This window comes from Pinus tabuliformis, chromosome 9 (assembly GCF_031772625.1).
Source record: "Pinus tabuliformis cultivar Carrire ecotype Pingquan chromosome 9, CPIR1, whole genome shotgun sequence".
Taxonomy (NCBI): domain Eukaryota; kingdom Viridiplantae; phylum Streptophyta; class Pinopsida; order Pinales; family Pinaceae; genus Pinus; species Pinus tabuliformis.
This window is the reverse complement of record NC_142307.1, coordinates 1715054025-1715126113: the sequence shown is the minus strand read 5'-3', so window position 1 is coordinate 1715126113 and position 72089 is coordinate 1715054025. Positions and strand designations below refer to the sequence as shown.

Here is a 72089-nt window from a genome sequence, read left to right as displayed (position 1 = left end):
TGTCTCGTCAACCGTGGTTATTATTTTTTCCTTTATTTACTTTATTACATGGAATTTTCACTAGGGCTATTACAGAACCCCCCTCCCATTGGGGAATGCCATCCTTGGTGTTAGGCAACACCAAGACCTTTGCAGAACCACTAAAAATAAAACATATTTCCCATGGAGCTTTATAACATAGCTCGATGCAGTATTTACAATGATCAACCTACTGAAATCAAACCATCATGACAACATAATAACATGAAACCCATACCTCTTATCAGAGATTTATAAATTAGCTCATGGTGGTATTTACATCCATATACATATGGACATATACCAAACAACACCAAAACATGTACCAAAACATATACCAAAGAATATACCAAAATCACACTAAAACACCAAGTGAGAACTACTTTGCCCGCATATGATCCACAATCTCCCATGTAGCTTCATCAAGACCAAAGTGATTCCACTACACTTTAACCTGCAATATAGACCAGTCAATCACATGATCAGTATCCTTAACATACTTCTTAAGCAATGAAACATGGAAAACATCATGGTATTTCACTATCGGAGGTAGTGCAAGTCAATAGGCTACTAGCCCAATCCTCTCAATGATACTGAAAGGTCGACATAACCATGTTGCCAACTTTGCATAAGATCCAATCTACAAGGAGCTCTTCTTCAGTTTGATGTGAAAGTATACTTGTTGTCCAACCTGGAAATACTTGAACAACTTGTTCCTATCTGCATAATGCTTCTTCCTATCCTGTGTTACCTTTAGATTCTTCTTGATCACCTACATTTCTTGTTCCATGTATACCAACATATTTGGTCAAATGAACACCCTACTAACTAGATCACTCCAACTCATAGGAGTGTTACAACTCTTCCCATAGAATGACTCAAAAGGACTCATCCTCAATGGCTCCTGATAACCATTGTTGTATGCGAACTCTACCAAAGGAAGATACTATTCCCACTTCCACTTCTAATGCATCTCATACATCCCCAAAATGTCCTCCAATATCTTGTTGACCCTCTATGTGTGTCCATATTTCTACGGATGATAAGTTGTACTGAAGGCCAACTCTCTCCCCAAACCTGCAAATAACTCCTTCCAGATCTTGGAAGTGAGTTTCACATCCATATCTGACACAATCTTCTTTGGAACACCATGCAACCTGACCACATCTCTGAAGAATACATGTGTTACATCGAGAGATGATAATGTAAAATTCACTGGAATGAAAGATGCAACCTTTTTCAAACTTCGTAAGATAATGATGATGGAATCATGTTGTATCACTATCTTCGACAACCTTGTGATGAAATCCATGGAAATAACCTCCCATTTATACTCTGGAATCACGATCGGCTGTAGTAGTGCACCTGGATGTTTGCACTCTTCCTTCACTTGCTGACAATAAAAAAATCTCTCCACAAAATTTGCTACATCCCTCTTCAAATTCAGCTGATAGTAAAATCTCTTCACTACTGTTAGTGCCTTCTGATAACCTGGGTGACCAAATATAGTTTTTCATGAAACTCCCTCAAGATTATCTGGTACATATATCCTCTCTTGAAACCCAACCAATACACTTGTTGTAGGACAATAATCAGTACCTTGTGCACTTGCACCTCTACCTGTACTTGTGCTTGTACCTATCTTTCCACTGGTACCTGTACATGTACCTACACCTGTACCTACACTATCACCTATAATTATACCAGCACCTTGCTGCAACCTATGCATAATCTCCATATGCTTAACATCCTGCTGACTTGCCTACAAGATACTATCATGTATATTTGTTCCATAGGAGCTCATTTCTACCAAGTGATTCACCTGTACCCATCCGCTGAGAGCACCAGGCACCCTATTCACTTTACCTTTCATGTACCTGATCCTGAAATCAAACTCATTGATCATGGCAAACTATATAGCCTACTTAGCATTCAAATTCGGTTGGTCAAACAAATACCTCAACCCAATGTGATCACTCATAAGTACAAACCTCCTTCCAAGAAGATAGTGCCTCCACATCTTCAATGCATGTAAGATCGTTGCTAACTCAAGATCATGTGTTGGGTACTTCTATTCATGATCATTTAGTTTCCTTAACTCATAGAATACCACTTGTTCATCTTGCATAAGGACTCCACCAAGACCTCTCTTGTAAGCATTTTTGGATACCACAAACTCCTTTTCTGGATCCACAATCTTTCCTTTGAAATGATGTGATAGGATAAGAAGTCTGCAAGATCTTCTTGATGAACCTCCTGTAATAGCATGCCAAACCCATGAAATATCTCACTTCATCCACACTATCAGGAGCTACCCACTCCATGATGGCCTTTATCTTCTTTAGAACTACTGCAATGCCCTCCTTGGAGGTAACATGTCCCAAATAGTGTACCTCACTTTGAAAGAAATGACACTTGCTGAGATTAGCATACAACTGATGCTCCCTCAACAACCTGAAGACTGCTGCTAAATATTCGACATGCTCTTCCTCCTTTTTAGAATATACCAATATATCATTAATGAACACAATAACAAACTTATCCAAATATGGATGCAACACACTATTCATCAAACACATAACTGTAGCCAGAGCATTAGTTAATCCAAATGGAACTACAAAAAACTCATAATGCCCATAACTGGTCCAAAAAATTGTCTAGTAAATGTCCTCCTCTTTGATGCATACGTGATGATATCCAGATCTCAAGCCGATCTTCAAGAACATTGTTTCTCCCGTCAACTAATCAAACAAGTCATTAATCCTCGTTAAAGGGTACCTATTCTTGATGGTCACTTTTTTCAACTGCTTGTAGTCAATGCATGATCTGAGAGTCCCATCTTTCTTCTTCACAACCAATATCAGTTCACCCCAAGGTGATACATGTGGCCTAACGTATCCCTTATCCAACATTTCCTTCAATTGCAACTTTAACTCAACCAACTCATGTGTACTCATCCTGTAAGGTGCTTTTGATGTTGGAGCTTCCCCTGGCACTAACTCAATCGAAAACTCTACTTCCCTATGAGGTGGAAACTCTGTAATGTCTTCAGGAAATACATCTTCAAATCACTGCAAAATTGGGTAACTACTCAACACATTGGCATCCTCAACCTCCTTACCCTTGTCACTAGAAATGTGCACTACAAATAACATACACCCTTTCCAATGGCTACGCTTTTCTTGCATAGTTGTCACCATACTAACTGATGTGGCTTTATTCTTACCCTGTAAAACTTTTGGTTCTCCATTGTCATCAACACACTCAGTAGCTTTTCCATAACAGTCTACCTTGGTTCTATGAAGATGCAACCAATCCATGCCCAACAAAACATTGTATGATCCCAATAGTAATACATTTAGATGTGTTGTGGTAGGAATACCATTGAAATCAAATGTATAAGATCTTACTCAATGAAGAGCTCGCTTCTTTGTACTTGTGGTCAACTGCATTAACCAAGACTCTACATGCAATTCCTTACTCAAACCATACTTGTCCACCACGTCAGGACTAACATAGCTATAATTAGATCTAGAGTCAATAAAAATAGAAATAACTTGAAGATAAAGCTTACTATCCATCTAAATGATAGATGCCTGGTGTTCTGCATGTCTATTCTCCACTACTACATAGTTAGGAGGAATTCTCTGCCCAACATCCCCAATAGTTTGCACCTCCTGTGCAATGTATATTTGAGGCCTACCACCATGATTCTGTGGAAAATCTCTCTTAAAGTGTTCCTTGCCACATATCCAACACTGCAACTAACTAGTATGAACACCTTTATGTTATTGTTGTGACTCATGTCCCTATCAAGTTGCATTAAACTTCTTTTGTGGTGCCACATTCTCTTTTTCATTTGCATGCTGAGGCCTTGTCCTCTTAGGGTGCCATTTACCTTTACCTCTATCTTTTCCCTTCCATCCTTGCTAAGATTCATTCTTATGCTTTGATTGTTCATAGAATTGCTTCAATTTCCCAATAACTTACTCAAGTGACTAGGGCTCATCATACTCAATCTAATCTCTACATGTTAATGGAAAACCATTGAGAAATCACTCAACTTTAGCCTTCTCATTAGTAAGATACGATACATACCTCAATGGCTCCAGAAAGTTGGTCATTTACTCTTCATCTGTAATTGATCCCATCTTTAGCTCATATAATTCCTTGGCCTTACTGTTGTAGTACCTTTTGGACAAGTACTTCTTCCTGAAAAGCCTCTTGAACTCCTGCCAAATCAAGTCATCTATCCTTATGTCTCTGACCCACTTAACATCTTCCCACTAAATGTATGATTTACCTTTCAAGTTGAAGATTGCTACTATGGCCTTCACGTTATCTGTGTAATCATGCAACTCAAAGAATTTATTGAAATCATCTGGAAATTATCCCCTATCATTCCTCCTGTAAGGATGATAGCGATGACTATCATGATGTTTATCAAAACCAGAACTAGAATAGTACCTGTGTTCATCACCCCTTATATGCGCAGTTTCCAAAACCATGCTATCTCTCACTGTATCATATCTGTCTGACTTGCGTCGACCAGGAGACCTACATCCACATGCCCCATTATTTATATCCTCATGTCCATGGCTGATCTTAAGCGGCCCTTGTTGCTGCAAGTCTAACAAACTCTGAAGAAGTATAGAATTAACCTCTTCTTGATTCTCTTGTGCTTGTATGATCCGGTCATTATCTGCCTTACAAATCCTTATCTCTTCCTTCAAGCTTCTCTTTGTATCTTCCAAATCAGAAGAGTGCCCCACACAATGTTGCTCATCTGATGCATTGGGAGATTCTATGTAGTCTACCACCTTTTAGCCATTTGAACTTTTTCTTGCAATGCATAATATGTTAGATAAACAAGATCACAATAAATCAACATACCTTAGCATAATTCGGGAGGGATACCTTGTCTGCAAGATCATCAAACTAGCATGATACACACATAACATAATCATAACAACATATAGACATATAACAAGTAAGTGCATCAACACATAAACATCATTCTATCTAGGGTCCAGTCATCAATGCAAGGCCATATCAACAATGCATGTTATGACCTCATCCATGAAAACAACTATTACTCCATTATACACCTTGCCACATGCAACATCAACATGCATAAGTAATGCCAAGTCAACTACACGTACTCACACATGCATGTAGTCGAGAATAAGCGATAAATTCTTGTAATAAAACTACAAGACTGATAAATGTAATAAAATCTACAAGAATGTAGCCTAATATTAAAGGATGTAAGTAGGTGACATAAAATCAATATTTAAGCAAAATATAACAATGTGTAACCAGTCATATACTCATGACAAATGCATTCCACAAAATCAACATCCAATTCAACATGGAAATCGTACTACAACCACAATCAATCATCCAAAAAATGGAACAAGCACATGGAATGCAAGTGTAAAATATACACATGAAACTAACATGCATGCATCACCAACACACATTACCCAGCTTGTCCAAGGGGTGAACCATGCTCTAATACCACTCTGTAGTATCATACATGACACAAAGAGAACAAAACCAAACCCAAAGAGAGTGCAACCATGCTCTGATAACACTCTGTGACACCCTCCTCCCATATCTACCCAAGGAACCATACCAACTGGGTAGACATGTGATGAGGAGCTACAATGATTGGACTCAACCTCCCATGTGACCTTAAGGAAGTGGAATCAATGAAACACATCAACCAACCTATCCACATCAGAAATAGAACCCTCATGACACATGTCAGACACTCAGACATCCTGTCCTTGGGTCCCACTCATGTTATGGACCTCTTAGGCGTTAGCCGCTCCCATTCTATAGGCAAGAGAGTATCCAAAAACCCAAAGTCACTATCACAGGCTTGCCTGCTAGTGACCAGAGACAAAATTTGTCAGTGCTATGCCAGTGACTCCGAGATTTGAGCCACTTTTTCATGTCCAAAGCCTAGGTCACTACCTAGAATGGAATGATAACTCAGGAATAGTAAAATAATAGGGAAACAATGATGCAAAATCAATAAGTTGAACAAGACCTTAATTAGACCTGTACTAGCCATGCCATTCATTTTTTCAAACATATCATCAACATGTAACCTACAGGTGTAAACAATAGAATCAAGTGTAGGCATCTCATACTTATGTGAGAATCATTTTGAACCATTGTTCCCTCTTGTCATTTGTTGCATTATCATCTATTAGGCCATAAATACATTATCCATTCATTCACAAGTAAAAACATGCTTAAAGCCATACATATTTGTTATCATAAAACATACATATGACCAACATAATAGGGAGAGAAATATCATAAGCATATCAACCATGAAATCCTCATAAACATCAGTACATTTCCACATGCAAATCATGGCAATGAATTCTCATTAATTAATTCAGTAAACCAATCGGAGATGGGACAACCACATTCCACCCGACCATAGAATGGCTGAGCCAAATCTCTCTTCAGCCATTCACCCTATGCCATATTCCAATCATGAATGTGGGACTCAAACCAAAAGAACCAACGAGGGCATATCGAGGCTAGACCACCTCACCCTCATCAATAGAAACTAAGCTTTACCGTAATCCATCTCGGATCACTAGGCCAACACAATGAACACATCATAATAGGTTTTACCGTGATCTCCACCCAATCACTAGGCCAAACAAGCATGGATGCCACCAGATTTCGCCACCTACACCGTGAGGAATTTTCATGTTTCCTAGTCTCTCAAGCTTTACCGCAATCGAAAATTGGATCACTTTGCCCTAAACTGACATCCACTCTCCAAGATTTACAACATATCCCAAACCTGAGATTACTAGTCCCAACGAAGAGCAATACATCTCTTGCATTTACCATATATCCTTCCATTCACCGCAACGACTCCTAAGCCCATCGAGGCAACACAATCCTAGCATTACTGCAGCCCATAGTCTAGCTCAGGGGTCACCAAGCTAGTGACTTTACTGTGATCCACAGTCCATTTTAGGGACCACTATCAATTCAAAGATCCACCCCACTCAGCTTCGTATCCATCCAGAAATCCTACTCAACCAAAACATGAGAACCCCATCACACCATGGCTATCCAAAAATGGAAAGGCTAGGATGAAAACACCATTACACATGAAAAAATCCATGCCATGATAGAAAAGAACCACATGCAATATCATGCATGCAAAATCTATCAAGGAAAATACACATGCAAATCGATACTGGCAAGGAATCCTACTATAGCTACTTGATCCTTCCTTTTCCTGCTTGATCCTTTCTTCTTCTTTCCTTCTTTTCCTTTCTTGATCCAATTCCAAAATTCTCCAAGAAAACTCTTAAGTGTCAAAGAGTGAGATAGACAGAGAGAGAATAATGAGAGAGCTCCAAAACTCAATTAACAAAAGGTTACTAACTTATCATCATAAGCCTTTTTATGAATGAGGTCTCAATTTTCCTCATTTTCCATTATTTTCCTTCAATTTTCTCCTCACATGTAGTTTGTGACCTTTCACCTCACTTTTCTCCTAATTTCCATTATTTTCATAAATAAATGTGCGAAAAATGTCGTTTTTCCTTTCCGAAGCCTTGGCCATTGCCTCTGCCAATTTCCTTAGCCATAAACAATCAAATGAACACCCACTAGGATTTATTGCCCAACATTCAACTTTGAATAAGTGTCCCATTTACTGTGGTTATTATTTTTTCCTTTATTTACTTTTATTACATGGAATTTTCATGAGGTATGTTACATATCATGACTAAATGACGGATACCATGTGAAATAGGATCAAATAATAGCTAGACGACCATGTTATACTCAATGATGTTGTTAGTAGATATACCAATAAAAATCCCTTGTAGACTCACTAACCTGCCATTTGGAGCAAATATAGCCCACATTGAGGAGGATAGGTTCCAAGTACTACAACTAGCACCATGAACATAACCAAAATACGTCTCATGGGACATCGACATCTGCAAACCAAATGTAAAAGGGATCAACATAAACTGTAGGAAACTCTGAAGATACACACTTCAATCACACTCAACACACCTATACATGTACACAATGTTACTACACATGAGATCAAGCATATTATTTCTTTAGGTACAACCCATTTCTAGGTTGCGCTAGTGGAATTTCATCATAATCAACTAACTCATAAGCCATTTTTGCAAGAACACACTTGACAATATATGGACCTAACTACATAGGTTGGAACTTTCCTGATCCTAACTTCTCATTTTATTGGTCATATAAAAGAACAAGGTATCCTTCGGAGAAGACACAAGGCTTAACACTTTTGTCATATTGCACCTTGATAAGTATTTTATGAGCTTCAATAGCTATAGTGGCATCGTGCCATGTCTCATATAAATGGTCAGATATAAAAGACATTCCTCTTCTATAGAATTGGTAGGAACAAGTTATACATCTATTTTCAGTGACAAGATCACACATTCGTTTGGAAGGATTTCCTCTAGACCATCAACCAACTGAAAGGGTGTAAATCCAATAGGAGTCCTTACTGAGGTTCAGTACACCCACAAGGAAGAATAAAGAATAAAATTCAAGTCTAATTTATGGACCCCAACCATATGTTGAAGCATAGCTTTGAGAAATTTATTGCTAGCCTCAACCTGTCCATTAGCCTGAGGCTAGTAGCGAGGGGAAATTTCATGGGAACTTCCCAGCTTAGCAGTTAGTTCAAACATCATATGATTCCAGAAATGTTTTCTGTGATCTGTAAGTATGGCTTGTGGAACACTAAACCGAGTAATAACATGATTGAAAAATAAATATGCAGTCCTTCACCAATGTTCTTAAATGTTGGCATTGCCTCAACCCATTTAGTAAAATAATCTACTTTGACAATGATATAACCATGCCCCCCGGCTAAGTGAGGGTTACCTGTCATGAAGTCGATACCCCATTTTGAAAAGGGTCCTAAGGTGATAATGTGATGCAATGGAGTAGGCATAGCACGGATCTTGTGATCATAAATTTGGCATGCATGGCACTTCTAGAAAGCAAGAATACAATCTCAAAAAATTGTAGGCCAAAAGTAACCAGTGCATAGGATCTTCTACATAGTAGCATAACCAGACAAATGACCACCACATGCCCCCAAGTGGCATTCATGTGCAAGGTACCTTCATAAAATTGTATCAATATGACATCGATAAAGGGTGTCACTAATAATGATGTAATTTTTGGCTTCATATTGAATATGTCATTGCTCAAAATGAGATTGTGGGTCTGGAGATATATCAGAATGTCTCCATACCACAGGTCAGATGACGAAATTAAAAATAATGACTTGTCAGGGATAGAATTGTTAGATGTTAATTCAGAATCAATGGAAGGAAGGTCACACATAAGATCAACAGAAAGTAGAGATTTATTTGACTTGGATTTGATGAATTTCAGGTCAAACACTCGTAGGATGATGATCCATTTAGAGTATTTTACCCTGAGAAATTGACGTGACAAAATATATGTCGTAGGGTTACAATCTGAAATAACACTGGCTCTTCGGAGCAAGATTTAATGGCATAACCTTTGAATGACTTGAACTACTGCGAAAGCCAACTTTTCTACGTGGGTATACCTTATTTCAATATCATTGATATTATGACTTAGATAATATATGGGATTTTCAGTCCCTACATCATATTCTTGGACCAATACCATTGCTATAGTAGAAATGGCAGTAGAGAGATACAGGAAATAGTCATTCTGGTAATCCGAGGGATATAAGAGAGATGCATGAACCAGTACATCTTTCAGGGCCTCAAACGCCATTTGAGCAGTGTTTTCCTAATCGAAGGGAAACCTTTTCTTAAGAAGGTAAGTGAATCCTTTGGTAAATTTAGCATAATTAGGGACAAAACTTCGCAGGAAGTTGTCTTTCCCTCGAGTCGTTGAAGCTGAACAAGAAAAGAAGGTGTAGGAAGATCGATGATTGTTTGTACTTTCAGAGGATTGATAGGAATTCCATGTTTGAAATAACAAAACCAAGAAGTCAACTATAACTAATTTGGAAAACACATTTTTGTGGATTTACTCAAATATTATAGTGTCTACATCATAAGAAAACTGCCCTTAGATGTATCGGGTGATCAACCCAATATTTAGAATGAGTAGGGAGATCACCCAAATAATGCTTCAAGATGTGTTTCATGTCATGAAAATTATAATCCATTGCTGATTGAAATGTGGGCCTAGAACTATTTAAACCAAATGAGAGTTTTTGGTTGGAAAATGTACTTGAGGGACTGATAAATGTAGTTTTAGGTTGATCCACTGGGAGACTGTTCATTTGATTATATTTGTAGAAGCCATCCATGAAAGAATACATTTCACAGTTGGCATAGTCATAAAAAATTTGGCCGACGAACGGGGTTAGGTAATTGTCCTTTAGACAAGCATTATTTACATTGCATTCATAGATTGTCCCCTGCTTATTCATGGGAGGGACAATATTTGACACCCAAATGGTCAAAGGAACAAGGTAGATGAAACCAGCACAAAGGAGTTTCTCAACATCACTCTTAATCATGGAAACCTTCTTTGGATGGAACAGACAAAGGCGTTGTTGGACTAGTTTAACATCGGGATACATTTTAATCTCATGCACCACTACATTTGGGTTGATACCTAGTGTTAGTGTGAAATTTCTTGGAATGTGTACCAAAAACACTTCAGTTAAGTCACTAGGTGACAAGTGACCCTAAAAAAAAGTTGATGGCTACTAGCAATTCAAATCTGCAATAAAAATGGAAAACATGCAACAAAAGTATAGACGATCAAGAATAGAAAGCAATATTAAAAATATGAAATGTTAACCCAAATGGAAAGACTTTAATTGAATAAATCTTTTATTAAAAACACTTGGTTAAGGAGATCTATAGATGGGTCTATAAGTCCCCCTTCGTTGAATGGGTTCTTTGATGTTCTTGATGCTCCAGAAAATGATCTTCTCTCTCAATATGTGAAAAACCCAGACAAAATGTGGAGAACTCGAATGGGAGCTCAAAAGAAAAAAGATGATAATGGTGACGTGATTATGATCATGCTAAATAATGAACAAAAAACCATCCTATTTATAACAAAGTATTGAATTAATCTTGAAAATAGAGAACAATAAAATAATATTAACCAAATAAAGATCTAACTGCTTGGAATACTTTATTATATTTATTGGAGAGGGAAAAGATATTTAAAATGGTTAAATATCTTTATTTATAAATAATTAACAAATAAAATGATTTATTAATTATTTCGCAAGAATTAAGAATGGTGTGAAATTGAAATAATTATTAAATAGTGATTTAATAATTATTCCAATAACAAAAATAAGAAAAATTAAATAAACAGTGATTTATTAAATTATTCCTTAGGGATTTAATCAAATGTGACAAGGAAAAATTATTTAAATAATGATTTAATAATTATTCCTAGAGAAAATTAAATAAATAATGATTTATCTAATTATTCTCATGGGTTTTTTTATTTAAATCAGAAAATAATTTAATAAAAGTGGTTTACTAAATTATTTTCCATAGTGAAAGTGATTTTACTATGGTAAAATTAAATCTACATGGTGTATTTCGATCCACCTAGTTAGAAATGGCTAGGTGATCATATTTTGGTGATAACACCTGGCATTTCCTCATAGGTCCAAGAAAAGACATTGCAAAACTCCTAAAATAGGGCTTTATAGGTCTCAATCTCGGATGGAGAGGAAGATGCACCAATGTGTGGATTTTCAATAATACCTTGTTTAACAAAGATATCAAGAGGTATTATGTCTTCAATATTAGAGAGATTCTTTTCGGAATAGAGTTCGTGAATATAAACAAAATTCGTAAAATACTTGACGATATTGGGTAAATGCACATCATTTAGATTAGCCTCCATGGAATCTCGTAAGGAGGAACGACAATGATGATCATCCCATGGTGCATCGTTTGGCATCATGATCTCCATGATGCTCTCATCGATAGAGAATATATGAGATAACAGATCAAAATACATGCCATAATCCAATGATCAATCAACCCAACTAATCAAAGATAATGTATGAGCTACACAAGCTGAAGAGGTGGCTTCGTAATCAAGCTCAATTGGGCTAAGCGGCATTCATTCGTCAAAACTATGGATGTTAGTTTCATCTGGTACAATCCATGGATTAGTAGGGATAGTAGAAGATGATATCATATTGATATAAGAAACGGATGATGAGTTATCGATAAGTGGAGGAGGAGGAAGTAAAAAGGTTCCCATGATCGAGGAATCCTTTAGCAGTCCAACCCCAACATGATAATGACAATGTAGAGTTTCTCCTACAAGCGAAACACTTCCATTAACATGAGAATCAGAGGAAAAGAAGGCGAGTTGGTCAATGGCCACAATCTCACCCTTATGAGGAAAGGAAATCATATGGACATAAGTTGAAATGACCGCAACCATGGTGTAAACCCAAGTGTGACCTAATAGAATATTATAATTAGGAGGTTCATCAATAACTTCAACTTTCATGGATACAATTTTTACTGCTAATTCAACTTGTAAGGAGTTTAGAATACCGTAAGGTTTATACTTTTTCCCATCAAAATATTTCAATGTGCTAGGCAAATGTCTCATTTGAGGAGAACCAATCGCTTTCCAGCAAGACATAGACATGATACAAGTTGAGGCTCCCTCATCCATATTGGAACGATGAATGTTCTTAGCACGAATGATGACCTGGATGATAAAGGCCAATTGAATCAGAAGGTGACAGGTGTAGTTTTCATGACTGAAAATAACTAATTTGGAATCTGAAGGATCCACACATCTGATACCCGAAAGAAAATCCTTCTTCTGGTCAGGACAGTTTCACAACACCTAGAGGGTCGACATAGATGATGGAGACTGAGTCAATTATTCAACTATTTTATAAGTTTGAGCAACCCTAGCATGAGGGTTGAAAGTCGGTTTATGAATAACACCCTTCGGAGGCTTAATAGTTAACTCAGTAGGAATTATGGGCCAAGAGGGATTGGATGGTGTTGTCGAAATGGTACATTGATCAATAGCCTAACCATTCAAAGGATTCACATTACCATAGTCGTTATTCTGAGTAGCCATCATGACATCAAATTTAGGCTTCAAGAGGAAAGCATTAAAATTGTGTTAAAGGAAGAAGGGTCTCGAGCAACCATGTGGGTCTTCTGATTGGGAAACCGGTTGGTCAACACAGCAGGATAAGTGGATGATTTCATAAACTAGTTCACTTTATTTCGATGAGGATAGTAATGAGTAAAGTGATCCTCATTGCAAATCAGGCACGGGTAGCAAGGATATCATTTCTCATCAGAGGATTGATTTGTTTGTTTATCTCATGGTGAATAATAATTCTTGTTTTTTCCTTTTCCTTTCTTTTTTCCTCTTGCTTGTTGTTTAGATTTTCCTTTATGAGATGAAATAATATTTATCTCAGAAGAAGAAGCTATAGGAGGATTGGATGAAGGGTTTTGGACAGAAGCAAGGAGAGTGGAACCAAATGGTTTACTCACTATATGGAAACTGGAAGAACCAATGATGCCGTTGGTAGCATTATATTCTTTACCAAGAGTTGGAGGAACAATGTTTGAAGGTATAAAAGCATCTGGTATCTTCTCATAGAGTGTGCAAAATTGGGTATAGATGAGGTCCAAATAATGAGCATGAGAAATCACTTGCTCTTCAGTCACGTCCCCACTTTTAGCTACATCTTCTGTGATAGATGGAAACAGGGACGTAATGAACCATTTCGCTAACAAATGATCTCGAACATAGGTCTTAACCAACCAGTGATGACTCCAACACTCATGAATGTTATCTAAGATGTGAGTAGCTTTAGTTTGTTTAAATTTGGTCAAAGTTCCATTCCCGTTTCATACCAGATGGGAAACTAGAAATGTGTGAGGAAGGCGGTAGCTAAGGTACTAACATTGCGAAACGAATCTCTTGGTAACTCAATGTAACATTTAGCTGTGGTACCTGTAAGACAGGGAAAATTTTAAGAACCCCCCCTAAATTTATAAATATAATAAATGGGTGAATCTCCATGGTATATAGGAAAAATGGAAGGCGATTTTATCAATAATATAATATGTATATATAATTTTTTGGCGAATCTCTCACCAGGCATGGCGAATATTTTACTCAATTATAAAATCTTGTAAGATCTTGGCGAGTCTTTCACTGAATAATAAAACTTTGTAAAGTCCTAGTGAATCTTAGCATAGGATACACGCTGGTTTAATTCCCCCATTTAAATAGGCTACATTCCAGGTGAATACCATGGGTCAATACCATGTGCCATTTTTATTTTTATTAATTCTAATATTAGGGTTAATAATGGTTTTTTGCATGGTATTAATAACAATCTAGTCCATGATATTTGTCCCATAGTATTTTGGCCATAGGTTTCACCTAAATATAACCCATTTTTTGAGTGTTCGTAAATATAAGGTGACTTATGGAGTAAATATAAAAAATGTTTTATTTGTTTACCATACCTCTCGTTTATTTATATTTTTATTAATTTACCATACCTCTTTTACAAATATGGTATTTGGCCCATAGGATTCACTTAAATAAAACCTCTTTCTTGAGCCTTCATAAATAGAACGAGGGTTATGGACTAAATATAAAAAGAGGTTGACTAAATATAAAAAGAGGTTTTATTTATTTATGATATGTCTAGTTTATTTATATTTTTATTTATTTAGCATACCTTTTGAGTAAGTATAAAAAGACGTTTTATTTATTTACCATACCTCCACTTTACTTATATTTTTATTTGTTTACACCCTTACATGTATATAAGGTGACTTATGGAGTAAATATAAAAAATGTTTTATTTATTTACCATACCTCTCATTTATTTATATTGTTATTAATTTACCATACCTCTTTTATAAATATGGTATTTGGCCCATAGGATTCACTTAAATAAAACCTATTCTTGAAAATGGGCGAATGGATTCACTTAAATAAAACCTATTCTTGAAAATGGGCGAATGGAAGGTTGTAAGTCCTAATTTCAAGGGCCAAATTTACCTTTTTTACCCTCTCCCTTAAAATAAGGTGGGCTATTTGAGGTGATTTGTAAAAATGTACTATGATACAAAATATTCGCCCACTAAAAATTTAAAACCCCTTAATTTCGCCAAAGGGCAAACATTCGCCCCTAAAATTATCCTTGCTGTAAGAGTATGTTAGAAAAGTCGTAATCATGTGTTATAGACATTTTTGTGCCTTACAAGTCCAAGCATGAAATGTCCATAAACCAAGGGCTCCTAAGTCCCTAAAAGTGTTGTTCTAACCCCTAAAGGAACAAGGTCAACAAATTACAACTTCTCCCAGAAGTTCTCCACCACAAACTGCTCAGAATAAGTCAAAACAGGATCATTTCAGCTACTCCACTGGCTAGATGCGTTGCAACCCACCTAAATGCACTATGAGGGTGCGTTGGGCTAGAAATGACAAATGGCAGTGTCATTCCGTGAGGTGGAGAGACAATGGAAGCTTCCAAAATCTTCTCCTATGACACTTGCCTCACTGAATTTGACCAAGGATGAGTAAGAGGCCTTCAGTCTCCAAGTGGAAGCAAGAACTGACAGAGAGAAGATACTAATCAAATCACAAGCTGACTCATCCTCCTTACACATATCTATATATGGATCCCTCATCCCAGAGATCCAGAGGATGGAATTTTGCACATTGTAAGGAATTGATGTTGGTTTTGAGACCAATATCAGAGTATTGGGTGATTTATGATTTGTTGGAGGTGAAGAGGGGCTTCTTTGCTGGGGGGTTGATGCTAGGTCAGGAATCATCGGTTGTAACTCCTCCTGGATCTTCTTGTTTATCAATAAAAACTATTTGAGTTTTTCCTCCATGCTTTTGTATCATTGATGCTTGATACATTTGTATGGTTAACTTAAATCTGATCCTAAGTTGTTTATGAATATAGATTATTTCTTTGTATAGTGTTCTTCTTCTGTGATCTTACAGGTACTTGGTGAAGCTGGGAAAGTAAGGGAGCAGGTAGCTGGAAGCTGTCAAAGAAGAGAGAGATTGGATCAAAGAATTAGCGCAAGACACAGGTTGGTTCTTCCTATTCCTCTCTATCTATAGTTCATAAAGGAAATACAACAGTAGTTTTTCTCTATTTGTTTCTAAGGCAGCTGTCACACCTTAGTGGGATAGAGCAGTTCTAAATAGACACTTTTCCCGGTAAAAAAATGGCGACTCTGCTGGGGAGAATGTCTAATTAGTTTGTTTGTGTATCTCTTTGTTGTTTGTTTCATAAACTTATAAGTAGCATTCGAACTACATTTTCCATAACAAATGCAAAGTAGACATCTGTTGCTTCAATCGATTCACTGAATCTGTTTATGATTTGAACAACTGATCCACAAACTGTATGATTGCCCTTGTGATAACTCTTAGACCCTCCTTAGATCTACCCCTGATTGTGCATTACTAATTGCTTCCACTCGGCCAAAAACCAAAGACTAAACTGCAAACTGTGACCCAGAACCCGGACAGATTCTCGTTTCTAGCCCAACGTAGGTACTGTTAAGAGATCCTGCATCTCAACGCACTTCCCGAAAGGGAAACCTGCGCTGCAATGCAGTTTCTCTGTGTTACAGGTGCGCTGATCAGACTAGCCCTGTGCAGCTGAGGTTCTTGTGCTTCATTCTTTCCAGTTCTGTCTCTGAATTTTGCTGCCTGTGATCAGTATATGTCTGTTTAAAACCCATTTTCCTTGCTATTATTCCACCTCCTTTGTACAAAATAACTGTAGATGTTTTTGTGTGTTTGTTGAGTCGTTTACAGTTTTCCATTGCAAAAGTAGAATAGTCGTACTGTCGTCCTTTGATTTAGATCTGTCGCAATTGTCGATTTCGATCATAGGAGAAAGTTTGATTGTTGTTGATGGTCGATTATACTTTTACTATTGCCTTTGGTCTGAATTTGTGATTTTCTAGTGTCAAAAACGAGTATTCATTTCAAGATCGTAAAGTGTCGTAATCGTCTTTATCTTTTGATTTCGAAAAAGAAGCTTGTTTGTGTTTGTCGCTTGAAAGCAAATTCAAATTTGTACATCAACTTTCTTTTTAGCATCAATACTAAGAAAGTTGAAAACAAATACATGCATGTGCATTTACATATAGACAGTCTGTTTGGCTTGATTTAGGAAAGTGCATTTACAGTGTGCTCTTTGCTCTTTGTGAAAAGATTGTGTCTTTCTTTTCCTCTAGTAGCTAGGATTTTCATTGCACAAAAGAGATAAAAGTTTGTTTATCATCTTTAGATTGCATTTTGGGAATTACATCTACATCTTGTGGTGAACCCAAAAGGCAAACTTCATAAGCAAGATCAACTTAAAATAAATTCAATGAATCTAACAACGCTTTGGAACTTAACGCACAACATTTAAAGGTCTAGGCTAGAGACGTATTCCGGCGTCGTAAAGCCTGGTAACTGTTGTCCTCACTGATGGTTGGGTGATTCCTCCACTTTGAGACGATAAGTGCCAGTACGGACTTGTGCTCCCACGTACCGTCGAGTATATTTTGGGAGACCCCTATGGGCTCAAATCCTTTATCCATAGGAAGCCGTGTCTGCCGCCCTATCGATCGCAATGCACTGAACACAGCATTCAGGAAGATTGACTGCCATACCGTAAAAAGTATTCTACAGTTTTGCGATTGGTTTGGTACTCCCTCTACCTAGACCTCCAGAGTAGTCCCTTTCGTTCCCTTTCAGACTCCTTAACGGAAAAGGTCCATCTGAGCACTTGTCACTTCAGGCTCATTAAAAATCGAAGGCGACTAGAGTCATCTTTTGTTTTTTCTCGACTCTTAAAAACTGAAAAAACAAGTTGTGTCAAAGCGTCTAAAAATTTATTTTAAACGGAATAATCATCACCTTTCCCTCGTTGGTCTTCGAAGTTAGTCTCCCTTCATCACAAGTTCTTGTAGAATCGCTAGGAAATCTTTTGGATAGACTAGATATGTCTGAACAACCGTCGACATCCAGGACTGTGTCATCCGACACAGCAACAGCAGAACCTCCTGCTGCTACTCCAACAATGTTCGCCAGTATACCATCTGTCCCGGCAAGTTATCAACAACAAGTCGGAGTCCAATCAGAGACTGTTTCGACGACATGGTCTGTTCCTATTTCTTCATCCGGATTATCATCCGGTATTTCTTATGTTGAAACTCGACAAATTGATCCAATGTGTCTTCAAAGGCCAATTTACCCTTTAAGTACTGGATTTCCACCGTATGGAGGGCAGTATGCCTTTTCATTTTTCCCTCCCGGAGAACAACCATATAGGAGTTTACAACAAAGTTCAGGTCAAACTCGAATTACATCCAGCGGTTAGGTACCAATACTGCCTCACCAACCAAGGGTTGTATATTCAATGCAACCAGTCCACCCTGTGTCTAATATTCCCACTATACCTGATGTGGTGACTGCGTCGTAAGTACAAGCGCTACCTGTTGTATGTCAACCCCTAGTTTCTGAGGTTGCAATACAACAACCTCTTGTCTCGACAGCTCAATCACAACCTCAGGTTAGTGCCTCCTTATCTGGAGCGAATCAGGCTCAAACAAGTACTGTGACTCCTCATCTTGGTCAATCATCCAGTATTGGGCAGCAGCAAATGGTCCAACAACCATGGCTGGTTCAATCTCAACAACCGCCATTCCAGCAATCATATCAAGGACCTGAGCAACAAGTCTTTGTAAGTAATGGGCAACCGCATTTCCAAAGCGGTTATCAACAACCATATAATAATGGTTATGCCCATCAACCTTGTCAAACTTGCCAGCATCAAATACATTCTGCTGGTATGCAAAGACTTACTGCTCAGACGATTCCATCTTATCCTGGGTATGCTTCGCCTAACCTGAATCAACAGTTACCCTTTGTAGCAACTCTAGAATTACCAGATCTAAACCGGCTGACAAATGATCCAATTGCTTATGCCCCTTGGTGGCCAGTGATTCCGCATAAACTTCCGTCAGTTATTCCTAAATTTAATGGAAATCCGAGTGAAGACCCGTTGAATCATGTGATGACATTTCATCTGTGGTGTTCATCAAACACCCTAAATGACGATTCGATTAGGCTTCGCCTTTTTCAGAGGACGTTAACTAGTCCAGCAGCAAAATGGTATATCGAATTGCCTAGAGCTTCATTCGACAACTTCAGTACCCTAGCCACAACCTTTTTAACCCATTTTCAGTTACCGATAAGGTACGAAATGGGAACGGAACTTCTTACCAATTTCAAACAAACGACGGCCACTCACATATCTGATCATATACATGGGTGGCGACGTCGTCGTAGAATGGTAAAAACGTATGTTCCTGATCAGCTTTTAGTTGAATGGTTTATTAAGTCATTATTGCCTTCCATTACGGAAGATGTGGCGAAAGGGGGAGTCGTCACCGAAGAGCAAGTTATCGCTCGTGCACAATATTTAGACTTGATTTACATTCAGTCTGGCACGCTCTACGATAAAATACTTGACGCTCCTAGACCGGAATTCTCAGTCCCTCCTCCTCCTAAATCAAACAATGACTCTCATGCCGGCGATGGTGTGATTGGTGCAACAGACACGAGATCGACAAAGGCTACATCTAAAAAGGCCCGTAAGATTTCTAGTCAAAATGCAAATGAGGAACTTCTTGCCTCGGAAGTAAATGCCGTGTTGACCGACAAGGGAAAACAACTGAAGCAACCAGGGGACAAGAAGAAAAAGAAAGGGAGGAAAAAGAAGCAGGATGAGTCATCTCCTGGAAAACCTTCTGCAAACCCTTATGGGCAAAGGAAACCCCCTGCGGGGTGTCATATATGCGATGAGGATCATTGGACGAGAGATTGTCCACATATAGCTGAAGTTAAGAAACTCTTTAAGAGTTCAAAAACCTCAACGGTATTGACTGATCCGTTTCCAAACCCGGGAACCAAACTGGTTGCTAATCAAAATGCTTCCCGATCCCAAGTGCTTATGTTGTCTATCTCAAAGCAGCAAAATGATGCTTTGACAAGGAATAAAGATTACAGGAATCCACAGCTGTCGAATAACAAGGCTAATGAACAACCTAGTAGTTCGACAACAACTTTGACCAAAGTTGTGCCACCCATCATTCCTGAGCCAATGATAAATCCACCAAAGGGAGAAGTACACAAATTGACATTTAATCCTTGTGCCAAAGTAGCACAGAATTATAATATAGTAGAGGACCTGGCCCAATCACCATCCGCTATGTCGACACTTGAGGTACCGCAAAATTGCCCCTCCCAGAAGCAAACTTTATTATCAGCAATAGGTGGGATTGACCCAATGGATTCCAATCTTGTGGCCTTTGATCATAAAGGATATGACCCTCAGTTACCAGCTCAACTAGCTTTCCTTATTCAAGTGAAAGCCCTCAACAAAACTGTTCATCGAACAATTATTGATGAGGGGGCATTCACATGTATTATGTCGATGAGTTGCTGGAAAAATTTGGGCTCACCACCCTTGTCGAGATCGTCAACGATGTTAAAAGCATTTGATGGATGATCATACACTCCATACGGTTTTTTAAGTAACTTGCAAGTTGAACTGGGGGGAAAAATAGTAGAAATTGATGTTGAAGTAATCGACGGAAATCTTGATTACAACATCCTACTGGGAAGGCCCTGGATATATGCCATGGCCGCAGTTGTGTCGACCTACTTCAGGAAGATTGCATTTCCCTTTCAAGGAGGAATTACAATCGTTGACCAACAAACATTTCTCCCCAATAGTTCACAAGTTGTGGGAAGCATTCCAATGATCCATGGAAGCAATCATTCGCTTCAAAATATTGGAGTAGGTCTCCTAAAAGACCCTGCCTTAATGGGTACTTTTGCCCTACCGCCTCCGAATAATCTGACGGAAGTGGCCACAGTGGAAACCTGCAATATGAAATCTTCTATATCTAATGGATTCAGAAGGTTCCTAAACATCTTGTCAGCATGGATCATCGCCATTTTAGAAATATTGTAGCGATCAATTTTGTACAATGCTCATCAATGCTCATCGAGTGTTTGGATAGATAGGTCTAAGGAATATGGTCCCTCTTCAGATCCTTGGTTGCATGTACATTCTACAGACAAAGGAATCATTCAATCAATGATGTTAGGAGAGGCACCATGGGAAGATTACCACCATCGTTCCCATATCCCTGATTACAACAAATATTATTCCAATGACCTTAATCATACTTCAGTTTTTGATTTTCTATCAAATACTGTAAATATGGTGGATTCCGAGGACAGTTCTTATCTCGTGTCGACCTCATTAAAAAACGAAACAAGGAGTCATAAGGATAGTTCTTTTACTGTATCAACCTCATTAAAAAATGAAACAAATCCCCTTTCCGAATCTCAAAGGTAAACCTTCATTCCAACCACCGAGTTGAATGCAATGAAGCTTGGGGGGCATGCACCTCGATTTGCGTTATTATGCTGGGGGCATGCAAACTTATCGAGCAGTGTTACCGCAAGGTTCAAGCTCGTTAAAAATTGAACTATTCCCCGGTAAATAACCACCGTGAATGTAGTACTTCAGCCATTAAAGCCTTGGTCGTGTTTGCACCATCACCTCCACTTTTTCATTGGCTGATCATTCACCTCCACTTGATTGTTTACCCATTTTGAAGAACAGCTGCGAAGAGTGATTTCACTAGCCATCCTTGTGACACTGCCGTGATTGGAAAATTCCAAACCTTACCTGGAATCAGCTGCTACCCATTTTATCACTCGTTCCTCAAAAGACGAGTCTCCTTTAAGCTCTTTTCAACTGACTCGTAAAATATGAAAAGATTGCCGAACCATTGGCCTCTCCAGCTCGTTAAAGGGACAGGAAGTGCTATCCCTCCTCTAGATTTTAATCTTTTTGGACCTGAGGGATTATTGCACAAAAAGATCGAGCGCTTGTTTTGTTCGGCTCGTTAAAACTATCGAAAATTCATCCCTTCTGTATTGTTTTATACTTTTTCGGACTTAAGGGATTAGATGACGAAAAAGAAATTTTGGAGTTACCTTTACGTACCTTTTCAGACTCTCTAAAATTGAAAAGGACTGATTTATCTTTGTCGTTAAACTCGTTAAAAAGATTAATAGCGACAAACTTGTCTTTAGACGAGAACGAGTTTCACTATCGCTAGGCTCGTTAAAACATAGCGATGGTTTTGCCTGAAGGGAAAATTATAGAACAAGCATATGTTATCCTCCTCAAGCTTGACAAAAATAAAGAGGTACTGGTCAGCAATGACTGGGGAAAAATTGGGAAGAAAACTCAAAGAATCTTTATTGGTAGCAAGTCTCTCTTGAACATGACACTTCCACTCCGTGTCCGAGTCGGGTTGGGTTGTTTCATTCACTGGTCACATCGCCATGGTCACACCATACCATCCACATTTGGGGTTAATGCTACCAATCCATCACATCAGTGTCGCCGACATGTTCAAGAGAAGTCATCCAGAGAAGCCACCTGTGTCCCACCCACTACCATACATTATACTCCATTTTTTCATGACCGCCACCCTGAACCGTATATCATCAGATCGTTTTCACCTCCATCAAAATAATTTGCTCCGTTCCGTGTCATTGATATGGGATTCATTAAGGCCCTCCTGTGACGGAGCACTTCTTTTCGACATCAGCTCATTATCCAAGAAGTTGGTCTAGGAACACCCCATTCAGTACTTTGAAGCTTGCATACCTCAATGGCAAGATTCTCACTTCCGGCGACAGGTTTACATCAATGACCTTCGACCGAAAGATTTTGCGTGGTGTTCGACGCCAAGTCCTTTTTTCACACCACGTGAATTTTACTGCAGTACCTTGAGGATCATTATCATTATTGGTGATTCCTCTCGCGCTTGTTAACAGTTTACATCATTGACTGGTAATCAAGCGATGTCTTTCCATGTTCGACTTCAGAACATTTCTCACATGGATCGACTTGTACATCGAGTGAAGATTGGATGAGATTGAAGACCCCGGATCTAGTTTCATCCATCCGGGCTGCGATATATATCCAGGGAAATAAAGAGATTAAATGTACAACATTGTAGCACAAATAATCATCCTACCAAAGGATGATGGCTCTATCAGAATCATCAGTCTACAATCAGACGATTGTCTATCCTATGTACATGAGAATGAATTTATAAAGCTGAGCATGGGAATGCCCACCTCAGCTAAATCATGAAAAACAGTATGAAGATAATGTATTGTATTGTATCTTATTACAGGTCTCCTCCCAGCATTGAAAGAACTTCGGATCCTCATAATAAAGCATTTCACCCGACACCGAAAGGTTAACGGCCTCATACTTTAGGGGGCAACTGTTATAGACATTTTTGGGCCTTACAACTCCAAGCATGAAATGTCCATAAACCAAGGGCTCCTAAGTCCCTAAAAGTGTTGTTCTAACCCCTAAAGGAACAAGGTCAACAAATTACAGCTTCTCCCAGAAATTCTCCGCCAGAAACTGCTCAGAATAAGTCAAAATAGGATCATTTCAGTTGCTCCACTAGCTAGATGCGTTGCAACACACCTAAATGCACTATGAGGGTGCGTTGGGCGAGAAATGACAAATGGCAGTGTCATTCTGCGAGGTGGAGAGACAATGGAAGATTCCAGAATCTTCTCCTATGACACTTGCCTCACTGAATTCGACCAAGGATGAGTAAGAGGCCTTCAGTCTCCAAGTGGAAGCAAGAACTGACAAAGAGAAGACACTAATCAAATCACAAGCTGACTCATCCTCCTTACACATATCTATATATGGATCCCTCATCCCAGAGATCCAGAGGCTGGAATTTTGCACATTGTAAGGAATTGTTGTTGGTTTTGAGACAAATATCAGAGTATTGGGTGATTTATTCTTTGTTGGAGGTGAAGAGGGGCTTCTTTGCTGGGAGGTTGATGTTGGGTCAGGAATCATCGGTTGTAACTCCTCCTGGATCTTCTTGTTTATCAATAAAAACTATTTGAGTTTTTCCTCCATGCTTTTGTATCATTGATGCTTGTTACATTTGTATGGTTAACTTAAATCTGATCCTAAGTTGTTTATGAATATAGATCCATGTCTTTGTATAGTGTTCTTCTTTTGTGATCTTACAGGTACTTGGTGAAGCTGGGCAAGTAAGGGAGCAGATAGCTGGAAGCTGTCAAAGAAGAGAGAGATTGGATCAAAGAATTAGCGCAAGACACAGGTTGGTTCTTCCTATTCCTCTCTATCTATAGTTCATAAAGGAAATACAAAAGTAGTTTTTCTCTGTTTGTTTCTAAGTCAGTTGTCTCACCTTAGTGGGATAGAGCAGTTCTAAATAGACACTTTTCCCGGTAACAATATGGAATCATCATGAAGGGAGTTCGAATAACACCAAGATGATACATCAGAACATGGGTTAATGGGTCTTCTCTAGGATTCCCATTGAATTTTGGGATATCATCAGGAAATTTGGTAGGAATTATTGGCCACAAAGGCGAATGAGCGATAGGGTCATTGGTGAGCCGAACCAAGTCTAGAAATTCAAGAGTCACCACAAAGGCTAACTATCAGTTAAAATTCGTTGGAGGATAGCTTGAGCAACATGTACTTGCATTCTCATACAAGGATGGTTCTAATAAAGAGGAACCTGAGCACCAAAATAAGGAGGATTATGCTAACTAGCATACGCATAACCTTGTTAACCAACTCCATGATAACCCTGTAAAGGATGGAATGGTTGGTTATGGATATGTTGGCCTTGAAAAGGAACTTGAGGAATACCTTGGTAAGGTATATATCATTTCCCCACAATATTTTGTATCATCCTAGCATAAGGTTGATTCGATTGAGGCTCTGCCATGCTGTGCATGGTCTGTCCTACTAGAATTGGAGGAATACCTTGCCCAAGTGGTTGAGACTATAAATCACCTTGTAAATGATGGGTAAGTGGAACGCGAGGGGTACCAGATACAAAAGGAATAGGTTTAGATGCAATACTAGCCTCTAAAGCTTGACTTACATGTATTTAAGCTTATTGATGTACAAATTGATGGGTAGGAATTTGAGATGAAGATGACAGAGGTTGAGAATTCAAGAATCGGTGCCAAATCAAACTAGGTTAGATGGGAAAAGTAGGTTTCCAAACAACTAGAAACTATCCTAGGATAAGGAGGATTATAATAAGGCTAATTACCAATTTGAGGTATACCAACAACATGTTTCCCCCCTACCATAGAAGGATGGGATGATGGAGGCAACTACAACCCAGATGAAGGGAACCCAATATAAGAAGAGTTAGGTTGTTGAAGACATCCTTGCCCACTAACATAAGGGCCATCTTGTTGTTCAACTATAGGTGTAGGGAGGAGAAGGAGCGGGATGAGTAGCATTCATAAGGGAAGTTCGAGATGGAATTCTTGAAATGGATGACATGGGATAGGTACAAGGACTGGAAGATGCACTTGAGAAAGTACGAGATAATTAGTGATAGCTCGGTGGGATGGACGGGCCACCATACACATTTTCCTCTACTTATGTTGCAAGCATGGATGAGGAAGCAAAATTTGATGTCTCAACCATATTAGTAGACACGGGTTGGGAAGTCATATCAGATCCAGTCATTGTTAACAATAACAATGAACATTGTGGAAACAAATATGCAGGTGAGTGAAAAGAATTAGGTAAAGGAGTTTTTGTTGGAGTTTGAAGAGGAGGAAGAGGATAAGTTTGATAAAAATGGAGTCCACTCCAATGAATAGGAGTAGAAGGATGAGGCTCTTCTTGTGGGATCTCTTCAATACTCACAAGACCGTATGGAAGAGGTTCACCATCGGGTGCATGATATATGGTTGGAGGTTCCCTTTGAGACAAAGGAAGAGAAGGGGAAGGTCCTAAAGTAACAAGTGATGATGATTGAGGTTCCTCAGGTTCAACAACCTTAGGAAATAAATTTTATGACTTGGGAAAGTCAAGTTCACTAACCTCAGGAAATAAGGTTTTAGGAAATTATGTTTCATTTGTGTCAGATGCACTACAAAGAGTAGAGGTGATCTCGGGCTCAATACTCAAAGGGAAAGATGATTATGGTTGATCATATTCAAGAGGAGGACCAAAAGTAGTTCTCAAATTTCCCAATTCATTAGTTTGTGTATTCTTATGCTTCTAATGATGGACAGGAGTAGTCTTTAGTGGAAGAGGAAGCTTATTTTGCATGTTACAGAAACAATGGAGCAAGGGCTTTTTTTCTTCCACGTTGGATGGAAAAATTTAGAAATTAACACAAAAATAAATCAAAAGGAGGGTAAAATAGTCATAAAGGATTACTAGGCAACCATGAACTGCAATATACACCTTGGTGAACCAATGACTTAAGTACGTGAAGGAAATCTCCTCGCATGTTTTGCTCGATGTATCATGACACACAAGGTGGCTACTTGGTTACCTATGGTGAGGATAACAACCTATAGGGGACTTCCAAAATATACTCAATGGTACGTGGAAGTCCAATTTGTAGTAGTTTTTTTTAATTTGTAACCATTCGATGAGAGTGTTCCCATATACTTCACGCACGCGTAGTTCCATACAATATACGCAAAGGTATGTGGAGAATGATCATATACACTCACATACATGGAATGAGATTTCACCCCAGTATACAACGCTGGCAAACAACGACAACTACTACGTTTAACAATGTTGGAACATGTCTCTAGCCTAGACCTATATATGTTTGCGTTAATGTTGCCAATGCTCCTTAGGTTGATTAAATAAATTTTAATGTTTATCTTAAAAAAAGTTTCAATTTTGGAGCTCACCATGAATGTCACCTGAATATCCTAAAATGCAAACTATCATGAGGAAATGAAATCTTTCTCATTCAATGAAAATTTATCTACGAGAAAGGACAAAGAGTATGCAACAAAGAATGTGCAAAGTACAATTCCCATTTAAATGCAACTATTCTAATGTTGATGCACACACAAAACCCTTAATGCCAGTGAAAATATTTTTCTTTTCAAATCACTTAATTTGATAAAATGAAGAAAAACAAGATGCAAAGTTCAATCATTGATTCAAGCAAGCTTTTTAGAATGATGACTAGAACACCAATTCATCTAAGAACTCAATGATCAAACAAAATTAGTTTTAAAATGACCTAATGATAAGAACAAAGGAAAATATAAACAAATCCTTACCAAAGGCACTAAAAAATGAAAGAAAACCAAATGGAGGTGTTACGCAAAATATTGTCACGATGATTATTTGCAGTTAGTATGGGTCTATCATAATTCATACTATCCTCCTTAGCAAGTCTCAAACCTCAGCTACTCATGTCAAGCTTTGAAAATGAGAGAAAGACCTTAAAAATAAATAAAGCTCTCGTTCCGCACTTTCTCTCACTATTGCCTGTGGTCCTGTACCCCTTGTTCATGTTACCTATGGACCTGCCCGCTCTGTCTCTAAAGGAGTGGGTGCGGACCCCTATGAAAGTCAAAAGGGCACAAGTTTATTCTTAAAAACTCACTTGTGGTTAATTCTGGATGATTCTAGAAGGAATCTTGACGTGGATGGTTCGCTCCTAGGTGGTTCATGCATCCCAAAACTGAAGGAGCTAATCCCTTGATGAGAGGAGCTTATCCCTTTGAAGGTGGACCTAGTAACTTCCCTCCATTGCACTATAAATTAAGGCATTGGGCTGGTTTCTAGGGTGGTTAGAAGCTGAACATTTTTTAGGGTAAATGCTGTTGGAATTGACACTTCCTAGTTAAGCTTGAGAGGGGAGATTACATACCTTTTGGCTTCATTGGGAAGAGAGTGAAACTTGTCAAAGTAGAGGAGATTCTTGTTGGACCCTGGGAGGAGCTTGTACAGCATCAAGGCACCAAGGTTGTAAAGTTCTTCTTTGATTTAAGTTAATACAATCAAATTCATTTTTCTCAACAAATTGTCTTATGTGATTTGTTTCATGAATTCCTTGATCATCATGATAATTATGCTTTATTATATTGGCTTTTCAGGTGCTATTTAATGTGTGTGCTTGTTTGTGTTTGCAGATTCTTTACAAGGAAGCTCATTTGGATCAACGGAGCATGGCTTCCACAAACTTGCACTGGACCCAAGGTAGGCCTAAAACATTTGTTTGTCTTTACTTATAATTTGCATATTTAGAGAAAGATAGAATTTTTTTGGTTTGCTTGTCGCTAGATATCATTAGATACTAGGGAGGTTGGTCTTGTCCGCAATAACGACTTATCCGGCCAACAAAATGGCGACTCCACTGGGGATCGAACCCAGAATCTCTGGTTTCGCATTCAATGGGTAACACAGCTTCCAGACCATAAACTAGTTGGAAAGGAGTGAAACCGGTTGATGTTTTTACTGAGGTTCGATACGCCCAAAGCGCTGAAAATAGCATGTTATGCCAATTCAACCTATGAATCCCAATGATGTCACTATAGATCGAGAAACCTAACCCAGAATTAGTAATTAAACCACCCACGAAGGGTATACTTCGAAAGTCAGCTTTCAATCCACATGTGAGAGCGGCTCAGAACTATAACATTGTTGAAGATTTGGCTATTTCACCTTCAGCAATGTCGGCTTTGGAAGTGCTACAATCATGTCTGGCACAACGTAAATTGCTATTGTGGGCTATAGGAGCTATTGATGTTCAGGACTCGAATCTCATAATTTTTGATCTAGAAAATAGTACACCTTGCTTACCTCATCAAATGGCTTTCCAGATTCTAGTGTTAGTCAAAAACAGACCTTGTTATAGGACTGTGATTGATGAGGGAGCCTCAACGTGTATTATGTCGATCCAGTGTTGGAGATCACTTGGTTCTCCTACACTTAATCAATCCCCGACGATTCTAAAGGCCTTTGATGGCTGTGGGTTCCATCCTTTTGGCATTCTATAGGATTTACCTATAGGGGTTGAAGGCAAAACTGTTAATCTATATGTGGAGGTGGTTGATGCCCCTCTAGATTACAACCTTCTCTTGGATCGTAGTTGGTCTTACGCTATGACAACTATTGTTTCATTGGTCTTTCAGCTTATAAAGTTCCCTCATAATGGAAAGATCGTAACTATAGACCAGCTGACTTAGTTTTCATCTGACCCAGCCTCTTCTGAAAGTATTCAGCATGTCGGCAAAACAACCATCCCTTATAAGGATGTTGGAGTGAGACTAGTTAAAGATTCTGGTTTACTAGGAACTTTTCCTTTTCCTCCTATCAACGCATCATCTTCTACTGCAATCATTCATATGATTTCATCCGACACTATTGTTTATGATGATCCTTGGATCATACCTTTCGAATCTGAGATAGATTCATTTGGTGATGTTATGCCTTTGAGTCCATACGAAATTGCGTATCAGGCCGTGCAGTCGTTTTCCAACCCTTCTTCAACCAAAATTGACTTAATGAATGTGGTCCATGAAGAATCACTTTCAACATCAAACTCAGATTCAACAACGTTTTTCGAACTTGTTCACACTGATGAGAAAATTCATGAAATCCTGTGTGTTGATGATTTACCATGGGAAGATCTTCATTATAGATCTTCGTTTTTACCTGAGATTGATCGCCTTGAAAATGATTTTTCATCTATTTTTACGACTGATTATGTCAAGGAACCTCAAAATCCAATGAAAAATCTTGATTCTGAGTTAAATTTGGGAAACATATCTCGAACTATTCCTATTGACATTTCGGTTAAGCCTGGAATTGTTGAAAATATTCATATAGGTGCCTCTTGTACGGAAAATGAAATTCAAACATATAAGGCCCTATTTTAAGAATTTTGCGACGTGTTTGCCTGGTCATATGAGGAAATCCCAAAAATTGACCCAGAAATTGTTGTTCATAAAATCAAAACTTACCCGTATGCTAAACCCATCTGGCAACGTTTGCGTCAGATCCACCCATGAAAAGTTGCTACCATTAAAGCAGAAGTTGAAAAATTACTTAAAGCAGATTTCATTTATCCAATTCCATTAACAGATTGGGTATCGAATATTGTTCCTATAAAAAAAAAGCAAGGAACAATAAGAGTATGTATCGATTATATGGATATTAATCGATACCGTCCAAAAGACAATTACCCAACTCACTATATCGATCAAATCATTGATGATTGCACCGCCAGTGAAATATTCTCCTTCATGGATGGTTTTTCCGGATATAATCAAATAAATATTCTACCTGCTGATCAACCAAGAACGGCTTTCATTTGTCCATGGGGGACATTTTCTTATTGCAAATTACCTTTTGGGCTCAAGAACGCTAGGGCAACTTTTCAAAGAGCCACGTCTTATGTGTTTCATGACATCAAGCACATTGTGCAACCCTATCTTGATGATTTACCTGCTCATTCATTACATCGAGCTAATCATCTCATCCATTTACGAGCAATCTTTATGAGGTGTAGGCATTATCGAATTAGGTTGAATCCACACAAGTGTGTTTTCTGTATAGAAACGGGTCGGTTACTTGGGTTCGTTGTTTCGAAAGCTGGCATTCACGTCGATCCCTCGAAGGTTGAAGCTATTGTCAAATTGCCTCCTCCTTCGAGTCTTCGCCAACTCCAAAGTTTGCACGGGAAAGCAAACCTTTTACGTCGATTCATTCCTAACTACGCTGAGATCACAAAGGGTTTTACCTGGTTGTTGAAATAGAATACTCCATTCTTTTGGGATGAGATAGTTGACAAATCTTTTGATGCACTAAAACACGCGTTGACCCATGCACCGTTATTGCATCCTCCCAACTACAACCAAGACTACTTCTTATATCTTACCGCCTCGCATTCCACCATTGGAGTGGTGTTAGTTCAGGAAGATGAATTCGGTACTAAACATGTGATATATTACCTTAGTCGAACCTTAAATCCAACTAAGCTAAAATATTCACATGTGGAGAAATTGGCATTGGCAGCTGTTCAAGTTGTCCAACGTTTTCGTCATTACATTTTACTACGCAAAACTACAGTAACTTCCGATTGCAACCCTATGATCTATATTTTGACCAAATAATTGCTGGGGGGAAAGTACCCCAAATGGATTGTGATCCTACAGGAGTTCGATTTGGAATTTGAAAAGTCTAAGTCGAAGAAATCTTTAGTTTTTGCAGAGTTAATGTGTGACTTCCCGCGTGCTGACACGGAAACTGTGGCGGAGGAGCCCATTGCGGACGAATCCTTGTTTCTAATCAACACTTTAGATCCATGGTATGGAGATATCATAGTTTATCTCCAAACGCAATCCATTCGGCCAGAAATTTCAAGATCAGAATGTCGGAAAATACGATTCCAGTCCCAACAATTCAAAATTATTGGAGATACACTTTATCATCATGAGGCGGACTCTATTTTCCGACGTTGTTTAACTCATGAGGAATCTGAAAGGGTTCTAAATGACTGTCATTCTAGAGCGTGTGGCGGTCATATGTCTGGGTTTGCCACAACCCAAAAGATATTGCGCACTGGCTATTTCTGGCCGTCTTTTTTTAAAGATTGTATTAACGCGGTCTGAAAAATGCCGCAACAGCCAAATTTTTTGTCGAAATATGCGTGCTCCACCTGCTCCTCTCCACCCTATAATTTCTGTCAGTCCTTTTTCGAAATGGGTTATCGATTTTATTACAAGTAACCCTCACTTGGCCGGGGGGCATGCGTATATCATCCTTGTGGTAGATTATTTTACCAAGTGGGCCGAGGCGATGCCTACATTTGAGGCAGATGGCAAAACTACTGTGATTTTTGTGTTCAATCAGATAATTGTTAGGTTTGGTGTTCCACAAGTGATTATCACTGATCATGGGCGTCATTTTCGAAATATTATGATGACTAAACTTACAGACCAACTTGGCTTGCGTCACGATATTTCAACTCCATATTATCCATAGGCTAATGGTCTGGTTGAAGCCATCAACAAAGTTCTAGTCATCATGATCTGACGAATCATTGGGATTCATAGGTCAAATTGGCATAACATGTTATTTTCAATGCTTTGGGCATATTGAACCTCAGTAAAAACGTCAATCGGTTTCACTCCTTTCCAACTAGTTTATGGTCTAGAAGCTATGTTACCCATTGAATGCGAAATCTCGTGATTGCATATGGCCATCGAATTACTTCTAGCCACTTCTGAAGAGGAAAAACATTTGTTATATTTGGCTCAGCTAGATGAGAATCGACGCGATGTTGCATTAGCAATCGAAACTCATGCCAAACGTATTAAAGCTCAGTATGATCGAAATGTTACCCCTCGTAATTTTTCAGAAAGAGACCTAGTCTTATTGTACGATCAAGCAAATGATAAATTAGGCGCTGGAAAATTCATACCCATGTGGCATGGTCCTTATGTTATTAAGCGAAAGCTGGCAAAAGAGGCCTATGAATTGGTAGACTTTGACGGGTCTCTTTAGGTAAACCTAGAAATGGTCTTTACCTGAAGAGGTATTATGCTTAAATCTGGGTGTGGAGATTTTTAGTTAGGTTAGTTTTCTTTCTAGCTGGTGTGTTTTAGATTAAAAAGTGTGCTTAGCTTAGAGAGTGTTTTTTGTCATTATTCCTACTTATCTTGATTTTACTCTTAATATTGCAGATGTCAACACCTCTCCAAACATACATTGGTTTTGCTGATGGTGCTTGTCATAATACACGGAACATTTCTTCCACAGCTTGGGTTATTTATTCGCCCTCTGACGAGTTGGTATCTATGCATGGGGTAGGCCTCGGTCAAAAAACGAACAACATTTCCGAGTATAGTGCAGTGATTGAGTTATTATCTAAATCTATCTCATTTGGGATTCGGAGTTTGATAGTGAGGTTAGATTCTGAACTTGTTGTATTACAGCTTAATAGAGTATATGCCATTAGAAATCCAGTGTTATTGAGATTATTTTTGAGAGTTTGTCTCTTGGAACATGAATTTGACTATATTGAATATCAGCATATTCCGAGATATTTAAATACATTAGCAGATGCAATTGCTTCTCGAATATTAAGTAGACATTTGTAATAATCATACAAGGAAATTTAAAAACATTCCATAACATGTTTTACAAGATAAGCCAGTAATAGTGATATAGTATAGCATAGAAGTGTGTCAAATATACATCATCTTCGATCATAGGTTGAAAAACACCTTATGATCGGCAAAAGTGATAATACAAAAAGCAAAAATGTCATATGAGTCTACAACAGGCGATCATCCTATCATTGGTGATGATCACGATAAGAAACCACTGTATGGGCCACCCTACAAAGGAACCTCCTGAAAGGTCCTGGGACCCCAATCATATAACGCTGTAGCCTAAGAGGAATGTCTTCTATGCTGGTCTCTAGAATGTCTGCTGTCAAATGATCTAGATGACTCTCCAATTCGGCAAAGGTCTCTGTAGATTCGTCATGTGGGGCTGGTGCTGCTGCAGCTGGTTGTTTCCTCTCATAGGGCTAGAGAGTGGCTGGTCGCCGTGGACCTACATCTGCATTTGAAACTTTTACTATCAATTTTGGGACGAGATAAAATAAAAAATTTAGAAAATGTTGAAAATGATTTTACCTGAGTCATCCCATTGCTCTCCTGGTGGAAGATCCATGTATGGGTCACCACGATAATCTACCCAAGCATAAGGAAAGTCCTAAATAGCAAAAAATTGGTTCTCCAACCAATGAAAATACTCAGGAGTAAATCGAATGACCTCTGTTCCCTCCTCAGGATGACGGGCCATAACTGCAACCCAGCGCATCAGTTTGGGCTCTCGGGGAAGTCCAGCTCCAACGGTAAGATGTTGTGGGACCAACATTTGGACCCTCTCCAGACCAAAGCTCACAACTAAAGCACCGTATCCAAAGGTCTTCAGTTGTCCGTTCTTTGCTCTAGTCAGTTGGCCTTTTATATTAGCCAACACAGCCTCGCACCAGTTGAAGATGGTGCCTCGAAAGCAGTCTACTGCCATCCGCATTTGGGATCCAGTGGCTATATGTAGTGTTGCGCTTCCACAGAGCCTGGTAACAATAAACGTAATCACTTTGAGCTCAGGAAGGGATATGGTTTTGATATCTATACCTTTGTCTCTAGTTTGGTCGTTACAAAACTCTAGCCGGAGGCTATCGACAGACTGGCCACCTTGCCTAGTCCCGAATAGAGTCAAATGTTCACCTCTCTTAGGAAAGCCAGTCAAAAAGTAAATGTCTTCCGGCTCCATTTCGAGCTAGTGACCACCAATAAAGAAGCACTGATTCTATATATTCCATCTGTCTACCAGCCACTGCAAAAATTCCACCTAGGCCCTCATGCCAGGTATGGCCCAAAATTTGTATAAGCCACATGCCTTCAATGCATCAATCAAAGGTTGATGATTAATCGTGGCGAGATCTACATCCTCGTGCTCCCATTCCCGCCAATCAACCATGATTTATACCCTGCATTTAATAAAAAGGCGGTTTAGAATATCTAAAATCAAAATTTTTGGGTGGAATTTGAAAAATTTAGGTTTAAAAACCTTTGCTGCGGGGACTGCACCCTCTCTGTTAGAGACAGTGCGTGGGTCCGCACTTTTCCTTCACGGTAGGTGCAGACCCCTGACTTTTTTCCTTTTATGAAAAATTCGGGGTCTGCAGGTTACCTGTGCTATGCCTGCGGACCCCCGCGCTCGGGTTTTAACCTAAAAAATTTCCCAAAAAACAAAATAAATCCCTAAAACCAATTTTCAAACGGATGAAATGTAAGAGTGGGATGATGTGGATTACCTGGAGGAGATGGCTTTCGATTCCAACGGACGGATTTTCCGCAATCTTCATGGGAAGTTTCTGACCAAAAGCTCTCTTTTCTCACTCTGAAGTCAAACGGTAAAAATGAATTTACAAAAGCCCTTTTTATAAGCTTTTTTGAATAAATGAGTTTTTAATTTGTTTATTTTTCACTTTAAGGAGGTAACTTTTGAAGCATTTTTATCCATTTTAAACAGGTATGAGTAATGTTTGCGTTTTTGTACAGGATAACAGATTTTTCAGGCAAAGTTGGTCATTTTTGACGAAAAAACATTAAAGTCACCTTTAAGCTCTTTTTTGACTCCTAAAACATGAAAATATTGTCGAGTTTTTCTTTTTAAGCTCGTTAAATCGGAACTAAAAATACGGTCCACTTATAGCCCTTTTCTGACCATAAAAACATGAAAAGATTGCCAGATTTTTATCGTTTCAAATTCGATATTGGTTATAAAATGACATGTCATTGATCGCTTTTTTACGTTTTCGGATCACAGGCACTAATTATGAAAAGTACTCCTTGGTCGTAATGATCAAGCGGTTCTCTCAAGTATTATTTTATACTTTTTCAGGCTTGGGAGACACAAATTTATGAAAAAGGACAACCATGAAGACTTCTGAACTTTTTCAGACTCTCTAAAATTGAAAAACGCCAAGTTTCTCATATACGGGACTCGTTAAAATTTAACAGTAAAGGACCTGTTCAATTACAAACGGGAATAGACCACTCCTTCTTAGGGTTCGAATTTAAACTAAGTTGGACTCATCTAAAGGATGAGCTTATAATCAAGCAAATGTTATCCTCCTCAAGCTTGTCAAAAAATAAAGAGGTACTTGCTAGAAATGGTGGGGGAAAAGAGAGAAAAATGAGCTTGTTTGCCATACTTTGTAACCACTCTTGAACACGACACTTTTATTCACCTAGGTTGGGAAATCCTTTGCCTAATAGTTGATCAAACCATATTGAAAGTCTTCAGCCGGTTTTTGGGTATTAACTTTGGGTCAATTGTCACCAAACCATCTGCTTTGTCGTGATGTGTTCAAGAGGTCAGTGCAAATAAACCATTCATCTGGAAAATATTTGTCATCCATCTTGACCATCCCTGAGTCAGTCCTTGCAACTAAATTTCTTCAAACTTGATCTATGATTTCGTGTTGTGGGATTTCCTACGACGGATCGCTTTCTATCGACTTCAGCTCATTATCTAGAAAGATGATCTAGAAATCATCAGTACCTTGAGATCTGCATGCCTCAATGGCAAGTTTCTCACCTTCGACAATAGGTTGCATTATTGACCTTCGATCAAAGGATTCCGTGACATGTTTGACATCAACACATCTATTCACATCTCATGGATTGTACTGAGTACTTTGAGAGCCATTGACATTACTGGTGGTTTCTGTCACACTTGTCAACAGTTTACATCATTGACTGGTAATCAAGTGGTTTCTACCATGTTCGACTTCGATACATTCATTCACATGGATAGAATCATACTATTTCGGGAAGTAGAAATCAAGACCCTGGATCTAGTTTCCACCATCCAGGCTGCGAGGAATTTTTTATTCATTATACAGTGGAATATTCATAAACAGATGGTTGCGTCCATACTGTGTCTACATGTGTCTATACTTGTGATGTATTACAAGATCATTCCTATATCAGAGCAGTAGTTAGTTTTCTAGTCAGTTTTGATCTGAATATGGGAATGCCTACCTCAGCGATGATATGATCTCATATATATATATTTTGCATTGAATGTTTTTACAGGTTCCAACTGGGCTCTCCACAAGATGATCCTCGAAATGATAAAGTACTTCACTCTTCTTAGATGATAAATGAAATCCTCATCTACTACAAAATTCACACTTTAGGGGGAAATCTGTTACACAAAATATTGTCACCATGACTATTTGCAGTTAGTATGGGTCTATCATCATTCATACTGTCCTCTTTAGCAAGTCTCAAACCTCAGCTCTTCATGTCAATATTTGAAAATGAGAGAAAGACCTTAAAAATCAATAAAGCTTTGGTTCTGCACTTTCTCTCACTGTTGCCTGTGGTCCCGCACCCCTTGTTCATGTTACCTCTGGACCTACCTACTATGTCTCTAAAGGAGTGGGTGCGAACCCCTGTGAAAGTCAAAAAGGCGCAAGTTTATTCTTAAAAACTCACTTGTGGTTAATTCTGGATGATTCTAGAAGGAATCTTGACGTGAGTGGTTCGCTCCTAGGTGGTTCATGCATCCCAAAACTGAAGGAGCTAATCCCTTGATGAGAGGAGCTTATCCCTTTGAAGGTGGACCTAGTAACTTCCCTCCATTGCACTATAAATTAAGGCATTGGGCTGGTTGCTAGGGGGGTTAGAAGCTGAACATTTTTGAGGGTAAATGTTCTTGGAATTGAGACTTCCTAGTTAAGCTTGAGAAAAGAGATTACATACCTTTTGGCTTCATTGGGAAGAGAGTGAAACTTGTCAAAGTAGAGGAAATTCTTGCTGGACCCTGGGTGGATCTTGTACAACATCAAGGCAGCAAGGTTGTAAAGTTCTTCTTTGATTTAAGTTAATACAATCAGATTCTTTTTTCTCAGCAAATTGTCTTATGTGATTTGTTTCATGAATTCCTTGATCATCATGATAAGTATGCTTTATTATATTGGCTTTTCAGGTGCTATTTAATGTGTGTGCTTATTTGTGTTTGCAGATTCTTTACAAGGAAGCTCATTTGGATCAACAGAGCGTGGCTTCCACAAACTTGCATTGGACCCAAGGTAGGCTTAAAACACTTGTTTGCCTTTACTTATAAATTGCATATTTAGAGAAAGATAGAATTTGTTTGGTTTGCTTGTCGCTAGATATAATTAGATACTAGGGAGGTCAGTCTTGTCCACAAGAATGACTTATCTGGCTGACAGGAGGCTTTAGAGAGACCACAAGACACTTAAAGGCTCAAGGAAGAGCAGCTAGATCAAGTCGATCGGAGAGGAAATCAAGGAAAAATTACACTTATGCATGAATAGTTGCCAGTGCATGTGCAAAGAAAGCACCAATTCTATGCAACTGAAGCTCAAAGAAGAGTCAGCTAGGGTGCAAAACTCTATCAAAAAGACCAGAGGGTGTGTTAGTCTAGGGATGCAAAGTTTTGACACAAGGATTGCAATTGAGACTCAATGAAAGGCCTTCCTAGGTCTGTTCTTAACTGACGAAGATAGTAAAGGTCTGCAGATGAGGTGAGACAAGCACAATGGAAAAAGAAACTACCAAGGGAATACATCATTCCCCAGCATGGTTGCAAATTTTCTATATGAAATCTATGACTGTGGATAAATGTATCTTCCCTAGGCCTGGTGGACTAACCTAGAACAAAAGAAATAGAAGGAGACTAATGTTTTCATTAAAGTAAATAGATAACGGGATGAAGCCTACCTAGAATATATTGTATGCTTCTCTCCTTCCTTGGTTTGTATGCTCCAATCCTAGCTAAAACTGTTATAATTAGAACCTACACAGTGACACAACAAAATCCAATGATGTATGAGATCTATGTAACATCATCCAATCACTTTATTCAATAGGTTAACGTGGTATTGAAATACATGAAACCATAACATCATATATAGGAAAACAAAGAACTCTTCTCATTAATAGAAATGGAGCGAGTTATAACCAAAAAAAGGTGTTCATCTTGTAGATGAGATCCTCCAAGTTGACTTTCTCTTTCCTTATCATAAAGTGCACCTCTAATCACCCTAATGCAGGGAATGATATCTCTCTCATCAGTAGTATAAGGGTAGAATCACTTTCCAAAAGCCAACCCCTTTCATATCAATGACGGTAACTATATAGTTGAAGGAGGTAGTTCATGAATTCTTATCCTTTTAGCAATCTACGCTTGAGATCCACTCTTTATGGGAGGATGAGCTCAAGGGATAAGGGATGAAAACTCCAAGGTAGGATAGGATAAGATTCAAGATTTTTGTTTAAGATAAATAGTTACAACAAATCCTAGAAGCTTCTAGAAGAGGAATCTTTGGGATTAATTTTTGTTTTCCCAAATTTATAGAATCAATGCACCCCCAACACTAAACAACATATTGGTGATCAGCGCAAGTGGAGATTAGGGAAACCTGGCAGTCAACACTCAACAATAAGGGGTCAAAGTGCGTTGGTCCTTAAAATGATTGAAATAAGGTACTTTTAGGCATAAAGTCAGGGATTAGAAACAATCATTCTTAGGGGTTTGTGTAGGGAGAATAGAAAAATGTTTAAAGGATGTGAATGATCCTATTTTCATGCCCACTGACTAGATATGACAAAATGGCCTATAAAAATGTTCAAAGATAGGCATACCAATATCACACTCAGATTGACCAAGATGTTCCAATACTTCAAGAACCTGACAACTTACGGCTTCATATATTTCATCCAAAGATTTATGAATTAAAGAAGAATCATGATAATTCTAGATTAAAAGAGCATCCCAATTCATAAATGGAGATTATAAACTATGAGAAATAGATTATGAATCGATACCTTTCAAATCTAAGCCCTCAGAAGAAGAGAAGATATCACCAAATATACTTATATATTCACCACCATATGTGTTAATGGAAATGGGGATATCACGGTGGTGATTATCCAAATTCTAAACTTGGATGTGGGGTTTAGATTCATTTTAAAAGTTATCAAGATTAAATGATTGGATATTAGCCGAGAACGTAATATTATCATGTTGAAAGGTGGGAAAGATAAAAGATATCTTCAACAATTTTCTCCTCTACATGTTAAATACAACTACTTTTCTCTTGATTACCACTTGGAACAACAGGTTAAACATCATTAAAAGTTGAAGTAGGTCATTAGGGGAATTTTGAGGTATAAAATGGGCCTACGAAGGAAATTATAAAATAATAGTGGAAATAATAAAATAAGATTACATTATATCATCAAATTTTATAGGGAAAAAAGAAAAACTATTTTTCCAACTCATATTTCCAACTTATCTCCCTATTAGTTTACTCAAACTATGAGTGTAAACATTCGTTGGATGCACAATTTGATTCTTCATCCAAGGAGTACCCATGTTGCATACTTTGGATGGACCCTGCTACACAAAAAAATGAGAAATACATTAAAAACATGATTGCAATCACGTTGTTTCATGTATTTCTCATTTTTCATGTAGAAAGGTCCATCAAAAGCATGCAACATGGGTACTCTTTGGATGAGGAATTAAATTTTGCATCCAACAAGTACTCCCACTCGAAATTTGAGTAAAAACTTAGGGAAATAAGTTGAAAATACGAGTTGAAAAAGTAGTTTTATTATTTTATTATTTTTTAATCCTTTTAATTTTTTACTCCAAAAATGGTTAATCATCCCCCATGGTTGACATCATCATCTTGAATCCTATTGGTTCTTATAAAGTTTATTTTGGTTGTACATTTTGCTTAGGAGGCCCGTTTTAGACCTCAAAATTCCCCTAATGGAAACCAACAGATCATAAATCAAGGAATCATGAAACATAGGTGGGAGTGGTTTCAGAATATCCCCAAAGAAAATTGGTTTTTCATTTGGATAAAATTTAAGATTGGACTTATGTACTTCAATATGACCTTGAAAACTTGAGGGATCAACTTTCACTTCAGGGTCCATGCAAATATTGAACCATTCCAATTTTTCCTCAGTAAGATGTGAATCATAAGAATTGGATGGAGCTTGAATGGACAAATCAATAGTTCGATTTTCATATATCTCAACTTTAACATCATCACCAGGGGGCACTTGAATTGGTACTGGGAAGTAGGAGGACAAGGAACAAAAGGAATAATAGGCTCCTCCTCGAAAGATTGAGGTATCCCATGGTTAGAAAAAGTTGGGGAGAGAATCATCCATGGGTTTAGGTTCAAAAGATCTCAAAGAGAGTAGAATCAAATTCTAAAATTTTCCATATTAAAATATGAATCAATAACTCCCTTGGGAAATTCACAATAGAGGTGAAGAAACAGATTAAGAAATTCCTCTGCAGATTCACCAGGTTCCATTACAAGAAAACAAATATTATCACATACATCTTGATATTCATACCTGTCAAAGACTTCATGAAGCTCCTCAACAAGTTGCGCAAATGAATGGATAGAAGAAGCAGGTAACATATGACACCATTTCTTAACTCGACATTCAAATGCGAGGGTGAACAACTTGACCATGACATCTTTACAATTTATTCCATTAAAGAGACAAAAATGCATAAATTGAAAGATGTTTTTGAGCCGAGTTAGTTCACTCTCGTCATCAAACTTGAATGGAGACAAGTCATGAATGATTTCCATAGGGATGGTAAAATCAAGCTCCTTAAAAAAACATCCTGGGATTATGATTTTGGAAAGCTCAATTTAAGATAAAAGATTCAAAAAAGACTCAATGGGCACAACTTTTCATATGGCCCTCCTTCTAGCACCAAAATGTTGATGGTTCTAGATATCGACAACATACTGGGGTCTCCCCAATGTGAAGTTCCAATTAGACCTCACGCAATTTAGAGTAGGAGGCCCATCTGGAGTATTGACCCAACCACCATAACAAAAAGGTTCATCTTCGTTTCAACCAATAACATAAGAGATTATATACATAAACCTTGAATAAGAATGTAAGATGACATTGTGAATCACCAATTATAGGATGTAAAAGGAAATCTTCACGAGGGGAGACCAAAAGTGAGTCTCTAAGAGGAGAGTAATAGTCCTATCATAATAGAAGCACATGATAGCATGGAAATATTCGTTACCAAAATAGCTTACACAACGATATTAAAGCGAATACAACACACATACAATAATATGAGTACTGAGGCCACCAAAATAGTTCAATTTCTCCAGTACAAATGAACAAAATATATACCCTAAACATCCCAAGAAGAGTCCTAAAACATTTGGGATACGTGCATGAAAATGTGTAGGCTCATAGAGCTTCAATTATAAGGTGGAAGATCCAGGTATATCAATTACAATGGGGAACACTAGTTCGAATATGGAACATTAAGTCACTACTTACTTCTCCAAGGAATAGTTTTTCTCTCCTATGCCAAGTAGAGAAGCTAAGGCTAGTTATTGGGATAGGGTCCCTAGGGTCAGTTTTGGGGTTAGTTTAACCCAATTTTATAAATTTTTTGTAAAGAATGTAAACCCTCCATGAAATTTGTATGCGAAGCATGTAGCAAGATAGGATTGAAAGGGGCTTTAGCCCCTTGTTTGGGTAAGTGACAGGTCAGTTTTTTAGACTCACCCATTGTCTGCAGACCATGGTATTGTATTGAAAAAAGCTATATATAGTTGAGTCATATTGAGTCTAATAGGTAGCTAAGAGTAACTAAGTCAAGATAGAGACTATGTTTTTGGCAAGTGTTAAAGAAGGAAGGTTCTACTTCATGTACTTAGGCGAAAGGGGAAGGATTTTGTAGCTGAGTGCATAGGAGGCCTTGGAAAGTCTGCAACTAAGTGCGCAAACCCCTGTAGCTGAGTGCTCAGGGTGAAGGAGTCTGTAATATAAACGCTGAAGCTTAATAAAGACTGATTTGGAGAGATAGTTTGCATCTAAGTATTATTATTAATTCTTTTTATGTTATGTTCTAATCACCCATTGATATGTTTTCTATGAAATAATTTGTAAATGTTACGTGAATCTATTGAATCTATAACATTTATGCATGAACTAAGTTATTACCTGTTTTTGAGAAGATAAATGTTGAATCTGTTATGAATTTTGATGAATTAGATAGATCTGCACGAATGCAGATCTAGGGTTATCAATTAGTGCATGAAAGTAGATATATGGCTTCTTTAGGGTCTATAGAGACTGATCGCAGACCTTCACGGAGGTTTAGAATCTATTTATTTAGAATTGCAGTAGAGAGCCCTAGAAGAATATCAATCTGCGCGAAGGCGGATCCTAGCTATAAGAACTTAAGACCACTTTTCACATTATATCTGGATGCAGAAACCTATTTCTAGCATCCCCTAATACTGGTTTGGGTGAGACTCTAGCTTGTGTTATGTGAGTTGTTACTAAAAGGGCCAGTAGTTAGGGTTTTGTTGGTTGGCACAAAAAACTATGAACCTGGGACAAGCCCCCTTAAGCCAAAAAATGGTTTTGTTGCCAGGACTAGGATCTTTCTGAGAGATGTATGATAAATGGTTTCCTATCAAGAAAGAGATTGACAAGTGGATTGACCAAAACGTGCATGCATTTGCGGCTCAAAAGAACAGGAGATATAAATTGTGCAAGGATCAGTGGTTGTAGATATTTTTGTACATAGACGAGATCGACATGTTCTTTTTTTTCATCCCTGAAGAACTACATGAGTGGTTGTCTAAATTGGTTGATAGTTAAGGGACGTAGAGGCTTGATGGTCCTATAGTGTGTACTCTTAAGCTAGTGCCTCATTTGGAAGCATCAGAAAGCAATATCGTGTAGGTTTTGGATCACTAGATTGGTCTCACATTGGGAAGTTTTGTGACTTATTTTACGATCGACAGGAATATCAGCTATATCGAAGAAGAATGAAGGTTCTTTAAAGGACCGTGAGCTAAGTATCTAAAATATTTAAAGAATGTGATTAAAATGATGTTGCGTGAAAGTAGGGCTATGTAGTTACATTGATGTTTGGGGCTACACAAATTGGGATATTCCTTAGAAGAAACGGAGGATCCAACGCAGAATACAGTCCACTCATTGAACCCCCTACAAGCGATGACGAAGGGACGGTGTTGACTACGCTACGAAGTACAGTTCAGTTAATTACATAGGGTATTCCAAGGATACCTCATCCATCCACTCCACCTCCACCTCATACACCTACACCTTCACCTCCTCCACCACCTTTTCCACCATTCAACATGGAAAACACGATGAAGATGCCCATTTTTAAAGGAATAGGGAGTGAATATCTTGAAAAACTTTGGTTTGTCGCAGGAGATGTATGAACAACACAGAAGATTACATATGATAATATTAAGAAAGAGCAGCTGGTTAGAGCCTTACAGGATCGCACCTTAACATGGTACATCAAGTATTGCACTGATTTCCCCAACGTGACATTGGAAAATACCCAACAAGCTTTGAATAAGGAGTTCAATAAGCCTAAGCCAGAGGCACAGTCAGTAATTAAGTTTAAGGAAATCCAACAAAATGTAGATGAGGCACCTTGGGACTTTGATCAAAGATTGAAATTCCTGATAAGGCAAGCTAATACGATAATCATAGATTCCCAGCATTGTGACTAGTATGTAGCATTTGTCTTGCCACATTTAAGAGTACCTTTGTCATAGCAGAAGATAGCAATGCAAGCGGAAGCCTTGGAGATCACGATGAGGTTGGATGCCTCGCATATACAGGATACGAACCTTGGAGTTCAACAAATTTACTCACAGCTCGAAAGCCTGCACTTGGAGTTGCAGAACCTGAAGAAAGGAAAGGAAGCTTAGCCGAAGGTGTGCACTGAGGTCTGGTGTCTGAAGTGTAACAGCCATGGACATGATAAGGACCATTTCCCAGTCTATAAGAACTACATTATTGGGGGAGGGCTTATTCCCCTAAAGCGAGAGAATAGCATTGGGACAAGTGTGAGAGCTACACTATGGTACATTATCTGTCAGGTTACAGGACAACATGCTATTGATAACTGCCATTTACTAGGGAAGCTTGTACAGACCCCTCAAGACTTGTTCTGCAATTTTTGTAAATATGTGGGCCATGATGAATGCCATTGTAGAAGTTACGAGTTTATGATGGATAGAACCCCTACCTATTGAATGCAGGCAGAAAACTAGCCTCAGGATCAAGGCATAGGAGCAACATGCAGAGGATTCTAAGGCCGGGGACGAGGAAGGGGTGCTGGACCAGGTCGAGGGTGTGGGAAGGTAATCTGCTATAATTGTGACGAAGCAGGGCACTTCGCACAAGATTGTACAAACCCCACATGTCCATCATGTCAGTATCGTCAATAGTTTGACCATGCCATAAAGGAATGTCCAGTCCTTATGGAAAAGATGCAACAAAATAAGGCGCAGCCCCAACAACCTACGCAAAACATTCAGATGATGAGGGTTGAGCCCCATGACGAATTTCAGAGCATAAATATCATGCTGAGAAGTGGCATGGCGACTGGTGTAGATAAAGGTAAGTGGCTTGAGGAATATGGATAGGTGTGCAAGTTTGCTAAGAAGGAAGTATATTTTGACCATAATCATGCTAAAGACACTTTCATGGAAGAAAATAAGAACTTTGCTGAGGCATCTACCTCAAGAAGTCAGGGGAAAACACCTGAAACTAGTGCGACAAAAGAAGTAGACCCTTTGGTACTAGCTACTTTTCTGAAGACCTGTATGAGGTTATTGCGCAATCTGAAAGAGGTAGAAGTGTTGCAAGAGTTAATAAACAAATGAACCAATAAGGAAAAGACTCCTACTGAATAGCACATAGAAAGAAAGATTGGTAAGCATAAGATGTGAATGGGGTGCGAGTTGAGGCTGACCACAGAGATAGGAAAATATAAAATGGACCAGGTAATATTGGATCTGCAGTCTGATGCAATGTCCTACCTAAGCATATGTGGGAAAGGATGGGGAGACCTACGCTGTAGTGGTATCCTATTTAGCTGCGCATGGAAAATCAACAAGAGATTATCCCTAGGGGGTGCTTATATGGTGTAACGGTGGACATTGAGGGTGTGATCACGCTGGCTAACTTTGAGGTCATTGAAATAGTGGATGACAGTAACCCATACCTTGCACTACTAGGGATTGACCAGACTATTGATATGAACAGGGTAAGAAACTTGAAGAAGCGAAAGATGACGTTTGAGAAGAAGTAGCTCAGGGTTGTAGTGCCACTAGACCCTGCAGAAGGAGAGCATTGTACTGAACCTGTTCGCGACTATGTATAAAGTGACAATGATCTGGATCGTATATATATGATAACAATGTGAGATGAAGATTGGGTCATGTTAGAGCATAGATTTAACTTAGGCTGAAAAGGAAAGCTTCTAGGTCCACATCAAACCACACTCAGTCTGGTAGCTAGCCCTACTAGAACAAGAGAGGGCTCTCTCTGGGTCACACTCCGTAAAAATAAACAATAAGGTCTGAGATGACTCAAAATGAATACTGATTTTAGGCTAGTAAATAAATATGAAAGAGATAATTTAATGAATGACTGAATTTTTAGGGATGTATGGGACAAAGGACAACATGAGCAGAGAAATTAAATCAAATACATAGAGTATTTCATGGGGCAAGATAGGTAGGAAGTTTAGCAATCAAATTGAAATAATATGGAGTGGAAAGGATTTTTAGAGGTTCAAAAGGGCATAATAAATGAATCCTTTTCAAACGGAAGAAAACACATAGATCATAAATACTTTCCCAAGGCAGAGCAATAAACTGGATTCTACCTTTCTTACTTAAAAGCATTCAACTAGAAATGATTATGAATGGATAGTAAAAGATAACAAGATACATACGAAACAGAAAGAAGAAACATATGCTAAACTCATACCACATGAATCTCATGAATCAGAGCTGCATCATTTCATTAATTCTCTGCAAAAACTGTACAGTGAAGCGGTGATTTTTTTTTTCCACACTTTCCCAGAACTCTCTCTTTACAAATGATTTACAATAATAAATAAGCCCCCATGTGAGAAAATAGATCGACCAAAAAAAAAGGAATTGTTTAATAATTAACTAATAAAAGCTGAAAATCCAACCACCTGTTCTGAAAAGGAGTAGCGTTACATATAAAATCTATTTGATGACCAATGAGTAGGCAGAACCTGTAGTGTGGACCTTCTGAATCATAACTGAAGACAAAAATAGACCTCCAATCCTATCTCTCTGCTATGGTTGATGTCTTCATTTTAAATTTAGGCATTCAGTTTTTGACCGTTCGCTTTCCTTTTTGTCGTTTGAATAAAAATTGTCTTTTAATAAAAATGGTTTTGAACTAAGATTTCACCTTTAATAAAGGGAAAAATGTATTGTCAATGAACGATCCCAGCTGCAATTTTGCTAAACTCAATAATATCTCCTTCAATACCAGTGAACACATATTCATTTGCTTAAAATCCCCTTTTCTTTGTAAAAATGATAAGCTCTTCGTGCTTTCAATTTGAAGAAATTAGTTGTGTCACCTTGTTTGATGATTTGAGCAGATGGTATAAAAGTTAAGAGCTTAGAAATGTAGTTTCCATTGGCTGTATTGACCTGCATACCATTTTTACCAGTGCATTTTTTCTCCATCATCTGAAGTAATTAGTCACTGATACAAGAAATTCAATGCCTCCTTTACCTCTAGTTTGTGAAGCGTTTTCCTTCATGAATAAAAACAATGATATGACACACCTGCAGTTAGGGAGCATAGGAAATTGAGTTAGTTTGAAATTTTGATGAAGTCGTGGTGAAAAATTGGCTTGTCAGCCTTATGCACTGCGCGCACACCCAGCGCGCCACGCAGGTTGTATGCGCCACGCCAGTGCAAAATTACACTATGGAAAATGCTTATGTGTGTCACATCGCACCTATGCGCCACGCCTGCTCCCAATGCACCGCGCACACAACTACAATGCACAGTCCCGGTTTCAAACCACGATTTTGTTCCTCCACATTTATACTCAACTTTTTGTGATGTCTTTGGCATGCAGATTGGTTGTAAAAACAATGGAATTACCTTATATAATTGAGAACTTGATTTTTTCTTCATACAAACCCATTTTTGTAATGTTTTGGCTTCGGCTCTTTTCACATTTTAAAATAAACTTTGTTCCTTTGTTTCCTCTGACTTTCGAACTTGAATGATGAAACTTTCTATAAAATTTTGTAGGGATGACTGATTTTGAATATGGCAAAGGATGACCAGTGCTGCGCCTGACATTTTGACAACTGGAAACTTAAAAAATGTACATGACATTTTTTACAAAGAACAAAATGACGACTTTCTTCAAAATAGGGTTTTGAAGAAAAGTCACGATCAAGCAATATAACGACGAAATTTTGCGATGAAAACTTATTCTGATCTGGCCTGCTGGCATTGAGCCCTAGACCTAATGACCAAAATAACTCTTTGCTGACCTGGACATCAAACAGGACTGTAAATGACCTTAAAATTTATTTGATGAATAGACCTGAGCCAACAGGATAAGGCATGAGGCGTAACAAGTGACAAGGCCCTTCTATCAGATTGTGGCATGCCCCCAGCAAAATGCAACTGAGTGAATCAAGTGAGACACCTAAAAATGAAATTCAAAAAGAGAAATGGTCTCTGACGGAGGGACGTAAAGACCGACTCTAACATTGGCTCGAATGGGGATGGTAGCTCCTTGGAGGTGCCAAGAACTACAAATCTTTGGGAGAACAAACAGTGTCTTCATCCATTGGGAAATGGAGTCAAAACACGGAAACTGACATTATGCAGATGGACTCTGACTCAAGACTAAAACTGAAAACCATAATAAAACCAAACATGACTAAATCATAGCTAACAAACTAGAAAGATTCTCATATTTGAGCTTATTCATCAAACCTACTCTAATTTTTCTTTTCACCACCCGATCAAATGAAATGGAATAGCTAATGAAACCATGTAAGCATCATGGCTGATATTTGATATCTTCCCAAATGCGTTCTGATGCGCAGGAAAAGGGAAGAATTGAAAGGCAACTCCCATGGAAACTTGGAATCCAGTTGACTGCTGATAAACTTGCAAAACATGAATTGACTGGATGACATCAAGAATACTGCAAAAGGATCTTCATAAACATCGCTATTGATTTCCATTATCACATTACTGCTCTGGTCCAAGTAGTCTTCATAGCTAAATATTAAGATTTTCCTCACATATGTGCTATCTTTCTTTGGTGATAGCAGCAAGCTGTCAAAAGGATCCTGAATTTCGTGGATAACCAAACCCTGTTGCTGATTCCAAAGAGAACAAAAGTCTCCTTTATCAATCTCTTCATATGACTGCAAACATTAGTGTGAGCTTTGTAATGAAAAATCTGTTAAACAAGACAATGAAGTCGACTTTTGAATAAGATTATTATCAACATTCTCTTCTGTCACATGGTTAGCTAATGGAGAAGAAATTTTACAGCAAACATCATCCAACACACGAGCAATAGGATCATCAAAAATTTGAGAAGACTGCTACGATGTATCAATTAAAACTTTATGACATCCTACTGGATGTTCATCTTTTTCTTTAGAGATATTATGAAGATGCTGCCTTATAAACTGAAATGCTTCAAAACAAAAGCGTACATAATCCTCTTGCATCATTAGATCATGTATTTCAGCTGCCACACCTTCATCTGTAATTTGACCTTCATCCTCAACATTAAAGCTGAGAGATTATTGATTTCCTACAAGCTGCTCTTTCGAAGATTTACTGTGCAATTTACCCTTCAAAAACTGAAATGATTCAAACAAAAAGGTAGGGAATCATCCTGTATCGTTTGATCATATGTTCTAGCTTCCATGTCTTCATGTGCAACTTGACAATCAATGGCATTTGGGGGCTACAAATCTGAATATGAGAAGTCTTGAACAAGGTTTTTATTGCCTTCAAGATGGTCCAGATCAAGTTGATTTCTGAGTGCATGAATGTTGTCTCCGATGAACTAAAATGAAGCAAAACAAAAAGGCAAAGATCCTTCACTTACTTCAAAATTTGTTGCACTTTCCTCCTCTTTGTCATAGCTGATATGCATCATTTGATCACTGTATTCGAGCTGCTGAAAGTAAACTTCCTCCTCCCACAAACTAGTTGCTGGTTTGTCTGCAAGATTAGCTTATGTTTGGAGAACATAATCATCATCATACTGATCAAACTAAGGAAAATCGTCAGTATAAAACACATCATCAAGCATACATGTCATATCAACAGATCTCTCTTCTCCAAGATGATCTATAAAACAATCACTATGACAACTGGGATAAGAAAAAAAATGTTTTGGATCAGCCACTTGTTCATGAACGTCATTTTCATTTTTTGCAGTCATTTTTCGCACCATCTCTTCTACTGCACTCACCAAAATATCAAGCTTTTCCTCTGAAGGTGTTGATTTCTTTGGATCCATGTTTTTCATCTCTTCTTCATTCAACCTTGCCCTTCTGATCATCAAATGAGCCTCTACATTTACTGCACTATTCTGCATCTCTTCAAGTGTTGCGACATTCCTTTCTCTTAGCTGAAACTCCATTTCAGGATCAAAGGCACCCGAATAGAGTAAGAGAGCAGATCTAGGAGGAGGCCTTATATCAATTGGCATCGAATAATAAATTTGGTAAAATCTGGCATAAAACTATTGTACCATCTCCCGTGGCAATATTTTCAGCTGGTTATACTCTTCTATAATCAAGAAAGGGTTTTGTCTTACCACCCACCTGTCGAGGAAAACTTTAACGAACTGCCGGAAATCTGAGATGCTCACATCAGGCAGGGTTTTGAACCAACTCTTGACTTTGCCTTTCAAAGAAAGAGCAAAAAGCCTTATACTGACATCTTCTTCATCAACTTCAAAAAGGTTTAGAAAAGTCTCAACATTCTACACATGTTGCTCAGCGTTGACATTCTTACCTTCACCGTCAAATCTCGGCAAATATAGGTAATAATTTGTAGGGAAAGAATGGAGAACAGAAGGTAAAACAAGAGGTTTATACCTATCGGGGACTATAAAAGGTGTAGGAGTATATACAAGAGCTACAGGATCATTTTTGGTCTCTTGAGGTTCATCAGTTTGAAGAGAGTCATCATAAGATGTGGGAAAAGTAAGGAGGCCAGGATCAAAGGGAAACTCAGTGTTTACACTTTTTGAATAGGCCGATTGAAGATTTTGATCACCTTTATCATATAACAAATTCTGAAAAACTTTCAGGACAACTTCAAGAACAGCAAAGATGTAATTTGCAAGAAAGCAAACTAAATCTTGAATACCATTCCACTTTGGATACCCAAACTTTGTGTAAGATCCTTCCATTTTCTCAGAGAAGAGTTAGTCCTCCAGTGGAGTCTCTACATTGAGTTGGAGACACCAGGCGAATGATTTCAACCTTGCTATGTCTGATCATTGTCCACCATCAAAAATCAGATCTGAACATGATACATGTTACTGGGGCAATTTGCAAGTTAGATGTTCCGTTTATAAGACTAGACCGGAGATTGACTGAAGCAGCTTTTATCTACTTGTGCTAATGCAAAGCAAAAGTGTTTCGAAGGCTACCTGGCATAACTTTAGGCTCCGTCTGTAGTCTATAAAACAAATAACACTAAAAAACAAATAATTTCTTCCCCAGTATGGTCGCCACTATGTTAGAGCCTAGATTTACCTTAGGCTAAAAAGGTAAGCTTCTAGGTCCACATCAAACCATGCTCAATCTGGTAGCTAGCCCTACCAGAATAGAAGAGGGCTATCTCCGGGTCACACTCAGTAAAAATAAACAATATGGTCTAAGATGACTCAAAATGAATACTGATTTTAGGCTAGTAAATAAATATGAAAGAGATAATTTAATGAATGACTGAATTTTCAGGGAATTGTGGGACAAAGTATAGCATGAGCGGAGAAACTAAATCAAAGACACAGAGTATTTCATGGGGCAAGTTAGGTAGGAAGTTTAGCAATCAAATTGAAATAATATGGAGTGGAAAGACTTTTTAGAGGTTGAAGAAGACACACAGAGCATAAATGCTTTCCCAAGGCAGAGCAATAAACTGGATTCTACCTTTCTTACTTAAAAGCATTCAATTAGAAATGATTATGAATGGACGGTAAAACATAACAAGATACATATGAAACAAAAAGAAGAAACATATGCTAAACTCATACCACATGAATCTCATGAATCAGAGCTGCATTATTTCATTAATTCTCTGCCAAAACTGTACAGTGAAGCGCTGAGTTTTCTTTTTCCACACTTTCCCAGAACTCTCTCTTTACAAATGATTTACAATAATAAATAAGCCCCCATGTGAGAAAATAGATCGACCAAAAAAAAAGGAATTGTTTAGTCATTAACTAATAAAAGCGGAAAATCCAACCACCTGTTCTGAAAAGGAGCAGAATTACATATAAAATCTATTTGATGACCAATGAGTAGGCAGAACCTGTAGCGTAGACATTCTAAATCGTAACTGAAGACAAAAATAGACCTCCAATCCTATTTCTCTGCTATGGTTGATGTCTTCGTTTTAAATTTAGGCATTCGGTCTTTGACCGTTCGCTTTCCTTTTTGTCATTTGAATAAAAACTGTCTTTTAATAAAAATGGTTTTGAACTAAAATTTCACCTTTAATAAAGGGAAAAATGTATTGTCAATGAATGATCCCAGCTGCAATTTTTCTAAACTCAATAATATCTCCTTCAATACCAGCGAACACATATTCATTTGCTTAAAATCACTTTTTCTTTGTAAAAATGATAAGCTCTTTGTGCTTTCAATTTGAAGAAATTAGTTGTGTCACCTTGTTTGATGATTTGAGCAGAAATGTAGTTTCCACTGGCTATATTGACCTGCGTACCATTTTTACTAGTGCATTTATTCTCCATCATCTGAAGTAATTAGTCACTGATACAAGAAACTCAATGCCTCGTTTACCTCTAGTTTGTGAAGCATGTTCCTTCATGAATAAAAACAATGATACGCACACCTGCTGTTAGGGAGCATAGGAAATTGAGTTAGTTTGAAATTTTGATGAAGCGGTGGTGAAAAACTAGCTTGTCAGCCCTATGAGCCATGCACACACCCAGTGCATCGTGTGGGCTGTATGTGCCATGCCAGTGCAAAATTACACTGTGGAAAATTCTTATGTGTGTCGCGTCGCGCCTGCTCCCAATGCGCCACGCACACAACTACAATGCACAGTCTCGATTTCAAACCACGATTTTGTTCCTCCACATTTATACTCAACTTTATATGATGTCTTTGGCATGCAGATTGGTTGTAAAAACAATGGAATTACCTTATATAATTGAGAACTTGATTTTTGCTTCGTACAAACCCACTTTTGTAATGTTTTGGCTTCGGCTCTTTTCACATTTTAAAACAAACTTTGTTCCTTTGTTTCCTCTGACTTTTGAACTTGAATGATGAAAATTTTTGTCAAATTTTATAGGGATGACTGATTTTGAATATGGAAAAGGATTACTAGGGCTGCGCTTGGAGATTTTGACAACTGGAAACTTGAAAAATGTACATGACATTTTTTACAAAGAACAAAATGATGACTTTCTTCAAAACAAGGTTTTGAAGAAAAGTCATGATCAAGCAATATAACAATGAAATTTTGTGATGAAAACTTATTCTGATCTGGCCTGCTGGCATTAAACCCTAGACCTAATGACCAAAATAACTATTTGCTGAACTAGACATCAAACAGGACTGTAAATGACCTTAAAATTGATTTGATGAACAGACCTAAGCCAACAGGATAAGGCATGAGGGGTAATGAGTGACAAGGCCCTTCCATCATATTATGGCATGCCCCTAGCAGAATGAAATTGAGTGAATCGAGCGAGACACCTAAAAATGAAATGCAAAAAGAGAAATGATCTCTGACGGAGGGATGTAAAGACTGACTCTAATAGGTCAATCCCATAGCCGATGGATGAATTGCGTGGGATAATGATAGCTCCTGCACCTCAGATCCAGATGAAGATATTCAACACTAGTAGAATTGGCTACATGAAGTATCTACGCTCTATTGCAATATGATGACTAAGTCATTATAGTGTGTCTTGACTAAGGTAAGAAATATTCCGCATTATGATGGTTTGACTGATGTGGAGCTATTTTTAGATGAACTTGAAAGGGAAGTATCGAAAGAACATCACTTCCAGGCACTAGAATTGGCATTGCATGCTACGCTTGGCCATTGGTGAGTTATGCATAAGGAGAACTTTTCTGGATGGATAGAATACAGGAGAATGATGAAATTAAGGTTTGGATATGCTAATACGTGGATGTTAGACACACATGGGAAACAACAAATAGGAAAGATAAAACATGACAGTACATTTTTTATTAACAAATGATTTACATTTATAGTACATGTTGTGACCGTTGGGTTTCACATCCCAATGTCTCTTGGACTCCTTTTGTCTATTCGGCTTCCACGCTAACCCATTGAGGATTAGGTGTCCAACATTCCTCCCCTTAATCCGAAGGGTTATGTATGAGTCCAAGAAGAGAACTGTAATACAAAATGTGCAAAAATGCACGACAGCACTAGGTTGAATGTGCTCTCTGAAATGTTGGTATAAAGGGCAATGGTTTAAGGATGAACACCAACATTGGAACGCTCAGTGTAGTTCCCGGAACTCTTCCAAAACTGGCAAGAAGCTGAAGTCTTCTGCTAGAGGAAGTGCTCCTATTGATTTGAAGAGGGGAACGTTCAACCAATAAAGGGAGGTCTCACCTGTGATGGTTTAAGGATGACCAACAACTCTGGAATGCTTAATGCAATTCCTGGAACTCTTCCAAAACTGGCAAGAAGCTGTAGTCTTTTGCTAGAGGAAGTGTTCTCAATTTTGTTCCTGGAATTCTTCTGAAACTGGCAAGAAGCTGAAGTCTTCTGCTAGAGGAAGTGCCCTAGATTACGAATTGAAGGCATGTTTAGGGGCATCTTTGTTTCTGGCTACAACTTTGAAACTAGTGTGGTAGGTTGTGGCTCAGGCTTTCTTGATGTGACTTTGAAGCTTGTAGATGACCATCATTTCCCCCCCTGTCAGATACAAGGTGAGATGATCGAGAAAACTCAACTGCAAGACTATTCAATACTCTAGAACAAGTTCTGACATGTGTTTGGAATATCTTCTTGGCTGTTGATGCCCATTGCCAAGAAGCGATCCATCCAAGATGAATCTTTGTTCTTGCAGGACATTTATTTCTGAAGCATCTGTGTGAAGAATGGGTGGTTTTATGATAGTGCTTACATGGATGAAGATCAAAACAATGATATTTCAAATGGCCAACTCGTTCACAGTGTTGGCATTTCACAATCTGTTGTTGTTGTGCAAGAGGGGTAGAATTTGGAACAGTTGGAGGTGAACTGTCATGAATGAATCTAGCACTCTGAAACTGAATGGGTTTTGAGTAGTCTGGAATATGAAAGGAAAATTCCTTTTCATATCCAAGACCAGTACTGTGCTTATTGTGGACAAGCTGTTCCCAAGGTCTGATGATGGGCTTGGGAAGTCCAGATTGTGTTTCTGCATCTGCATATATAACTGCTGCTTTATTGGGCACTGGATCTGAACCAACTTCAACAATATTGACTTGCTGTTTATGGGAGTCTGTTTCATTATTCTGAACAGAAACAGGTTCAAAATGATGACTCCATTGTTGTAATTCTTCTTGTTGTAGCTGAGATTCAAGCTCTAAAAATTCAATCTTGTCATGTACATCTTGTAAACAACTGTGAATATTGGTGAGAAATCCTTGCTAATTTGATTGTATTATCCATAGTAGAGAGTATTAGATTGTCCAATGACTCTAATATTGCACCAATTGGAGCCATCCTCAAAAAATAGTAAAACACTGAAGATCTCAATGCACTCCAAACTCTAATACAATGCTAAGATAAAGAAGCTGTCAATAGTCTCCAATCTCCAAATTAGTTCAAATATCAAAAACCCAACATGCTATTATGTCCATAAAATGAATTGATAATTTTGCATTAAGATAGAACATGGATTTTTTTATTTTTTCTTTTACCACCATCCAACAATCTCATTATATAACCATTATATGCCACCATCCAAAATATTTCAACAAACTTTAATAGACTACCACCGTCTTTAAGGGAACTTAATCCATATGAGTGATGGCTTTAAAAAGGATTTAGCATATGTTTATTATAACTCATATACAACCAATTCTAATCCATTTTCTGCACAGTTTCAAGGTATATTTGGCACCATCACACAACTTCAATCAAAACAAATACATACCAATTTCAACGATCAACAGAGGGTTTGGTGCCATATGGTATCCGTTCATGTGCAGGAATCATCAATGAACAACATTCGAACACCATTTTTTTTTAATACACAACAACATGCATATCCATTCCCTACTATTCAGTATCAATTGAAATCTGTTGCGGTTTTTATTGTTTTATCTGAAAATGGCATTTCTATGGCTAGTTTTGTTGGGTCTCCTTTCAATGCTCAGAGTTGCGCATGGTTCCGGATGGACCAATGCTCATGCTATGTTCTACGGTGGTGGTGACACTACTGGCACAATGGGCGGTGCTTGTGGTTATGGCAATCTGTACAGCCAGGGCTACGGTACCAACACCGCGGCTCTGAGCACTGCATTGTTCAATAATGGTTTCAGTTGCAGTGCTTGCTATGAAATCCAATGCAACGATGACCCGCAATGGTGCCTTCCCGGCTCTATCGTTGTCACTGCTACTAACTTCTGGCCACTCAACAATGTGATTCCAAATGACAACGGTGATTGGTGCAACCCTGCTCTGGAGCACTTTGATCTCTCGGAGCCCGTTTTTCAGCACATTGGTAAGTTTCGACCAGAATCAACAGAGGGTTTGAATCTTTAATGCTGTCAACACATATGGTCAGATTTTCCTTTATATGCCATGGATTATTGTTGAATTACAAAGCACAGAAGCTCAATTTCACAGCGCAAAATTTATTCAGCTCTACTATCCGAAACCCAATCCTTATAGTTGAATTCTTTCGATATGGATCACATGGAAATTTGAATTCATGGAATTCAAAAATCTAACACAGAGAAATAAGTGATGTCAGGACACAAGTCGCAGGGTCATGTCTCGAGGTTCTGCGACTACTGAATGAGGTCGTCAGGGGATCGAGTTAAATCCCATGGGATTGCGCGTAGTGTTTCTCTGGATATGCGAAGAGACTAGAAGTAATAATAAACCAAGTGGACAAAATTTCATCAGAGACGCTGCCTATGCCCATCCAAACAGGTTTGAAAGGTATAGCGGCCGATTTGAGCAAAGTTGAGGCCACGATAGGTGTCTATAACAACAAATGCAGGATTTGTTTACTCATACACTATAGAAACCACACAGAACCTTGGGAAGATAATACCATCCCTCGTAAAAGCTAGAAACGGGAGGTTCTAAGGTCGAAATTGATGTCTGACAATGTGAAACATTCACACAGAAAAATTGAATGAATTATAATTCAATAAATCAATCCCTCTCGGTTATATGGAACGAGTGAAATGACTGAGGTGGAGGAGTTTAAGTGACTACAATGGAGGAATAGAAACCACTGTTCGTTTCATTTATGCAGGGTGAGTTGTAAGAACAGTAAGCTTGTCGAATTATGAGCTGAAAAAGATGTGGATGGCTCAAGAGAAGGACAGGTCCTCATTTGAGAAGATTGAGTCGATACCAAGAGAGGGAAATGAAATTAGCAAACAAGCATGGCAACTCTTCATCAATTGTCTTCACAGCTGTCTGGAACAAAGCCAGAGACTAGGCGTTACATATGGGATGCGTTACTATGCTCAGCAGAATGGCAACAAGAATGGTGCTGACCAATGTTCAGATTCAATACGTTGCTCAGTCTCTTCTACGCATCCGTCTGCCAATGTTCAGATGTAATAAGTGCAGGGTTGAGCCCAAGAATAAAAATCCTCTTAAAATAACTAAGTAATCAGACCATATCAGCATGTTATTCAAGGAAGCTCAGGCAAGCTTGGCATGGAATGACAACATGTCAGAGAATCTGGCATTATCTCAGGTCACAGAAGATCACATAATAGTAGATGCAAGACATGCGCAAAGAGTTGAGAAATTTTTCAGCCTTTTTTTAGGGAAAACACCAGGCCAACAGAAGATTGAAAGACTCACACTGAAGAGAGAGAATTTCTTAGAAGATGGAAAGAACATTAACCTCTATGCCTTAGTCGCTGCCCAAATGCAAAAAGCAACCTAGATTCTACAACTGTTACAATAAAAAATACCCTTCCAAACTGTCCATCTCAAAATCAGAAAACAGGTATCCACCGTCCAATTCTAAGTTGTCGAATGAATACAAATAGCTAGAGACACAGGGATGTAAAGGTTTACACAGGCCACACAAAAACAGGTGGCTCACAAAAGATTGAGCATATTATGAATGAACTTTCTCCGATACCATGTTAGACACACATGGGCAACAACAAATAGGAATGATAAAACATGACAGTACATTTTTTATTAACGAGTGATTTACATTTATAGTACATGTTGTGACCGTTGGGTTTCACATCCCAAGGTCTCTTGGACTCCTTTTGTCTATTCGGCTTCCATGCTAGCCCATTGAGGATTAGGTTTCCAATAGTGGATGATAAAAAAATACAGTGGGAAGGATGATTCGCATGATCATTTAGCACGATGGACTAAGGCCTGGGGAATAATACCACAACTAGAATGGGTGCATATTTTCTGTCATACCTTATATACAATCCCAATGAACTGGTATTTGGAGATGGAGCTTCACCATGGAACAACTGAGTGGGACATTTTAATAGAGATTTTTGTATTAAATTTCGGATTTGAGGATGGGTTTGAGAGCATTGATGAGGCGCTATAGGAGATAAAAGTAGCTATATTCATAATGCTAAAGGATCTGGTAGAATGGGCTCAGCCGGATTGGAATACACATCTGTGCCATGTGTTGGAATGTTACAATGTGACTGTTGAAGAAGATGAGGAAGATCCATGGAATATTATGATTCTCGAGACAGAAGGATAGCACGAAGTCAAAGGACTGAACGTCGAGAACCAGATATATCAGAATATTTAAAAAATTGACAAGTAAACATTGGATCTAAAGCAGAACCTAAGTTCGTGAGTATAGGAGACTATTGGGTTGAAGATACAGTTGATAAGGTAGATGAGATGTTGCACAAGTACCGGGATTTATTCCCAACTAGGTTTTCAGATTTGAAAGTAATCGTCGGAGATCTAGGTTTTATGAAGATTATGCTGAAGACATATGTGAAGCCTATTAAGCAGAGGCCTTATTGGCTAAATCCAAAATATAAAGAGAAGGTGCACCAAGAACTAGATAAAATGTTGGATGCCAGTATTATTTATCCCGTAGAGGAATCAAATTTGGTAAGCCCAATGGTGGTCCAAGAAAAGAAATAGAAAGGCGAAATTCGTATATGCGTAGATCTAAGAAATATGAATGATTCATGTGTGCATGATCCGTTTCCAACACTGTTTACTGACGAAGTGTTAGAGAATGTTGGCAGACAGGAGGCATATTCATTTACTGATGGTTTTTCAGGATATCATAAAATAAAGATTATGTCGGATGATTGAAGCAAGAAAACCTTTTCGAGGGAGTGTGGTTGCTTTCAATATACCATAATTCCCTTCGGATTGAAGAACGCACCTGCTATTTTCTCCCGAGTAGTAATTACGACATTCAAGGAATTTATTCATAAGTTCCCAGAGGTGTATTTTGATGATTGGACTGTGTTTGGGTTGGTGAAGCACCATGTTACAAGTCAGCGCCTTCTCTTGGATACATGTCGAAGGTATCATATGATGCTTAACTTGAAGAAATGTATATTTTTTGTGCCCTTTAGGATTTTGATCATCCATGTTGTATGTAAATAGGGATTGATGGTAGACCTTGTGAAAATTGTCGTAATTGTGAACTTGGAAGCTCCTAGGAATGTGAAACAGCTTCACTCGACATTAGCTCACACAGGATATTACAAGGAGTTTATCAAGTCATATGCTCAGAGAACTGCACTGATGGAGAAGTTATTAAAGAAAGATGTGATGTTTCACTGGGATGATGAATGGCAGCACAACCTAGATGTTTTGAAGGAAAAAATGGTAGTTGTACCTATTTTGGTATTTCCAGACTTGAAGAATGAATTCCATGTGCATGTAGATCCCTCTTGCATTATGCTTTGTGTAGTATTAACACAGGTAGGTGAAGGAGAGATTAATCATCTGATATCCTTCACGAGCAAAAAATTATCCAAAGCAGAGAAGAATTACTCCACTACAGAGCGCGAAAGGTTGGTGATGGTTTACGCACTACAGAAGTTTAGTCATTATTTGTTGGGTAGTCACTTTAAAATGTATATAGATCACTCTCTGCTAAAGTACCTAGTCAATAAGCCTGTATTGGGGGGGAAGATATGTCGATTGTTACTGTTGTTGCAAGAATATAAATTTGAAGTGATTGTGAAGCCTGGAAGGCTGAATGCAAGCCCAAACCATCTATCACAGATTGAAACAGGTGAACAACTAAGTAGTTTGGAGGAAGGACTGTCGAATGCGTAGCTCTTTGCATTATGCATCGCAAACAATCATTTTGTCGATATCATTCAGTTTTTAACAATAGAAACAACTTCGGAAGGTTATTCCACTCAACAAAAGAAGGATTTAGTAGTCCACGCTACAGATTTTTTAGTGGTTACTGGTCATTTGTATAAGATGGGAACAGATGAGATACTGTCCAGGTATGTTCTAGAGTTTGAATGCACTAGTATCCTTGTTGAAGCACATGGAGGAGTGGTGAGAGTTCACTATGCAGGGAAAGAAACCGCGCAAAATATTTTGTGCACTAGTTTATGGTGGCCAACATTACACAAGGATTCTAAGGCATATTGCAAGGCATGTGATGCTTGCAAAAGGATGGGGAAGGCTTTGCAAAGGGATGAATTTCCTTTAAATCCTCAGGTCTCATTGTAGGTATTTGATAAATGGGTCATTGACTTCATAGGTCCAATAAAACCACCAAGAAAGAAGATGGGTGCATGGTATATTATTAATGCAACATAGTATTTAACCAAGTGTGCAGAAGCGCATCCAGTAAAGGAATGTACAACTACTACTACCGTGAATTTTTTATTTGAATAGCTCTTAACAAGATTTGGATGCCCTAAAATATTGATGAGTGATAGGGGTACACATTTCTTGAGTGAAACAATCAGCATGAGGAATTTCAGGTGTATCATCAGAAGAGAACTCCCTATCACCCATAGGCAAATGGAATGGTGGAAGAATTTAATAAAATTTTGGAGAATGCCTTGATGAAGGTCTACAACATGTAGAGGAATGAGCGGGACATGCACGTCCCTGTAGTGCTATGGGCTTATAGGATGACCTGTAAGAAGTTGACAGGCCAATCACCATTTAGGCTGGTCTATGGGATTGATGCAGTAATGCCTATGGAGTATATTGTGTCAAGTTTAAATGTTGCAGCATTGATAGAAATGGTGGATCACAAGACCTTAGAGGAATGAATCATGCAGATAATGGAGTTAGAAGAGGATCATTTTCTTGCAAGATTTCACTAGAAAGTGTAAAAGGAACGAGAGAATGTATGGCATGATAGGCATATTAAGGTGTGCACTATATGATAAATGATTTAGTGTTTCTATATGACAGAAAGTTCACCAAATTTCTAGGGAACTTTAAAATTCACTAGTTGGGGTCATATGTTATTAAGGAGATCATCGATGGTGGCACATTTCATCTTGCAAAGCTGAATGGGGAACCATTCCCTAGGAAAGTGAATGGAAGTAGGTTGAAGATATACACAGGGGATCCTATCCCTACGCAATGACTATATGGAAGCAGGACAGTCTTAGTAATCTAGGCAGTTGCAAGAGATTAGGGAACTATAAACTACGCTGCCCGAAGAAGAGAAACACATGGTAGGGAGGCTGCGCAGTGGAAGATAGGATTGCGACAAGTGAAACTACGTTGGATGGACTGCGTCATGGAGGATGATACTGTGCAAATGGGTCCAAAAGTAGATGTTGGAGCTACTATTCATGATTTGATGGAAAAAATCTAGTTAAGAGGAGCGGGTAGGAGCCATTTATGGCGAAAATATTTGGAGATTTGCCGCCAAAGATGCATTTATGATGAGAAATTGGGGGGAACAGTCGGATTTGAATTCAAAACCTCCTATAAATTGAGCATGTTGGTCTGTCGAAGAACACTTTTCATTCTAAGAATTATGTCTAACCCCTGCTATTGTCACTATATGAATTTTAAGGTTTGGGAGGACTTGATTGTCAGTCCAGTATTTGCAACGTTTCCTGAAATTAACTAGAGAACTATTCTCCAGCAAATGATTGCCACAAATCCAGCAAAAGCTGTGAGTTCTGAAGCTATTGTATCTGACGTGGTGGGCCCAGAGATATCATGTATGGAAGCTACACCCAGTGTGCTGATGACGATGAGATCGCCTAGGCCGAAGAAATCAACCACAAAAGAGAAACAAAAGAAACCGATGTCGATGAGACATTCACCAAGGAAGAACACAAAGGTGGGACAGAAGGAGAAAAACGATAAACAACCAAAGAAAGTGGTTGATTTGGAGGAGAAAGAATCCCAAGGTGTGAAGGAGTTGGATGCAGAGGAGGGTGAGCCCATCACATGTTTCCCAAAGTACATCCCTTCAAAGAAGGGAAAAACCAAAGTTAGCAAAGACCTAGATTCCAGGAAATTCATGGTTGCGACACCCCTATTGCATGAATAGGTCAAATTTGAGGGCACAACCTTAGCACATATTCTAGTGCTAAATATGGAAGATTTTGATCTCGCAGACCATGATAAATTCCCACATTTGGCGACTAGAAAGTACATGATGAATATTTACTATGAAGAGACTGGGTTACACGGTTGGAACCCATGAAGTGGGTCAGAGGTGTTGAGTAGGATGGCTTGCTGCACATGCTCTATGTGCTGCATTTTCACTGATCAATAATCAACACGTTGTGTGTGAAACAACTACTTGTGTTGGTACACAATGGATGCCTATGGCTTGGGCAGCCCATCCTGATCACAGACATGTTAATTCTTCAGATCACAAAGTTGTCCTACAAAGGAGTGGGCCCTGCCAATGAGTTTGGAGGGAAATGGGAGAAAAGGAGTTGGTAGACAAGATGAAGGTAGCATATGGTCTCGTAATAAGTCACGCGAATATTCTATCTGCTCCATTTAGGACCAACCGGCGTAGTTTTCTACCCAAATACTTGAAGGAAAGATCATGAGGAAATGTCGCGCGGACGAAGTCTCGGTGCCTATAGTATCATTGGCTACCTAGTGAATGAAAGGAGTTCAATATAATTGGGCAAAGTATTTGTGCAAGGAGTTCCTCACAAACTTTCGCAAAGCTCAGGAAGAGAGAAAGCCATTCCATTACCTGTGGCTCCTATTTTCTATTATTTTAGTAGCTTGGAGATTGCCAGAGGATAGTCAGTTTCCCCTGTAGGTAGACGATTTACCAGAGGCATTGAAGTTGGCTTCACTGTGGGAAAAAAAGGATCTAGAGAGGATTAAAGAATAAAAAAAATTCTGGATATTGATGGAGAGGGACGTAAGGACGATTATCAATCAACAGCCAAGGTTGTCCCCAACCTTGTTTGAGCAGTTGAAGGCATTTGTGGATTCGAAGGCTGATTTCCTTAATGTTTCAATCAAGGCGCAGAAGGACCCAAAGCACCTATGGCACAAGCTTCCATGTTTAGTATCAGAAACAGATGTCTAGGAGATCATGGGGAGTTAGCCAGGGGAGTGGCGCGAACCCATGAAGCATGGTGTAGGTAATGGAAAAGGTGTAGAAAGTTCTACCGCACAGTCGACCGTTGCACAGAAGCAAAAGGAAGTAGCTCAGAAGGCGGCACGAGCTCTAGTTGAGAAGAAGAGGAAATAATTTGTTGCTAAGGAAACTGTGGAGAAAGAGCATGCAGAGAAAGAGCGTGCTGCAAAAGAGCATGCTGAGAAAGAACACATGAATACAGAATAAGTCGAAGAATTGACTTCGCAGCATACAGATGAGAACAAACTTTTAGGAAAGGAAGGAGGTAGTGGAGAGGAGTAGAGAACTCTCTTCACAATAAAGAAGCATGGAAAGGAGTAGACTTTTGGGCCCTTAAAGAAACATAAATCCCACAAGCAGACACACATCGACTCGATGGTCCTTACCGAAGGGGATCTCAATGAGATCAGTGACAAGGTCAGAGATGCCACAACAGAGTTGTGGCAGCAGTGCGAGCAACAATATATGTAGACGTTGGGGAACGTCCAAAAGGATCTGCGTGAGTTGCAGATCCAGACCGGTAAGATTCAGGTGAGTGTTGGGCAAGCGAGTGGGGTGCAAGCGAGCCTAGCACAAGGAAGAATAAAAGTAGCAGAACTGGAATGAACTTTGGACCTCAGAATCATACCTTTACTAGAAGTATGTGTTTTTGCAGATTCAGAGGAGGACCATGCTGTATTAATACAGTAAAGGACATAGGAGTCAACTTGGCCACGCTACCACTTCAAACCCTCTACACATTGCATTAGGGGGTGTCAGATGAGTTAAGGATTAGAGAGCAGTGTGCCCTTGCAGTCATAAGTGAATTTAAGGTAAATAATGAGCAGATGTTTACAGAGAAACCTTAGGAACTGAAGGAGAAAGTGGAATTGCAAGCATGAAGTCAAAGCCTGGAGACAGAAATTGAGCAGGCATGCAAGACAGTTCCTAAGTTGAACATCTCGGAGGATGCTACTACTACAGAAAAAGTTAGAAAATTGGTTGCAGAGGTCTGTGCATCAAAATATTGGATTGATAGAGTTACCTTTGATTTTCAAATGAAATTATCAGAATTGCAACTGAAGTTGCAACCAACTACTCTGCTAGAGGTTCGGGAACAATGCAAAGCAACGATTAGAGAAAATATGGGCACATTGGATACCACAGTCAAAGATTGTGCAATGATGCTTAACCAAGCCATGAAGTTGTGGATGAGCTTATAAGAGGACCCGAACTTGCAGGGGTTTCACACAGATATGAGGGAGACATAGTGCAAGTGTGATGAAGTCTGAGTGACTCTGGACACTTTGGCACTAGCACAATAGCTCACAAAATTGTAGGAAGGCAAGTAGTTGCAATCATAGGTGGAAGAACTACAGAGGAAAGAGGCCCTTTTAAATGCCAGATTATAGCTGTGGATAGAGGAATCCTGACATCTCACTCTATCACTCCAGGAAAATCTAGAGGTACTCCAACAGCCTCTGAAAACAATGCACCTAGCAATGGAAGGCCCGATGATAGAGAAATTGGTCGAGGACATGCAGTAGGCTACTGTGCAGAGCACTGCTGACATGGTAGCTTTACAGATTGAGTTAGCTGGCCTCTGCAGCAAGATCGAGGTGCTAGACGAGTGACATGAGGGTGACTCACCATATTTGTGTTGGGGGGTTGTTGGGATAAGGCCCCTAGGGTCAGTTTTGGGGTCAGTTTAACCCAATTTTGTAAATATTTTGTAAAGAATGTAAAGCCTCTATGAAATGTGGATGCGAAGTGCGTAGCTAGATAAGAGTCAAAGAAGATTTAGCCCCTTTTTTAGGTAAGTGATAGGTCGGTTGCTGAGACTCACCCATGGTCCGCAGACCATGGCATTGTATTGAAAGGAACTATATATAGTTGAGCCATAGTGAGTCTAATAGGTAGCTATGAGTAACTAAGTCAAGATAGAGGTTGTGTTTTCGACGAGTGCTAAGGCAGGAAGGCTCTGCTTCCTGTACTTAGGCAAAAAGGGAAGGATCCTGCAACTGAGTGCACAAGAGGCCTTGAAATGTCTATAGCTGAGTGCGCAGACCCTTGCAACTGAGTGCGCAGCTTGAAGGAGTCTGTAATCTGAACGTTGAAGCTTAGTAAAGAATAATTTTGGAGAAATATCTTTCATCTGAGTATTATTGTTAACTTTATTTATGTTATGTTCTAATCACCCAATGATATGTTTTCTATGAAATAATGTGTAAATGTTGCGCGAATCTGTTGAATCTATAATATTTATGCATGAACTAAGTGATTACCTATTTTGGCAAAGATAAATCTTGAATATGTTATGATTTCTGATGAATTATATAGATATACATGAAGGGAGATCTAGGGTTATCAATTAGTGTGCGAAAGTAGATAGACTGCTTCTTTATGGTCTATAGAGACTAATTGCAGACCTTCACAAAGGTCTAGAAGCTATTTCTTCAGAATTGCAGTGGCAAGCATGAGAAGGATATCGATCTATTTGAAGGCAGATCTGAGCTACAAGAGCTTAAGACCACTTATCACACTATCTCTAGATGCAAAAAAATGGTTCTAGTATCCCACAATACTGCTTCGAGTGTGACTGTAGCCTGAGTTATGTTGGTTGTTGCTGAAAGGGCTAGCTATAATGTCCCCTAATAATAATAATAATAATAATAATATATAATATAATATAATAGCCCCAAGTGTTAGCTCAACTAGTCAAATAAGTGCCTCACCATTCGGGAGGTCACAGGGTCAATTCTCCCCGAAGCCCTTGGGGTTAGGCCTAGCTATTGGTCATGGGGCTTGATACCCTTGATCAAGCTCAGATATTTTTGTGGACATAGCGGCCACCCAGTGACTGCAGGTGTCTGTGAACCACCAAGAAAAAATATAAAATTAATAATAATAGCAATAATAATATAATATAATATCAAAATATAAACACATAAAATCCTAAAAAATAAAGAAAAAATAATAATAGTAAATAGATAATAAATAATGAAGAAATATAATAATAACAAATAAATAAAATAGTAAAGTTCTATATATATATATATATATATATATATATATATATATATATATATATATATATATATATATATATATAATATAAAATGGTAACAATAAGTAAAGCTATCAAAAAGTAAAAAGGAATAAAATAAGAAGGAAATAAATTAAGAGAAAATTTAACTTAAGTAAAACTTAAAATAAAAAAAAATTAAAAAAATTTGCATGTTGACACATGGAATGTGTGCATGCAATTCCCCTTCCAATGTTTGGTCTATTTAATAGATGACAAGGAAGATGAGAGATCATTCCATCATTACTTCATCCATTCTCTTGGGAGAAAAGTGTTGTGAGACAAAGGATTACCTAGCAGTAGTAAATTTATTGAGGGCTCGGGGGTGGCTAGTTGTAGAAAGATTTTGTGCAACTGAGCCTACAGTTGGGTGGAGAGTCGTCCCCAAAAATTTGTTGCAGTTAGCGAGATTCAAATAGCGTTCCACTCCAAAATTACAATTAAGAAATATCATCACTACATGTAAGTTTCCTTTGGTCCTATTTCTCAAAAATTCTATGCTAATTAGTTGAATAGAGGTGTGTTTATTGTAAATTACATAATTGATCTAATTAGCTGCATGTTTTAACTCGAGGTTGTTACACTAGAAGTTAGGGTTTTGTTGGTTGGTGCAAACACTAGCTCTCCAAATCTCAAGCATCCCAAATCCCATTTTTATTGAGTTATGAGGTTTCTTTTATAATAATGGGAATGGCCTTTCATATCCCCATGACTCTGGAATTACCCTTGTCACTCTTGGACTTCCAATGTGTCCTTTGGACTTCTAAACAAATCTTGAACTTCCAATGTCCTTTGGACTTCTCCTAAAGACATTTTATCCATATATGACTAAGTGACTTTCCACATTCCACACATGAGTCTGGGGATTCCACACATTACATTTTTTCTTTTACAATTATTACAATACTACATCAGGACTTCCACATCATCATATGATGAGACTTGACATGTCAATATATTTTATGAGTGGGACTAACAATGACTAATGACATGGAATTTCTATAGTAGTGACATGGCTTCCACTCTATCTTTTATCTTTGTTTATCTTCTGATCATGGTGCTTTCACCCTCCAAAGGGTCTTCAATCTTGGAGTCTTTGGGTTTCTTTGATCATCAAGTTTCAAGTATGATCTCAGTTCTTTTCATGCTTCTTTTTTTTATCCTCTTTGCCTGATCTTCCTCTTGTGTTCTTCCCATGAGATCCTTGGAATACCTTCTTCTACAATCACCCATGATGAGTAACCATCAGCTTTCAAATATCCTAATCTACCATGTTTTATGCATGTTTTATGCATATTTTATGTTTATACCTTTTTGGTGCACTCAAAAGGGTCAAAGGTGCTTCTAGGCGCATGGGCGCACATTGAAAGGATGAAGGGTTGAAGAAGGGAAACTTTGAGGCTTCATCATGTGCTCAAGAGAATACAGCAGTAAAGGTAGGGCACATTTCATAAGTCCAAAGGACAAAGGGAAGGATTCAGACTTCCCATGTGCATTGTGATCTCAAGGGAGAAAAAGAGGGCACATTCCTTTAGGTCGAAGGAGTGCTTTCAAGGAGTGCACATTCCTTCATGTCGAAGGAGTGTGCTAAAGGAGACAAAATAGGGCACATGGTGCAAGTACAAAGGCTTAAGGATGAGGCTTCATGTTTTCGGAGTGGGCTCATATGCTCAAGAGACCAAAGAGGGCACGTGGCCCAAGTTTGAAAGCTGAAGAGAAAATATTCATGCCTTCAGAGTGCGCTCATCTACTCAAAGGTCTGGAGGGTGAATGGCACATCATGGAAACCTAAAGGATTGATATTTGAGTATCCAAGGTGTTCTAGTGGGCTCAAGGAGGGGCACTTCTTCGAGTTGAACGAGTTCGCTCACGAAAGACTTAGTCATTTTGGAGAGCGCGATTTGGAACTAGGAATGGGATTCATGCTTTGGGAGTGCACCCATCTCCCAAGGAGGGTGTGGGGCACACTTTAGAATAATGAAGGGTCTCCCATCAAGGCTTTAGAGTGTGCTCATGGGATCTTGGCCTCAATGGGCTCACTTTGTAACCAAAATATGTCTAAGTCTGGATGATTGGTCAAAGGGTGGGAAAGATGAGTTCTAGACACAACACCATGTGTGACACATACTAACGCATCGAGAAAACTTAGAAAATCTTGATCAAGAATGAATTTACATCAAAAATCCACTTTATGCACATTCCCCAAGTACAAATAGTGAAGTGTGTGTGACTACAACCCAAAAGGGTCGTTTTACAACAACAAAGGTGTTATGACCATGAAATGAAAATAAGGATACTCTAATCAATGCGATGACACTTGATAACATTCAAGAACACTTGAGACATATCAAACAACACAAAATGACACTTGATGACCAAGGAAACATTTGATACGATAATAAGTTAGGCTCCAAAATGTGAATGTAGCGAAATTTTTGGGGGTGTTGTAGCAGCGAAAACCGAGCATCAATATGGTGTGTTTCTAAATGGATTAAGGCACCTACAAAGACCTAATATGGCATATATTGGATAACATCCTCCTAGGGGGAAGTTTCCTTCGTTCACTCCTTATCCTTCTATAGGGAAGCAACCTGTTGCTGGAATGTTCCCAGATACTGATCAAATGCTACAAGTTCGTGCTTTTCCTTATTCCAGTACTCTTCCTACATGTGCTCCATTTCCGGGAATGGATTCTACTCCTTAGAATCCTACATTGCCTATTCAACCTACTTTGGTCTTAACTCAAATCTTGACCTCTCAACTTGCTCTAGCTATGCCTCAAGTTCCTACTTGTCAATATATTAAATCCATACCTCAACCTTCCCAAGTTACACTTCAAATGAGTCAACCTGTTCAGGCTATGTCCTAAATACAAACTAGTCAAATGGTACCATGAATTTCTCAAACCCCATATACCTAGCTTATTCAAGGTTTATTACAAAATCTATTTAATCCACTTGGTTAGAGTATTCCGCAGATGCAATTTAACCAACCTGTTCAAAGCATGCCACAGTTGCTAACCAGTGATCCTAGTATTGAAATGATGAAAATTCCGTCTAGGCAACCATTCTAAGGTATCCCACAAATTCCTGTTTCCAAACAACTATACCACAAATACCTTATCAGGGCCAATAGATACAAAGTCATCCTTTCCAATCTTACCAAGGTTTTCATGGAACTAGACAACATGGCCTTGGTCATCTTGTTTATCAAACTTCACCTTATTCTAGTGGAATGAAAATGCACATAGATCAACCCATTCCATCATATCCAGGATACCCTCGACCTCCAGTTAACATTTATCCACAAGGTCAACCTCCTCCAATAGACTTTAATAGGAAATTACCATTCATTGCAATCTTAAAGTTACCATAACTCTATAAGCTAATGAATGCTCCTATTTTTCATTCTCCTTGTTGGTCAGCTATTCTAACAAAATTTTCAAGTGACATTCTAAATTTTAATGGAAATCATAGAGAATATTCAAATCAAATAATCACCTATCATTTGCGGTGTTCTTCGAACTCCTTAAATGATGACTCCATCCATTTACAAATTTTTCAATGAACTCTTACCAATTTGATAGCTAAGTTGTATGTTGAATTACCCATAACTTCATTTAACAACTTTAGTGCATTGGAAGCCATTTTTAAACCCATTTCCACTTACCTGTCTATTACAAAACTGGTACTATGATTTTTACCTCCTTAAAGCAATTTGACTCTACTCATATATCTGATCATATACACGAGTGGAGGTGTCAATGTCATCTAGTCAAAACTTATATTCCATATCAGTTATTGGCAGGATTGTTCTCTAAATCCCTGTTTTCTACTATAACTAAGGATGTTTCCAAAGGCAGAATTGTTATTGAAGAGAAAATCATTGCATGTGCTCAATATATGGATTTTATTTATACCTAATCCAGTGCGTTGTATGACAAGATACCTAATTCTCTATGACCTACTTCCTCTAAGGAATAACATGCTACTGATGGTGTGGTTAGTTCCATCGGTAAATAGATTGTGAGAAATATTCTAATAAAACTAATTCAAAATATGTTCCAACTGTGACAAATCAAATCTCTTCTAATCCTCCTCCTACGAGTACTTCTGAGGTTAACATTGTTCAATCTACAGAAGGAAAATTTTGGCAACTTGGAAGTAAGAAAAAGGGTAAATGTAAGAAAAAATAGGAAAATCCTCCACATTATAGGTAGAAACATCAGTCTCTCGATGAGAAGTGTAAGCCTTGTTACCCTTTTCTTATTTATAATGAGTAGAATTTTACTAAGGATTGTACAAATTGAGTAGAAATCAATCGATTTTTTAAGGTTGCATCTACTACAGCTTTTGTGTTGACATACCCTTTCCCAAACTAGGATGCTAAAATGGTTACATAAGATCCATTTTCCTCTCCTCATAACACTATTTTTATGTGTCATAAAGATGGCTCGGTGGCCAATAGAAACAAATATTATGGTAATATGAATCCTTAAACTAGAAAGGCTACTAATCAGCCTTCCAATTCTACTCCATCAACATCTGGTCCTCTCCAAATTGAGAAAACTGCTCCTAATCTAACAATTAAACCTCCCAAAAGTGTTATTCATAAATTATCATTTAACCCCCATACGAGAGTTGCACAAAATTAGAATATAGTTGAAGATTTAGCACAAGCTCCTTCATCTATGTATACTCTTGAGGTTTTGCATAAATGTTCCGCTCAGAAGAAGTTTCTATTAGCAACCATTGGAGGAGTGGATCCCTCAAATTCAGGTCTCGTTATGTTCAATCATGAGAATTATACACCTAAATTTCCACCCCAACTTTCATTTATTATTTAGGCTGTGGTTAGAGGAAAAAATATCTTTCGCACCATTATGGATAAATATGCTTATACATGCATCATGTCGATCTCATGTTCGAAATATTTAGGTTCCCTTTACCTTACTTAGTCACCAATAACACTCAAAGCCTTTTATGGAAGATGATTTAAGCCTTAAAAAATTAGCAATTCTTTGCCAGTGGAAATAGTTGGTAAAACCATCTCAGTAGAAGTCAAAGTCATCAATGGAAAATTAGATTACAACATCTTACTAGGATATACCTAGATTTATGCTATGATAGTTGTAGTCTCATCTTATTCCTGGATGATTGCTTTCCCTCTACAAGGGGGCATTGTGGCCATTGATCAACTTTCCTTCTTTTTTTTTTGATTCTCAAACTACTAGAAACATACCTCCTATGGGTAAGGCCCCACTATATTTTGAAAATGTCAAAGTAGGATTATTAAAATAATGATCCTTAATGGGAACTTTTGTTCCTTTTCCTCCTCACTTTCCCCCTATGGTTACTTCAATCAACATGATTTTGTCTATTACTATTCCATATGATCCTTGGATAATACCTGATAGCTCCAACATTGAATCTTTTGGTGACCATATGTCGCCCAACCCCATTGAGTCAGCTTATGAGGCTAATCACTTGCCCTCTT

General features: G+C 38.4%; 1 pseudogene; it reads left to right on the top strand.

Moving 5' to 3' along the window:
* The first annotated feature begins 25634 nt into the window (after positions 1–25634).
* LOC149155558 (expansin-A10 pseudogene) lies at positions 25635–56526 on the top strand (annotated as a pseudogene).
* Positions 56527–72089: the final 15563 nt, after the last annotated feature.